The following is a 72,089-nucleotide window of genomic DNA, read 5'->3' on the forward strand; positions in this document are numbered from 1 at the left end:
ATGCTGCTCATGGTTGAGTTTGAGTCGAACTAGACTTGTTTTGAACTGGTTCTCGAACCTATCTAAAATTGATTCTGAGATGTCAAGTCGGTTGAGGTGTAGCTTATTAATGTCGAGTTAAGCAACCACCATCGTTCTTTAAAGGCGCTTACAAGTCGAGTAGCCTTCATCCTGAAGTCGAAGCTTGACTCTAAAAGCTGCAAAAATTATGTATGCTAAAATGATGAATGTGATGCACCTAATGTCTGAGATGCATGTAACATGAATGAGTTATGTATCTTGGATTGGAGTCCTGTGTTTTGCCTGCCAATCTGGTTCATGGAATTGACCGTGCCCCATTTGCTTCTCGAGCTTTGGCTTTACAGACCTTTCATATTTGAGACTGTCATGTGTAAAAATGTTTTTCTCCTTTTCTTGTTTTAGGAGGGAAAAGGATAAAAATTCTGTAAAATTGTTTGCAATTGAATCAAATTATAAACATGAGTTCGGAGTATATCAAAGGAATCAATAGCTCTTTTAATGCTTTCAGAGTTACAGCTCTTTGACAAGTCAAATGGATGAGTTGGCTTTAGGTTGGTCTCCTTTCTAAGGTTTTGGTAACCCAAAATGTCATTTTTTTTTAAAATTGACATAGCTTGGCATTTCATTTGGGTGCGGACATAATGACACAACTAGAATGACCACTAGACATTTATTTCAGTCCTCTGAAATCTTCCATTTGTTCAAGCTTTGTAGGCTCCTCCAACAAAGGCAGTGCGAAGATCGGTCTAAAAATGAAATTCTTGAGTGCGTGTGTAGTCGACTATAGCAGGTGTTCCTTAACTCCATTAGTTCAACATTACCGAAAATTTCTTGCTCAGACAAATTTGATTTAATTGTCGTATCTGGCAAGCTGGATCCATAAAGCCGGGGCGTTTAACCAATTGCTTTAGAGGGACCACTTAACATTATAATCAGTTTTATCAAGTTCACTGAAGGGTTCATTTCATCACAGAGTCTTCAGCCTGACAGAGTGGAGCAAACACCGAATTGCCAAGTGTCCGAGCAATATCATGGTTTGAACGTAATCTACTCATAAGACCAGGGCTTTCGAGTTTCCTCTATAACCAATTGCCTTAGTGGAATAGCTCAGCTTTACGGTTTTAATTTATTAAGATTGTCAAGAAGAACATGTTATAGCCTAGGTGTTTGTTGAAAGTCAAAATTTCATCTTAGAGTTCAATTTTCAAGCAATTGACCTAAACTGGATTCACCTACTCGACTTTCATTTGTAAAGATCATCATCGTTATTGAACATCTTAAATAAAAAACATAGTAATTGTCATATGCAAATGATGCCCCATGTCCGTACCTTGAAAGGAAAATGTTGTATTGGTTGTAAGAGCAGGGTACGGTGTTTAGGGTATTATGGGTAAGGTCAAGATCCTTGTTTAAAACATGTTACTTTGTCAAAGATCCGTAACTTTGAACCATTCACATAGTTTCTTAATTCAAATGATATTCAAAGAATTGCAAGTTTGCAAATGTGATTCATTGATCGTCATCATTAAAATAACATAAATGTTCTTACAAAACTTGAAAAAGTGAGAAAAAACAAGTTCAAACAGAATGCCTCAAATGATGAAATGATCTTCCTCACTTGGATGCCCCCAAGTTGTTGAAGTCGATCCAGTTATGGTTACACATTTCTGTACGACTTTCTTGAATGTGGAGTAGTTCTTGATAGTGCGCCCTGGGACACCGCTATGATATTCACAATGAACGTTCTCATCATACTACCTAGGGTACAGGGGCTTCATGGATTTCTCTAGATATGGTGACATCACATGTGCGTCAAACAACTGTTGGTAAAGCTCCTTATATGTCATAGGATCGAAATGTTCTCATTTTTTATGAGACATGTGAATGTAATAAAAAAAGAAAAATAATGCGAAATATGCAGGAATGCATGATGCATGCAATGTTCGAGGCATTGATCCAAAAATGTGTATGTTATTAAAAATAATCCTTATTGGGGACAAAAGTGTTTATCTTTAAGAGACAAGAATATTCTGACAACTTCTGACATGTTGACTAGTCTTCTGCGTTCGTCTGTCACTGGTTGGATAACCTGTCGAACCGCTCTGACTTATGCAGATGACGAGTTGTTTGCCCCAAAAAGTCTCGAAGGACTGCACCTCCGGCTACCACTCTCTACCGAGTCTGTTCCCTAGCAGCAACACCATTGGAGCCCTCTATCGAAGTTTCTTCTTGAATTCGTCAGCAATGACATTCAGCTCAGCTAGGGTTTCGTCGTCTTGTTCTCGTAGTTTTGAAAGGAGCGTTCGGGTCTGTAACCTTTCCTCATTTTGCTCTGCAACCTTTGGCAGTCAATTCTTTAAAGATAGATTTCATTACTTGGTGTACCCGGTTCATCCTGAGTCTTTTATAATGCACCAGAGTGATCTACTCTTTAATTGTGGGGACCACATAGTCGCCTTGTAGATTGTCCTCTGCATTTTCATCTCTTGTATTACAACCCTTTGTCCATTAATGCAGATTATTCATGTTTAACAAACGTTTTGGTGGATCAACACCTCGTTTTAATGATGCAAATGATAAACAATGCAAAAGAACAAAAATGAAAGGAGAAAAAAGTTAGTGAGATAAGGATAAATAAAAAAATGAAAATGAAAAGTCCTACCCCACATGATATCTACCCCGCATGCTTTAATTTCTACCCGGACATGATCTCTATCCCGCATGCTAATTCCACACAAATCCTAACCATATTTTTCTAGTTCGCATGCTTTGAACAGAAAGTAAAGCAGGAAATAATTCTGGCATCCTAGGGTTTGGAATGAGGTTTTGGGGTGGGCTCTAACTCCTTGTAATCTACCAGTTTAGGTTCTAAAAAAAAGGTACCCGGGTTATCCTTTCCGGTGCCCCCTTGGGCTTACCAGACCCTTAGTCCTAAACCCATCACAGGCTTGTATGGACTAAGTTAAACTCGAGAGGATACATTCCCTTATGCCCATACGGAGAATAAATTCACACGAAGGCATAAGGTATATGAATCCCGAAGGTTACTTGCTAGGCCCATACGGAGAATAAATTCACACGAAGGCGTCGCTTTCACCCCCACTTAAATAGGGTTCGGGGCTCGGGTATAGAGCCAGAGATATGAACTTTTCAAAAATCTGAAATCATTGAACAAAATGTCAGTACAACTATTTATTTGAAAAATTATCAAAGATAAATAATTTGAATCGAATAAATAAATTTAAATTTAAAATTAAAATTTTCGCATAAAAAGACAATCGAAAATTAATTTTGGCCTGACTCACTTATCGGTCCCCAGCGGAGTCGCCAAGCTGTCGGAACCGTCTTTCGGTTAGGTCCCAAAATTGGGCTTCGACTTGAATTGATTGGGTTGGAGTCGCCACCGACCACTTTAAAACGAATTTAGGTGGGTCGGACACCATCTTACCAGATCTGTGTTTTACCAGAAATGTGTTGGGTTCGGGAGTCTGTTACGGTCAAGGAAGGATTAGCACCCTTGAACCGCCCTTTCGGTACCAATTAATTTGTCGGTTGTCTTTAATTGCGAAAAAATTAAAATTAAAATTAAAATTTAAAAACTCGATTTGAATTATTTACCTTTGACAATCGTTTGAAATTGAATTGGATTCCCTAAAAAATAAAATTAGAGTTAAGAAAGAAAACGAAATAAAATAAATAATAATAAAATAAATAAAAATATACAAAATTATATATTAAAAGTGTTGATTATAGGGAACCTGAAATAAAACAAATAAAGGTTAGTAAAAACAAAATAAAAGAAGGAAAAAATAAGGTCCAAAGAGAAACGAACGTAACCTGTAAGTAATGAATGAAAACATATTAGAGACTAAATAATGAAAATCAGAACTAAGTATAAAACTAGAAACAAGGAATAAAGTAAGGATGTGTCAAAATCAGAGGACCTTGAGAGGGTTTTACCCATTATAGTTGGAGGACCTTGGAGAGAATTTACCCAAGTCCTATGTCACATGGGCATTGCTTTAAACAGAAGTTAAGAATAAAAAGCACAAACAATAAAAGTTGATGCTGCAGTTACAAAGGGAAGGACGACTAAAAAAAAAAAAAAAATTGTAAATAATAATGCCTGGAACCGTGAGAGGATTGCCTCGAGATCCATTTTAAGTGAGAATGTTATTCCATAAAGATTGGTCAGGCCTTTCCTCTTCATCACCTCCTCGGTTTTCTTTGCAGATTCACAAACAGATTGGAGATGGTGAGATCCGACGAGGTCGCTCTTTATGCCGTGGAGACCAAATCGGAAAGCATTATTCTGGACTCTCCAATTTCATGTTGAATCGTCTTTGATGCCTCCATGTTTCTCTTTTCCAAATTCGCCGTTTTGTTCACTTTGATACCTTGGCATCGGTGTTTCGAAATAAGCTGCTCGAAATACTCCTGGAAAGGGAAGAGACGGTGGCAGGAGAAGGGGAACTGCGGCGTACGATATGGTCTGGGTTGGTGTAATCAATACACAGAGAGGAAGGGATGGACAATTTGGTTTTGCTTCCTTCAATTTCTGGCCGATGTTGTTAACCACGAGGATAAGAAAGGTACCATAGGATTTGGTTTAAACCCAAAAAAATTCCATTTCTCCCAGTTCAGTTCCCCCTTTCTCCTCCTTGCATGTGTATTATAGTGCTAATCCGGTTTTAGACTCCGTTAGGACTGAAATTCTTGCTTTGCTGGTGATTTGTTGGTTGTTGGCGAGGATTCCGGTGACGTGGAGGGAGACGTGAGGCGAGAGGCGTTCGGGTTGACCGTGGAACTCGACGGGCGGTTCCCCTTGCACGTTGGTTGCGGTGCTTGTGAGAAAATATGGAAGCTGGGTGATGTGGCCATTGGGACTTGTTTGCATTTGGTCTTTGGGCCTGTAACAATAAATAACAAATTAGTAGTTAAATTATAATATATAATATGCATACATATAATACATACACACTATATAATAAAAATAACAACACATAAAGTAACATGTAAATTTCGCATGATCGGATAAAAATACGTGTCGACAAGTATATACAATTGAATTAAAATAATGATGTTATATGGACATGTAAAAAGGTCATATTGTGTCATTATTTAGTTGACTTAAGGATTGAAAGAAAAAAAAGAGAGAATTGAGGGGCGGGAATATCTTTCCAAACTGTTATTTTATTAAATTATTACAAAATATATGATCTATTTTATACATACATGTTAAGAATTTCCAAAAACTTAAATCAATTTTTAAGCCAACTTCTTTGCCATCAAAGAATTAAAGAATAAAAACATTCAAATGGGACAAAAAATCTTTATTTAGAAACCAGAAACCACTTATTCTTTTAATGTTGGTTTGCTCGGAAAATATGGAATCTGTTTTGTTGTTAATATTTTCGGAAATGCGTTACAGAAAATATTAATATTTTTTTTCATGTTTTCGGTAAAACGTTATCTAAAACATTATTTTTTTTTCTACTGAAAATGTTAATATTAGGCGTTACCTAAAATGTTATTTTTTTCTATCGGAAATTAGGTAGCGAAATTAACATTTCTAGTAGAAAAAAATAATATTTTAGGTAGCGCTTTACCGAAAATATTAAAAAAATATTAATATTTTCAGTAACATCCTTCCTTAAGCCGTATATTAGGATGTCATATAATAAAACTACCCGTTATGTTTGTTCATTGAAAAATTAATAAGAATGATGATGTAAATAGGAATCTTTGTGTTAATTGGAGTTGCTTTGTAAGGTGTTCTGGTTTTCTATACCAGACTTGGAATTATTTGTAATAATAATAATAATAATAATAATATTATTATTATTATTATTATTATAATAATAATAAATACGTAAACTCGGATGAAAATGACTGTGGACACATCCGGTGCAAATGGAATCCACTCTCAATTTAGTCTCTTGAAAGGAAATGCACCAAAATCCAGTTGCTGTTTGACTCAAATGATTTAAAGTCAAAAAACTGTGAAAGTCGGAATCCCAGCCGAACAAGGTTCGGACTAGATTATTTGACCTTGAATGTCCGTCCGAGGAATATATTAACAAAGAAGATGGAGCTCGAGGAGTGTCTGCAAAAAATAGTTACAAGGTTTCTAGTGAGAGGAATGGAAACTTATCAATGCACTATGATAGTAATTATAGTTCTAATGGTGAAGCTACTAGTTTCGGTTTAAAATTGCTGAGAACTCGTGGTTTCACCGATTTGAATGAACCTATTCCGGTTGAGGAACCATCTAGTTCAGCTTGTGTTGGTATTCTGACTAACATTAGTAGCTCAAAAAATGAGGTCCAAAGGAAGGATCGTCTATGTCACAGCTGCTTCTAGGCTTCAACCAAAGGGGTGTAGAAGTTCTCCAAGATTTGGAGGTTGAAAGCAGGCAAAATGGAGGAGAGTTCTCTAATAAATTTGAAAATGGTAATGTAGCTATGTTTTGATGACTCTTTTGACGTTCAGTTCTTATCTATTAAAAGTATTTACATCCTTTAATATGCCACTCTCTTTCAGGACAACCTATAAGCAATGGAAGTTTTTCATCCTGAAGATTTGCATGCCCAACGCTAATCGGTACAGGCTGAAATTATTGAGGCCCGACCTGCAATGTTTCTTTCATTTAATCAGAATAAGAGAGGAATGTTTGGAAAACGGAAAATTTTTGGCATAGAAATACCTGAAAACAGTAACGGTGTGTCTACTGTTACATCACATGGACTTGATCCGATGTCTGTTCATTCTTGGTCAGATGCAGCTCATTCTGAGATACTCTCTGTCTCAAGTCGGGCTATATTTAATGGTAACTTGAGCCAAAATGGCTCTCGGACCTATGGCCAGCTGAATACTACCTCAACAGCCTTGTTGCAGGACCATGACATTATCAGGGGCAAATTGCTTGTTGATAGCAATTCAAGATCTCTTCCAAGTTCTCTACCTTGGATGATGGGGGAAAAGTCCACAATCGATCTAAATGCAGGCACAATGGCTGCAGACGGTTATGAGATTGAAGAAATTTCTCGATCAGACTTTGCTTCTGTTAATGGATCCATAAATCAGAACTCAAATGGAGAATTGTCTTGGTTAAGGGCTCCAAGACCTAGTTATGTGAAACCTAACAAAGATGTCGAAGGTTCTCTTAAAATGAATTTTAATTCATTGCAAAACTCCTCTCAGCAGTTTATTGACAGAACTGAAATGAGAATCCGGGATTCCTTGCCTACATCTAGTGTTGATGATCCAAAGCATCAGAAAAGTGATACTAGTTATTCTTCAAGCAGTACAAAGCTTCTTGGTTTCTCTGTTTCTGAAAATATATGCCAAGATCCGCCTTCGCACGCCATTAAAGCCGAGTTCTCATGCTTCTGCAATTGATGGTGTTAACTCTGATACGACTCGAGGGCCTTTGTCGGCTGCAGATACAAGTTCAGATAATCCAAATGCTAATGCTGGACGCATTGATTTGAATTTGTGTGCTGCCGAAAAGGGGATAGAAGATACTCAGTTAACATCCTTTTCTGTAAGGACCACCAATGTGAGGATTGCTAGGATAGACTTGGAGATGCCAGTGAACACCGAAATGGGAACTAGGGATACCTTGGATTACAAGTCTGTTGAAAACAACCCTACGAAGCCTTCCAACTTGTTACATGGCGAAGTCGAGCAGTCTCCAGGACTTACGAGTGTTTCCGTGGCACTTGCAGCTGAGGCTCTGATTGTCATATCATCATCCTGTGTGATCGATCTTCGTCAGAATGCCGGCTCAGACAAATCGGAAGTATCAGCAAGTGATTCACTTCTTTGGTTTGCTGAGATCGTTACTACCTGCAGGAGTGATACCGAGAATGATGTCGGATCAATCAGATCCAGAGATGCGTGATTAGCTTCCCTCCTCTCCTCTACCTATAAAACAACTTTCATGGTGAACCGCAAATTTTTCTCATGGCTTTGCGATTCGGAACTTTCAAGCCGTGGAGATCCACACGGTACATGTTCTCTTTTGATTGTAATTGATTTTCTCTACTAGTTCAAGGTGTCCTGAATCCCGAGTGAGTGTCTTTGTGTAATTCTTCATAATAAGTTGCATGGCGTTTAAAACAAAAACAAGGAGACGAAAGCTTTGGATGTACAATGTGAAATATTCTGAATGACTGTTTGAGAGTGTTCCGGAACCGCTCCTAGCAAACTTATTTAGTGAATTCACTGATTAAATTTTTTTTCTTCATTATTTTAAAAGATTTAAATTTGAATAATTATGACACTAGAATATATATTATCAATATATTAAATTAATATTACTTCATAATTATTATATATTATTTAAAAACTACTTGCATAGTAACACATAACTTTTATATAAAAGCGGACATATGGATTATATTTATTAAATTTGATAATGTATTTGTAAAAACAAATTAGTAATAACTTCATATATAAAATATCAAATTTGTACACTATCGTTTTTCTATATATTCTCTTTGCTTTAAAACAAATTGATTGAAGAAAAAGAAAAAGGAGAATAGGGATAAGGTTGGATACAGTAGTTAGCTGCTAAGCATTTGATGGAACATGAAATGAGAAATTGAGATATGTAGTGCAAGTGCAAGGTGTTTATTTATATTCATGACATCTTTTCAGAACCGACTCACACCCCAAGCCAAACTAATTGCTTGCTTCAAGATCGGATCATACGATGTCTAAAACAAATCATTTATGTATTTGCAGTAGCATCTAACCCACGACTTACTTTAAGGCTGTAAACCATCTAATTAAAGTGGAGTTTGAGATTCTTAACTCTGAATCGAAAATTTATAGGTTAAAAATTATCGACTTAGATTTGAGTTCAAAATAAAAGAATAAAAGATAATATCCTAAATTTCAGTTCAATTAAAGTTTAAACTCAAATCTAAACTCTAAATATATAAAAACAATTATGTTATATTTAAAAATTACAACATATATTAAAAAAAATAAGAAACAAACATATAAATATCAATGTCATTATCCAATAACTTGTTTAGAATTATTAAAAATTCGAATCAAATTTAAATTCGTCAAACTTTAATTAATTTTTTTTGAAAGAGATTTTGTATAAATGTTTACAAATACAATCCATAGATAAAATCATAGATCTCGTTAAAAAACCTCCCTAAACCTAGTTGGAAGAAAAATAGTGTACCATGATCTTGTGGAACAAAGGAGAAAATCAAAGCAAAGAAACACACACTAAACAGACCAACCACAACCATAAGCAAAGCCATAGATAATTGCACCAACAAAGTCATGCTTCAACTTGGCACGAGATAACCCTATTAAAAGTCAATTCTGCAACTTTAGGAAGCAGCAGAAACGCATCAAACCCGAGGGACTAGGAGGCAATCCAGCAGTTGTACGCTCTAAAGCCAAGCCAAACCAACACTTCACATTACAGCACCAAAACTAGATCTGCAGCATTACATCCTGGTACATCAACTATAGTCCATGCTCGAATTAGAACCACTAGGCTCAACTACCAATACAACAAAGATGGGAAGGGATACATTTCTGCACCACAGACACGAGACTAACATCTAAGGCACACCAATGCAAATCAGAATCCACAAGCCACAAGCTATATGTTAAGTAGTGCCACCATCAGTGAAACACAGAGGCATAAAACACCCAGACCCCTACACTGCCAGCGACGACACCAATCCGAATATACAACACCGACAACCAGCAGCTAACTAATAACAACTAAAATACTTACAATAGTACTCGACAGTGCCAAGGTAATAAGAGCCATGAGCATAACACACTAACAGAAATCGGAAACAACGCATGAAATTTTAGAGTAAGCGAGCATGGGACTATCCAAAACGGAGAGAGTCTACCATCGTTCTGAAAAAACCAAACAGAACACAATCCATGACCTAGCGACTTCAAACAACGCAACTATTCTAGGAAACCAGGATACTCGGTGTTGAAAGCTGCAATCTTCACTTAATTGGAAATGACACTCCTTTCATAAACAAATGCATCGAGCAGTCCTCACGTCTGTCCAGCGCCTAATAAGACCCAAAACGAGCCTCAACCAGCAACTACAATGAGATCCCAAACCTCCATACCCACCATCACTCGGAAGGTGCATAACTAATGCTGACCAAATCACCAAACATTGGACCACTTTGCAGCTGTATTCAATCACACCATGGCCCCCACCCAATGATATTGTTTTCACACATACTCATCCACCATGTAACAACATAAGGTGGCCCTAACCTTACGAAAAAGCAGGAAATTCGTTAACAACACACTAGTCAACCGTAAGCCTTTCTGAACAACTTCCTTTTTACCAGACCTTGTTCCAAACCGCAAGGCTTCACCTTCTCTCATCCTTATTGTTCCCCGATGACTACTTTCACTTGGAAGCTTTGACAGTAAAACGGACCCTAACTAACGCTCCTGTCATGCACGTGCCTTTATTATGAACTCTTTCATTTCTCTCCTATAGAAGCTTATTGAAGGATACAACCCAGGCCACTTTCAATTGCACCAACAACACAATCCTTCCTATAATCGCCTCAGAGTAATTTTTCTTCACTATAGGTACTCTTGTTGAACATTACGTCATTTCTACACAACCACACAGACCAGAATACTCCAAAGAAAGCAAGGTTCCATAGTGGTTTACTCAAATTTGAGATCGGCAGTCCGTTCTAGGACAACAGGAATGCTCGGACATCCCCTGGACACACAACATGGATATTCCAAAGGGAAAACCATCTCATCCATACTCTCCAGACGGTTTCGCACTGAAAGAACAGATGATTAGCCGGCTCTCTTTCCTTATGGAACAACTCGCAAACACAAGCCTCCAAATTAACAATTCCTCGCTTGCCTAGCTCTTCAAGCACCGGAAGCCTCTGTAGTACTGCTCGCCAAACTAAGAACTCAACCATTGGAACTGATGAATTTGACCAGACTAATTTCCAAAATTTATCATGCTCCTCTTCTACAAATACAGAGATCGAACGAAAAGCTTTGGGAGTATACACTCCACTAGAGGACCACAACCATCGGATTGTGTCCTTTTCCATACTTCCACTTACTGCTTGATCTAAGGTTCGGATGAATTCGTCACATACACTAAATTCCCATGAGTACAAAAGTCTCCTGATCTCTATATTCCAAACCCATCTCCCGTTGATTTTTTTTTTTTTACCAAAGTCAGCCACCATCCCTTCTCTTCTAATGACTAATTCGAAAATTCTTGGAAATGCCAACTTTAGCGACGCCACTTCGGTCCAATGGTCGTTCCAGAAATCCGTTGACTTTCCATCTCCTACGGCGATCCTCAGATTCTTAGGTAGCGGATCGTCGACGTTATCTAGAGGCCGAACCACGTTCCTCCAAATCCAAGACATTTTATTTGTTGGGAGCTTGGAGGGAATCAACGAACCATGATCATACCCGTACTTTGCAACAACGGTTTTTCTCCAGAGGCTGTTTGGTTCATCCCCGAACCTCCATACCTCTTTATAACCCTTGTCGTAATTGATTCTTTACTTCCAAAGTGAAAATACTTTCTTATTTCTTTACTACCTTAAACATATCCTATAATTCTAAATTTTATCCCCGTTTTCCTATTATATCCTTAATATATACTTTTATATTCTTCATTTGTTCTAAACAAAATAAACTTTAACTTTACCTCTGCATTCATTGTGCTATTTTCTTCTTCTATTAATAATTATTCTTTTTCCTTGTTTTAATTTCCATTTCTTAATTTAGCCAACACTTCAAGCTTTTCCTTCTTTATTATCAATGCAATTGATCAACACTTTGCACTGTCTTCAAGCAAGTACATTATTTGTTAACTTTTACTCATAACACACAAAAAAATTCTTCTTAAATCGAAGCTTCCTGTAACATAGCTCATCTTAATTTAGCCAACACTTCAAGCTTTTCCTTCTTTATTATCAATGCAATTGATCCAACACTTTGCCACTGTCTTCAAGCAAGTACATTATTTGTTAACTTTTACTCATAACACAAAAAAAATTCTTCTTAAATCGAAAGCTTCCTTGTAACATAGCTCATCTCTTTTTCTTCGTACACCAATACCCTTCTCATACCGGTATGAGAGGCATCATCATACTACTTGTAATCCTTACTGATAGCAGAATTTATTGCACCTTTCTAACTTTGGTAGTCTACACTACTTGTAAAGAAAACTATTTTGTATTATTCCTTATACTTAAAATTTCTCCGCTAATTCATCAGATACTACATTCAAATATGTACCTAACCATATAAAGTACTTTTTCCAATTCAACTTGTACAATTTCTTGAAAGAATTAAAGATATTCATGACTTCCAAGGAAATGAAGCATGAATCAACCAAGAAGAAGAGACCCCTGTGTGCTTCAATTGTCAAAGAATAGGGCATGTCAAGTATGATTATCCCCTTCTAAAAAAGAAGGGATCATCTAAGAAAAAGACATTTGTTGCAACTTGGAGTGATGAAGATGACTCTAATGATGAAGAAGAAGTAGTCAACCTTTGCCTCATGGCCAACGAAGAAGAATCTGAGGTATCTTCTAACTCAAATGAATTAAATTCATGTTCTTTGATGAGTTACAAGATGCTTATAATTTTGAAAATCAAAAAAATAAATTTTGCAAAATAATTTAGATCTTTTAAAAGTCAAAATCAATGTTTTAGAAAAAGAAAATTTTGATTTAAAAGTTAAGCTTGAAAGCTTAACAAAAGAAAAATAATTAATTTCTAAAAACAACACATTATGTTTAAAAATGGCAAAATGCTCACATTGTCATTTTCATGGTCATTTGGAACATACTTGTCCTATAAAGAAAAGAAAATCTTTAAAATTAGACAAGTATGAGTTCCTAAGGGAACAAGGGGCATTGAAACTAACGTCCAAGGATCCAAAGCAATTTGGGTACCAAAATTGAAATGAATGCCTCTTGTAGGTGTGTAACTTCTAAGCTTAATGCTCTTGTTTTGTTTATTTGGTTTCTCAATTAACTTTATACATGCATGAGTGTTGATTTTAAATGGCTATGCATTGTTTTAATAGCATTTATGTTGAAAAATGCTTTATGATGAACATTTTAAACTTTTAATGATTTTTCATAATTTTTAGTTCATCATAATGAATTTTGGTCAAAATTGGTTTTAATGAAAATGATATCTCTCTAACAATTGAAATCAACTTTTCAAATGTTTTGATTTTATAAATTTTAATTTTTGACCTAAAATTAAATGTTTATGCATGTGACTTAAAATGCAAAAGATATCTCTCTAACAATTGATATCAAATTTTCAAATGCATAATATTTTTGGAAAACTTTATGCATATGCACTTAATTTCAATAATTGAAATTGCATAAAGTATTTTAGACTTGGATACATTGAATTTCATGTGCTACTAACATATTTTCTATTCTTTGTTGAAATTCAATTTTGTTTAAGTGTCAAGTTTTTAATGCTAAATTTTGTTTGGAATGCACTTATTGAGGGGGAGCTTTGATTTTTCAAATAATTTTTTAATATCAAATTTATCACTTACTCTCCATTGTTATTTTAGAACTTTAAAGATTGAATTATTTTTGATATAACAAAAAGGATGAGAAGTTTGGTTTGAAAAATTCAATTTCTTAATGAAAAGGGGGAGCTTAACTTTTTCATATATTTTCCAAACAATTGGTAACAATTGGTGTCCTTTTCATTAAAAATTTTATTAAGGGGGGTTTTGTCAAAAAAAAAATTTCAAATGTTTTGTTATATCAAAAAAGGGGAGATTGTTGAACTATGTTTTGATATAACAATTTATGGCAAAATGTTTTTGGACTTGAATTGAATTTATTTAAAGTTTTCAAAGTTTACAAAAATAATTCAAAGTCCATTTAATTTAGAATTTGAGCACAAAAATGTTTTTATGAATAGTACTATATTGTATAAATAGTACCAATATTGTATGAATAGTATCTATACTGTGTGAATAGTAATGAACAATACTGATGCTAAAAAGTTCTAGAATGCAAAATGGGTATCGATACCTCTACAGTAGTATCGATACTGCTACAGTAAAATCAAGCTCAACGGTCAAAAATTTCAAATATTACAAAGGTAGTACCGATACCCATTGAAGGGGTACCGATACTACTTGTTCTGGGTAGTTTTATTTAGCAGAAAATGAATCCCCAACGGCTGCAAGACATCCCCAACGGATATATACGACTTCAAACTCATTCCAAATTATAAATACATGTTCAAGACACTTGAAGAAGTAAGAGAACAATTATCCAAGCAATCAAACACAAGAGAAGAGTTTTTCATTCTTAGTTTATCTTTCTCTTGTAAATATTTTGTTCTTGTGAGCTTAATTCTTGTAAACACCTACCTTAGAGAAGTTTTCTTGTTTACATTTCCTTTCGTTTTAAAGGGGTTTTAGTTCTAGCTGAGCCCGTGAAAAGCTAGGGAAAGGTTCTAGTTTATCCCGTGAAAAACTAGGGGGTTTGTAAATGTTACTCTTGATCCTGTAAAAAGAAAGAACAAATTAGTGAATTTGTTGGAAAATCCTTGGTGAGGAGCTAAGGTAGTGGATGTAGACTTGGTTGAGAAGTGGAACAACTATAAATCGTTATATAAATCTTTATCTTTCAATCTCCTTACTCCCTAAACATAAAAATCGATCCCAACCCTCTTTACAAACCATTCTGATTGTCGATTTGAGCTTCTGCAAATTCCAACACTTACTAATTTAAATAAATAATGCTTCATTTCCTAATAACTTGGTTAGTGGGGAGGGGTCATCAAAAGTTTCTTTATGAATCTTTCGAATTCAGAATAACTACAACTTTTCAAAATTCTAATCAATCACAGTTCGTACATATACTATACTTTATACTGTTCCACCCTTATCTTCTTTCAGAAAGTTTAAAACCTTAATCGATATTATACTTCGTGTTATTCCTTTATCTTAATTAAATCGAAATATCCTAAAAAATACAATTATCATTGACTTTTGGGTATAATTTGGGAATTCGATTCCCTAACACATAAATATTAATGAAACCTAGTTCAACTTCAAAATTATTTAGTCAAACTAGCATTAATCGCTTCTAATTCTTACATTCGACCGAAAATTTAAAAGACATGATTCTATACTTTTAACTGTGAAGCTCGTCAATCCTTATTAAGCGATATTTACCACTACAAATCATTTTTGCATTATAATCGTGGAAGTTAATCGTTTGCGATTGTTTCCTATAAAATCTTCCCTTTTCTCATCTCTCTTTTTCAATCATCATAATTTTGTAATCCTTTCGAGCCCCTCTGAATCGTTAAATTTGAAAAATCATCTATTAGGACTTAACAACGAAAATATCTAATTTGTAACCGAAATTATTATAAATCCTCGATAGTGACTTATACGCTATTTATCCTTACCTTTGTGGCCCAAAAAAATTTAACCATCACTCTATATTCTGAAATCAATTCTAATCCAACATTCCTCTATATTAATATCCTTGTTTTCCAATTGAGTGAATTGTAGTCTCTTCTCAATTTACTCTTTACTCGTTGGTAGAATATTCCTTTTGCAACATAAAGAAAATTTCGTACGACACTAACCTTTTTAACTTATCAAAATATTATCAATCCTCGGAAGAGGATACTTGTTCTTCTTTATTACCTTATTTAATGGATGATAATCCATACATAATTTCATAGACTTGTCTTTCTATTTCACAATAACACTAGTTCATCCTAGATGACACGCTTAGTCCTGTAAATCCCTGGTCTTAACAATTATACTAATTATACCTTTACTTCTATTAGTTCAGTCGGATCCATTCGATATCGCTATAGAAATAAACATAATACCAAGAACATCTCTATTTTACTTCATGCATCTCAATCTAGAGGTAATTCAGGTAACTCTTGCAAATACACAATTGGATACTCTCAAACAGTGGGAATATCTTTCAACTTAACTATGAAAGTTTGAGTATCCACTTCATCCACTAAGAAGGCTTAACAACCTTATAACAATAACTTCATAACAGTTACTTTCAAAATTCCAGTAGGGAACATGTTTACTCTCTTTGTCATATTAGTCCACCATATGTGTGCTTGACCTCTTAGCAGTGAGACTACTCCATCCATCTTCTCCATTTCAGAACAATAGAGATCATCCAACATAATTTTCACGTCATTTAACCAAAGATCCACATAAACAGAACCTTCATCAGCTTCTCCCTTAAACTCGGTCATTCCTAAACTTTTTAACTATTTAACAACATTTATCCCAGAGATCGAGGAAGTAGATGGTTGGAAACACTTCAGAATCATGTCCAACGTCCGGAAAAATACTCCTTGATCTTGTACAGGCACTCCCTGAGGCTCCTGTTCTTCACCTTGCCTAGCTAGGGCATGTGAATTGCTACTACAGTCATTAACTCTATCTCCCGCTTCACTTCGAGAGCATGTCTGACATCTATTAAGATTAAATCGCTTAACTAATTAGAAAATACATAATACTCATTACACTATCAAATCAGAGATTTTTTGATATTTTATTGGCATGTACACCTTTTTAAAACATAGATTACTTTATTTTGAATCTAAAATCGGTTAAACCTTAGCTCTGATACAAATAAATGTCACATCCCTGACCCGTACTCAACCCATACCTGACCCAGATACGAATCTGAGGTGTAACATCGACTTCTAAATGCTTTGACTCTTTGAAAATATGATAAAATTTGGCTTTTTATCTTTATTTTAATGGCGAAGCCATCAATAAAACAAGTTACTATTAAAATTAATAGTAGGCTATGAAAACAAATGTTTTCCTATATATACATAAACTTTAAAAAGTATAATTACAAAAATAGATCAGAACATTTGAAATTTAAACATTTATAGTACATGCCAACCAAATTTCAAAATACCAATATTCACATACTGTTCAAATCGATCTGATCTGATCTTTTTCAGAGGGTATGTTGTCCTAACTTAGCTTTACTCTGCTGACTTCTCTGAACCTACGTGTAAAAGCACTCACACGCTAAGTCTTTGACTTAGTAAGGCATAAATGAGCATAATATAACATTAAAATATTCATTTAAATATTTCAGAAGAAACATTAAATACGGAAAACAATATACATTTCATAACAGTAGCATATATTGTTATTCACTTTTCAATTCATATTACTTTTTTTAATAGCCCAATGTATATCACTGAGAACTCAAGGTATGTGAGTGCTTTGAGGTTGTGCACTATAATTACAGTCGAAACTGTCGCGTAGAATTTGCACTGAATCACCACATAGAATATGCACCAAAGTGCCATATAGATTTGACCCGAAGGACCGCGTATAATTGTCTCGAATAACCACATAGAATTATCCCGAAGGACCTCGTAGAACCCTCGATTTTTGGCATGCCAATTATACCTCTAATTCTCATAGCACATACTTTGGTCTTTAACATATAAGTATTTCACATAACATTATTCAAATTATCAATTATTCATATAGAATATATTCGTGTAGAACATATTCACATTGAACATATTCACATAGAACATATTCACATAATAATAAAATCAAAACAGTACTTTTGAAATACGATTTAGGTAAAACCATAAAAATTAATACAAATAACTATTCACAATTCTATTTTAGTTAACAAGCATTGGAAGTCAACTCATCATAAGTCTTCTTCCCTTGTATTAATACATTAATGTTATATGCACTCACGTTTGCCTCACTTAAGCCCTAAGCAAAATCCTTTTCACTTGCGCTTAATCTCTTTATTGTGTTGATTCATTATGTACTTGTTTTCGATCGAATCTACACATTAACATGACCAAGATAAATACCGAAACTAAATTAATTACTATCCAATCAGAATTTACATAAACTAAATGAAACACCTAACTTAAAATTTCAAACTTAACAATATACGTACTCTACACCCAATACTGATACTTCCATTCTATGGTACCAATACCTACCTCAATATCGATACCCAAATTGCATTATGGAATTTCATTTTCAATTACAGTATTGATACCTTACTATTGGTATCGATACCTCTCTATCAGTATCGATACTACTTCATTCAGTATCGATTTTGTTCATTCGATTCATAAAATTTCCCTCCATTTAGCCTTATAGTATCAATAATGTTCTTCCAGTGCTGATACTCTTACCCATAATTCACTTATTTCAATTCAAATTTTACCCAAAACTAACCTAAATCTCATACTTTTAACTCCATTCATACCCTTAAACTCAATAGCACTTATCACAACCAATTTACATCAATTAAATTCCCTTTTATCCAAAATTCTCATTATAACACTTAAAAATAAAAATCTTACTCATTCTTCAAACATGTTTCCAATCTTTTCTAATAATTCAAACACCTTATTTAGACCTTTTTCAAGTCAAATATATCTTTAAAATCCAATTACCAATCAATTTTCATCAACTCTCTTAAAAACCCATTTTACCAAGTCACCATTAAATCCTTAATCCCTTATTTTCTACTCATCTTTAAGATTTCTTAAGCTTCTATATCACCCAAGAACTCAAAACCAAATCAAAAATGAAAGAAATAATCAACTACCAAAATCACTTACCTTAGCAATGGAAGTTTACATTGGAAGAAGATAAGAAGAGAAGATAAAGAATTCTCTAGGCTTTTCTTTTCCTTTCTCCTATTTCCTCACATGTTATATAACTTTAAAAATGAATTTTAAATTCATTTCATGCCAAAAGACCATTTTTCCCTTCCATCCTTCAATCTTTGATAATATATCCTAAACAAAAATTGCCAAATCAATCCTTGAACATTTTGATTTATCAAAATTAAATCGCTAAATTTTAAATTCTTACACTTTAGTCACTGACCTGATGTTTGGGGTATTACAAGAATGCTCAAGGATCGGGACGCCTTTTATTGTAGAATTTTTAAAGAGAAATATATAAAGCATGTTAATTTCATGGAAAGAGTAATCAAGTAAATTGTTCTCATACTTGGAGAATAATCATAAACACTAGAGCTTTTGTGAAGAAAAGATACAAGCACCAAATTCGACCGGAAGAGCAGACGAGATTTTGTACTAACTGATAGGTAGATGATGCAACACTAATGAAAACGTATCTTGGAAGAACTTTTAACAATGAGGAAAAATTAGTAAACTTCATTGAGGAAGATCGTAACTAGAACATTCTAGAGCTACAAAAAATAATCTCTAAAGACACCATAAACCTGATCAGAAGTATACCTCAATCACTAAGAGAAATATAACGCTTTGAAGATAGGATAAATTGGTGTTTCTCTAAAGATGATGAGTTTCCAATAAAGTCTACCTTTAGGGCCATATCTAATAAAAGCTCAGGAAATGTTCAGACCTAGAAATATTATTGGATTTGGAAATTGAATAAAAATGAACGGATTAGAAATTTCATATGGTTATGCCTCTTGAACAATTCGAATACGAATGAGATTAGAAGGATGAAAAATATGAATCAAGATCCAAGTAGTAAACCGTGTTAGTAAACAACCAAATATATATAACACATTTTGAGAAGTTGTAAAATAACAAAGACTATATGGGTTGAAATGAAAACAAACTCACATGATGATAGATTTACCACAAGAGACTTCAAAGATTGGCTAAGATGGAACTGTCAATAAGGGAAAATGAAATATGAAGGAACGTGTTGGGGAACATGATTCTCATCAATTATATGGGGTCTATGGAAAGCAATAAATGAAACAATATTAAAAAATAACAACACAAACCCATGACAGGTTATACGTTACAAAAAGAATCTATCTAGTGACATTTTTAAAGCTAGAAGTAAAAAGATTACGAAAATTACCAAAGAACCCATATGGGTGAAGTGGAGACTGTAACACCCTAAATTCTAGACTACTAGTTTAGGGTTTACTTTAGAGGTATGTGAGCCTAGAGGATTTCATAATTGAAGTTGTTGGGATGACTGTGGGCTTAATTGGATGAGGATTGGGCCCAATTAACCATAAAAAGAGATTTTTTAATAATAGAAAGATGAGAATGGGCCAAAACAAAATTATTCTATTTTTAAAATATGAGAGCTTTTATTTCTTTCAACGCTTTATTCTTTTCATTTCATTCTACCATTTTTTCTTTAAATTTCATTGCTGAAAGTGAGTCATTTGAGCTTTATAATCCATCCCTAATCCCTCCAGGAATATCCTTTATGTTTAGAGTCTTACAACTTTCTTTTTGGCTAGAGAAAGTGGGTTCTTAGTTCAAGAAGAGTGGGATGAAGTAAATCTTGTTGAGAAAGGAGTTTCATTTCGGGTTTCTAACATCAAGGTAATGTATTTCTAATCCATTATAGTGTTAAGGTTTTCATAAGCATGAAGATTTGATAAGATTTGAGTATTTTACGATTTATAATTAATTTCATGATTAGATGATGTTTTTATGACACTTTATGACCCTAAATAACTTTCTTCAACTTTAGTACATGTTTTAGGATCAAACTAAGACTTTTGGGATGATATTTGGGTGTTTTCCAAGCTTAAACAAGGCATTTCTAGGTTCAAGTATCGATAATAGATGAACAATATGGAAATTGTATGAACTGAGATGAAATATGGCATTTCTAAAATGGAGAATCGATACTGAGGGGAAGAGTATGGATAATGCTCCTACAATATCAATACTGAGGGTATTTGGTATCTATATTAGGCCAATTTCAGTAAACAAAAACATTTTTGTTATCGATACTCATTAGGGTACTGATATTTAACCCTAGGGTATCGATACTGCAAGTAGAGTATCGATACAACCCATTTTGGATTGTTAGATTTGACCTTGTTAAGGTCCGTAAGAGTTAAAGATGATCCATAGTGGGGAACTTAGTCTGTGAGGGACATAAATGACCAAGGTGGCCTACAAACACTCGTAAGAGTAGGTAATTACAACCAAAGTAACCATACCAAGCGCAATGCGTCTAAGTATCTTTATGCAAAAACATATAAAAAATTAACAATGAGAATCGTTACAGAGGATGTACCGATAAGTGACACGATAAGTAAGTCACATTATGTAATAGTGGAGTCGTGTACTCTAAAAACGTCAGTAAATCGAAAACGTTTAAGTTGTCTCTCAAATTCAAGAGGTAATAAAGAGAAGTGCGATAAGAGCGACTAGAGTGTCGTTACCCAATAATGAACCCAAGTCTAACTAGTATCACACGAAATGAACATCAAATATAATTATCATCGTAAAATCATGAAACATATAGGGACCTCTTTAGAGACAAAAATGACTAAAATACTCTTAAGTGTTAATAACCATAAAATAGTACCTTAATAAATTATTAGAAATAACATATTGATAATCATCACATAAGGTTCTAGATGAGAGGATAAATGATATATTAGCTATTAAAGGGGATTATTTTACCTTAGTATGTCGAAATATGCTAGTGTGTGGCGAGGTTACCTCAGTTGCCCTAGTGAAGCTTTGTCAATGGTATGTGGCTAGGCTACCTCAGTTGCCCTTATTGGGTTTTTTCATTGTTTTTGGCCTTGAGCCCTGAGTCATGCATGCATAGTTTCATCAATCTAGTACAACAGATATCCTCAGAGGTTGGCTTGACGATTGTATGAGATTGAGCCAATACTTCAATTGAACGAGAAGTGTACTGATGCTATATGACACTGGTTCCCTCTCCATGATCTACATGATGTCTATGTGAGACCAGGAGATCAATCAATAACATAGTGGGAATTTTATCGATATTATATAACACATGGTTCCCTTAGTTAACTAGTGTTTGATGGCTATGTGAGACCAGATACTAACAATGTTTGTATTTATATAATGCACATCAACGTCAATGTTGCATTCATATAATGCACAACAACATCAATATTATATTTAGATAATGTATCGTAGTATCAATGTTGCATTCAGATAATGCATAACAGTTACAATCATTGTGGTTAGAGACCAATTACAGGTGTACTCATGGTAAGGCCCCTAACATAGTATTAAGGGAAGGATGAGACTTCTACCTCAATAATAGAATAGTTAAACCCTAAGTAGGCAACTATTGATTAAGCTCATACATGTACCTTCGACTTAGTATCATGTATTTAGCATGCTTATGTTTATGAGACTAATAACGTTGCTCTAGATTATCGATTATATTGTTGGGTTTTATAAGCTTAGCATTCAGATTTTTTTGTTCGTAGGTTATTAGTTTAAGTCATTTGAGGGGCACCGTTATAACAAGACTTCCAATATATCTTCCAAAATAGTATATTGTAGCTTTAGTGGGCATATGTATTTATAAGACCCTTATTATTGTAATCAGATTTTATAACATTGATTTATAATATTTTGATCTTAAACTATGTGTCACGGAGCTCTAATTTATAAAACTATTTTTATAATTATAGTTTATGTCTATTATGGTATCATTCAATATGTTTTGAAATGAAAATGAATATGTTTTGGAAAATGTGTAACTTTAGGTCAAATCAGGTTTAAGGTGTTACATTTAGTGGTATCAGAGCATCAGATTAAGTCGAAACTATAACATATTGTCAGTTTTAGTAAGGTGTCAGTGAATACATACCCATAGGTACTGAAAGTACTTGTATAAGCCTGGAATCTTGATGGTGCTTCATTTCTTAATCTGTTTTGTAGAATTTTTTACAATAGCATATAGTTCCAAGAGTAGCCTCAAAGATAAGATGGAGAGTCGTGTCTCTTATCCCAACAACGTCAGCGATGAGTTCCTACCTAGGGCATCATGGGATCCCATTAGGTATAGTAGGCGTAGAGACGACCTTCTTTAAAGGTTTGACTTCCACTCTTAGAAAGATTGTAGACATCATTTTAAGAGTGCAGACTGTTTATCTGGTCACCCAGAGCACTTTAGCACAGTTAGAGTCCCTAGTAGAGAGACTAAGGAGATACGAAATAGTTGAATTCTACGGTTCATGTGATGGTGATATGATTTTAGCTAATTAGTGGTTATGAGAGACCATGAGAACTTCGAGGCAATGATAAGTTAGAGTGTGTCACCGCTTTGCTCAAGGGTGTTGCTATCGACTGGTAGGAGACTATATAGATGGTTCTAATGCCAAAGATGCCTACGTGGGATCAATTCATGAGCGAGTTTAGAAACAAGTATATTGGTGAGGCAAATATGGATGGATTGAGGATGCAGTTCTCTCAGCTATTTTATGGAGATCACTCAGTGTACAAGTACAAGAGATATTTTCTTCAGTTGAATTGTTATACTCTAAAGTTAGTTGCGACCAAGTCCTTCAGGTGCAAGAGGTTCCTCTAGGGACTTCATATTGATATCCATACGTAGTTGGCTACAGAAAAACCTAGGGTATTTTCAGAGTTTACACGATATGCTAAGGTTGTGAAGAGGGTGCAGAGTTTAAAGGAGAGTTTTCTAGGTGAATCAAACAGCCCAAGTATAAGGCCTTATATACTAGTGGATCTATCTCGGTCATTGGTAGAGTGTGCCAAAAGTTCGCACGAGCATAGGAAAGTGACATCAACTTTGTCACTTTATTCGAGTCAAGGGTCAAACATAGGGTCTTGTAGGAGACTGGCAGCTTCACCATCGGTGGCGAGCTCTGAAGTCTCTGATAGAGTTCTGAGGTATCATTGATTGATTAGTTTTAGCCGTCATCGAATAGCACAGTTGTGGTAACCAATCATGGGTACAAGACGTAGAGTCATAAAATTATTAAGTCATTGTGTGGACGTGAGGGATCTTAACTCTGTGTTGTATGCTCTCGAGGATAGCTAAATAAAACTAATTTGCTAAGCAAGTAGTCGATTACAGGCATGAGCTGATGAGTAGCGTGTATGTGAATGGAAAGGAAAGTGAGGAACATTCAGGTAGCATAGATAGATATTGAATCAGAGTTGTGCAACGGTAACGTAAATCTCGACATGTAGCATGACGGGTTACCTAAGTCCAACAAGTAACAGAGATTTGTATAATTACATATTATATTAACTCGATTGAGTAGAGTTAGATAATAAAAGGTTTAGTGGTTGTAGACGAGTCGTGAAGAAGTGTTTATCCTTATGAAACATTTTAAGCATTCAGTGTTAAATGGAAAGAATAAGATTCTATGGCTTGTGCCTCTCGAAATTTTTTTTGCTTAAAGTTCGACGTAGGTAGCACCCTTTAGAGAAAAAAGAGTCATAGATCAATTTTGTGAGTTTTTAGGTACATGTCATGTTTGAGGATTTCTCTTCTGAGATTCAGACCTGATAAGAGTTTAGGTGCTTCAAGGCTTCAAATTTTGTGAGCTAAGGATATCTCATTTTTCAATCTGAGTATATTTCGAGGACGAAATTTCATTCAAGGAGGGGAAAGTTACAACACCTCAAATTATAGGCTAGTAGTTTTGGGTTTACTGGAGAGGTATGCGAGCCTAGAGGGATTTTATAATTGAAGCTATTGAGCTAAGTGTGGGCTTAATTAGACGATGATTGGGCCCAATTAACCATAAAAATGTGATTTTTGCATAGTAGAAAGATGAGAATGAACAAAAAGTGTAATTATCTCATTTTTAAAAGATGAGAGCTTTTATCTATTTCATTTTCTTCTTCTATTCATTTCATTTTCTCATTTTTTTTCTTCAAGTTTAATAAGTGAATATGAGGCATTTGATCTTTATAATTCGTTCTTAATCCCTCCAGCAACATCATTTATGTTTAGAATCTCATAACTTTCCTTTTTAGCTAGAGAAAGGGGTGAGAATCAACTTAGTTAAAGAAGAGTACGGGAATTAAAGCTTATTGAGAAATGAGCTTCGTTTCGGGTTTCTAACATCAAGGTAATGTATTTCTAATCCTTTGTGGTGTTAAGGCTTCATAAGCATTAAGATTTGTTAAGATTTGAGTATTTTAGGGTTTATGCTTAATTTCATGATTAAATAACGTTTTTTATGTAAAACCTATGTTTTTATGACACTTTATAACCCCAAATAACTTTCTTCAGCTTAAACACATGTTTTAGGATCAAACTAAGACCATTGGGATGATTTTCGGGTGTTTCCCAAGCTTAAACAAGGTATTTTTGGATCCAAGTATTGATATTGGATGAACAATATCGACACTGGATAAACTAGGATGAAATTTGGGCATTTATAATAAGGAGTATCGATACTGAAGGGAGAGTATCGATATTGCCCATACAATATCGATACTGAGGGTACCTGGTATCGATGTTAGGCTAATTTTTAACAAATATAAGCCATTTTTGGTACCGATCCTCATTCAACTATTGATATTTGACCCTAGAGTATCGATATTGCAAGTAAAGTATCGATACTAATCATTTGGGATGGTTAGATTTGACCTCATTAAGGCCTGTAAGAGTTAAGGATGATCCGTAGTGATGGAACTTAGTTCGTAAGGGATATAAGTGACCAAGGGGGCCTAAAAACACTCGTAAGAGTGGGTTAATGTAACACCCATAACCCGTATAATTATACCTTTACAGATTATAGATGTCACCTGAATTTCTAAAACATTTTCCAATTCAGAAGTTACTGAAAATTTATTTTCTTAACATGGTAAATGATATTATTAAAATATCATATCAAATTATCACATACTATATAAAACATATATTAATATGGATTTATGCTATCCATATTGAAACAGAGTAAAACAGTTTAGTTTAGTCATTACAACCCAGTTGCAAAATAATTTAACAGAGCAACTAGGACATTGATAAGTACATGCCACTAACAAAGTCAAAATTTCATCATAGGATGTCTTACTGATACTGTAGTATATTCCTTGGTGCTTGGAGTGCTTTATACTCTTTACTCTACTCTTGGTTTTTTACCTATGCGTGAAATCATCACACGCTAAGCATATACTTAGTGAGGCAATTAAAATAATAAACGGTGCAATACAACTCATGCATGAATTTCAATGTAAAAATCAAAATGCCATAAAATCATGTTACCATGATCAAAATAATATAACTAAATAATATCCAATATTTTACCATGATCAAAATAATATAACTAAATATAAAATTTCTTACCAATATACTTGCCATTATTCTATAAGCTCGTAAGCTTATTTGTATGTTTATCATTCATTAATCAATAATCCATAGACTATAAATCATAAACCATATCCTAATTTAAAACCCTGATAACCCTAGGTATTCGAGTAATATTTGCGCCGTAGTGCTACAAATAAGGTCGTGCGCACCATATACACCGAACTGTATTACACATAAGGTCGTGCCAACCATATACACCGAAGTGTATTACACATAAGGTCGTGTCCACCATATACACCGAAGTGTATTACACATAAGATCGTACCCACCATATACACTTAGTGTCCTTACACACTATAGTGTAATATAAACCTGCAGCTGCTATACTCTATGGCATGCCAACTATAACCTGTCCCACAGTAACTTACTTGGGCATATAGTCTATTTTATTTGATCCATCCATGGCAAAGTATATTATCATAATTTAACATTGGACAATTCATACCCGAAATAACATTCATGGTAAAATATCACATTATTCATGATCAATGCATTATAATTTCACACTATGACATATCAATGTCATATCGAAGTTATAAAAATGACATAATATCATGCTGATATAAACAAGGTCGACTTATTGCAAGTCTTCCTGATGATGTATAAAACATCAATGTACAATGTCATGCATGTATTGCATTCATCTTGACACTTTATATATTCCAAAATATGCGCCTCACTATGTTTCACAATAAACCCTTTTTATACTTGACTTGCTTCAATCACTAATCAATCACGATCTGTATAAATCACAAATTCATAATGATACATATGTTAGTATTGTACTAACATAAACACATCCCATAACAACTCCATAATATACTTGAAACTCATTTTCTACAAAATATTTAACACTTAATAATTCCTTTTAACATTGGCACCAACTTTTCCAATTTACACAAAATGGTCTTTCACCATTTTATCACTTAGATCCTTAATACCAAAAATTTCAGCATTGAAATTATTACCAACCAATTACTTTTACAAATGTACAATTACATTTAAGTACCCCAACTATGCGAATGTTGTATTTAAATCACCAATCTTTTCAAACTTTCAAAATAGTCATATTTCACATCTAAACACTCATTTCAATTCCAAAACAGTATTTTCCATTATAGTACATCAACTATTAAATAATTATACAACCATTCAAAACTTTTCAAAAATTGCTGAATTGGTCCCCTAACTTTTCAAAACTTACAAAATAGTCCCCAAATTTTTCTAAGGCTTGTAAAATACTTTCTACATCATTTCTAGACCTTATATAATTTTTCCATAATTTTTCTCACTCAAATACATCAAGGCCAAATTTTCAAAGAATAATTTCTAGAAAAATTAAACATATTTTAACCATAAATCAAGCTTGAAAAAGAATCTACAACCTCTAAATCATCAAGATTTATCATCAATTTCATGAATCCTATCATGAACATAAACCTTTAGATTTGGGATCTTTGAAATCCATCAAGATTAGAAAGAAATATTGATACCAAATGATAGCGTTTTTCACGTAGCTCACTTTCCTATTTCACAGCATAACTCGAATTCCAAAAATATTGGATCAAAAATTGAAAACAAAATTATTTCTTACCTTTGGGAGGAGCTCACTTCTTTTCTGGAGAAGTTGAAGAAATTCATATAATAATTCTTCATCTTTCTTTATTAATAATGAATAAATTTTTTATTAAATGTTAAATTACCACTTTACCCTTGAAATCAAAATATCTATACTAATTTTCCCAAAATGAACTTGATATTTACATTAATACCAAGCCACATCAACCTTATCATCTTCCAAAGTCAAAGAGGAACAAAATATTTTCCCACTTGACCATTTTGCCCTTGAAATTTCTAAAACTTACAATTCTATCACTTTAATCCAACAGTCCAAATTAAACATGGAATTAAACCCTTAAATATTATTTTACAACATTTAGAAATGTGAAAATAATATCTTTATTTCCTTATTTTCGAGACCAATTTTAATTTTTCAAAATTACTATTTTGGTCCCTAAACCTTTTAAAGTTTATATTTTGGTCACTAAACTTTACAAAATCTTATAATTAGGTCACTCACTAAATCCATTTATGGAATAACATTCTTTTTGGGAAAATTACCACTTAATTCCTTAAACATTTCCCAATTTTCTACTTTGACTATCAAACTTTCAAAATTTGTAATTTGGTCATTATTTAAATTTTTTGGGTATTACAATTCTCCCCTCCTTAAATAAAATTCGTCCTCGAATTTTAAGACTTTCTATGAAAACCCTAACTTCTCTTTTTATAGGGATTGCCCTCTTCTAGATAAGGAAATTTATCAAAAGTGAATCCCACTAAAATAAGGATTTTTTTGATACTCTCATATTTCTCTAAAGATAAGAATAATTCAATAGAGTCTTTCAGCCGTTATTAAATTCATTTTCCCTTATAAATTTATAACCCTAATTTAGGGTTATATGGACTGGTAAGGCATGCCCACGCCTTAATTGTAGACTTCTTCTGTGATAGCTCAAGATGAATAAGTCGTGCCTACGCCTTATGCGAAAACCTCTTCTGGTCTTGCCAACTTCTTGAATTCTGATTTTTCCTCCTTAATTTGGGGATTTTGTGAAGATCATGCTAATAATTAGATTTTGAACCTATTTAATCCAAATCTTCAACCTGATATGAAGAGGTGTGGAAACTGCTTTCTCATGTCCTCTTCTCTTTCCCAAGTAGCATCATCGACTTTATGATTTTGTTAAAGTACTTTGACTAGAGGAATTGTCTTGTTACACAGTTCTTTGATTTCTCGTGCTAATATCCGAATTGGTTCTTCTTCATAAGTCAAATCTGGTCGGATCTCAATTTCCTCTGATGAAATGATATGTGAAAGATCGGATCAATACTTTCTACGCATCAATACATGAAAAACATTGTGAACTTTGACTAACTTCGAATCCCAATTACCTCCGGAGTTAATGCTAACTGATAAGCCATCAGTCCAACTCTTTTTAATATCTCATAAGGTCCAATGATTCTTAGACCCAGTTTTCCTTTGCGCCCAAAATACAAATTCTTTTTCCAAAGTGATACTTTAAGAAAAACTTTATTACCTTCTTGAAATTCAATCTCTTTTCGCTTCAAGTCTGAATAAAACTTTTGTCTATTAGTTGCTATCTTGAGATTATCTTTACTTTATCCTTCACCTCTTTCAATAAATATGGGCCAACAAGATTCCGATCTTTTAACTCTAACCAATTTAATGGTGTTCGACATTTTCTCCCATATAAAGCTTCATACGTAGCCATCTTGATGCTCAATTGATAACTATTATTATAGATAAATTCTTATAGAGACAAATAATTTTCTTTTCCCATGATTCCTTGAACTCAATCACACATGCTCTCAGCATATCTTCTAATATCTGAATAGTACTTTCTGACTTACCATCTGTCTGTGGATGAAATATCGTACTGAAATTCAATCGAGTACCCAAAGCTCTATGTAAAGAATTCCAAAAATCTTGATGTAAACCTTGGATCCTTGTCAGATATGATTGATACTGGCACACCATGCAGTCGAACTATCTCTTTTATATACAACTCTGCATATTTATCCAAGGTGTAGTCCATTCACACCAGAATGAAATGTGTCGATTTAGTTAACCGGTCACTATCATCCAAATGGAATCCTTTTTATTTGATGTAAAAGGTAGTCCAATAACAAAATCAATAGTGACTCTTTACCACTTCCACTCTAGAATAGAAATCATTTGCAACAATTCCGAAAGCACTTGATGCTCAACTTTTACTTGTTGACATTTCAAACACGTAGCAATAAACTCAGTAATGTTTCTTTTCATATCCGACCACCAAAATGACTCTTTACATTCTGATACATTTTATTCTCACCTGGATACATAGTCAATGGACTATAATGTGCCTCAGAAAGAATATTTTTCTTTAACTCATCATCATGAGGAATACAAATTCTTCCTCGATAAAATAGACACCCATCAGACTTGACTTCAAAGTCTTTAGTCTTACTTTTTTCCACAAGTGAAATATTTTTTAAGAATCTCTCATCTTTTTTTCCTATTGTTTTTCATTTCTTTTTCTTTTTTTCTTTTTTTCTTCTTTTTCTTCTTTTTCTTCTAGTTATTCTCTTTTTTTCTTTTTTCTTTCTTCTTTTTTAGCTCTTATGCCTTCTGCCGAGACAACATGACCAAGAAAAATAACTTCTGACAGCCAAAACTCACACTTTGATAGTTTGGCGTATAACTTTTTATCCTTAAGTATTTCGAGCACAGTACGAAGATAAGAATCATGCTTTATTTTTGTCTTCGAGTATACCAGAATGTCATCAATATAGACCACCTCAAATTAATCCAAGTAAAATTGAAATACTCGATTCATCAAATCCATGAATGTTGTCGGAGCATTTTTCAAACCAAATGACATTATTATGAACTCGTAGTGTCTATATCGTGTTCTGAAAACTATCTTTGGAACATATTCCTTAAGCTAATCAAACAAGTCATCAATCCTCGGAAGAGGATACTTGTTCTTGATAGTTACTTTGTTTAACTATCAATAATCTATGCATAATCGCATAGATCCATTTTTTTCCATAAACAACACCGGTTCACCCCAAGGTAAAATATTCGGTCTAAAGATTCCTCGATTTAGCAGCTCTTGCAATTGGTTCATTATTCTCTTAACTCAATCACAACCATTTGATATTAACCCATAGATACATGATCAATACCTTGATAACCATAAATATTGAATTCCACCTCTTGGAGGTAACCCAAATAATAAATCTAAAAAGACATATGAAAATTCTCGAGTTATGGAAATATCATAAGATTTTACTTCAAATACTTGAGTATCTATCACCTTAGCTACAAAAGCTATGCATCCTTCATACATCATCTTAATCGTAACCATTGCTGATATCACTTATTGATGATTTCACATTTTAATCAATCATTAAAATTTTTAATTTCTCTGAATTTTTCTAAATTAATCGCTTCTTACGACCATTAACCCAACCTTAATGCAAAGACAACCAACTCATGATCAAAATGATATAAAACTCGTTAATGATAATCCCATAAGATTCACTGGTAACATAAGCTCCTGAATCTTTATCGGACATTTATTATTTGTCCGTGTAACACTTGTATCATGACCCATAGGTCTTACGCCATAATAACACTTTTTATCAAGTTGAATTGAATATCTCTACTTTACAATTCCTTATTTCATTCTTAAGGAAATCTGTATAACTTTTCCAGATCCAAAGATAATGTTTTCGAACAGTTGAAACATTTTCCATCTCAAAAGAAAGTCTAAATGTCCACATCATTCAATAAGAAAACTTGACAATTTGTAGCAATAACTTCATAGCAGTTAATGCTAAAATCACACTATCAAGCAAATTTACTATTTTTCCTCTCACTACGAACTTGAAACTTTTCAAGTTCTTGAGAATCAATCTCGATCTAAACAATAATTAATTGCAACATGGAAGGTTAGACAATCCATTTTCGCATATTTACCTTCACAGAGTAACTCTATCCAGTTTTATGGAATTAATATCTATTCTTAATCTAAATCATAATAATTCGATTCACTAATAACTCAGCTTTCTATAAACTTTTAGCGGAAATCATGTTTACCGCTTACTCAATCAATAATGCATTAAACAATTTAATGCTTAACTTAAATATTTCTCAATTATTTAAGCTTACCTGGAGGAACCTCAGAATCATCACTAGATTCATAAATCTCCTCTGAATCCTCATCCAATTCGACTTTTCTTGTAAGTCGTTCAAACTTTTTAATGGATTCTTCCAATTCAGAAACTTCGTTCAAAGCTGGGACATTTCTTCCACAAAATTGAGGAAAATCCCTAACATCATCCACCCTTCTAAGGTGTTTTACATAAGTCATGTCGGGTCCCTTTGGGTCGATTTCAATCTTGACCTTCTTTTCAACATTTTCAAATTTCTTACATTTGTCTTTAGTTTCCGACATCTGAACATAGTCAAAATCATCTTACATTAGTAAAGAGTAATTTTACTCCCAATAAGCATCATCACAATATATATACAACTATCAGTAACTTTTGACATCCTAGTGGCATGTATACACTTTTTAACTCAAAACAAACTCGGTTTAGTCCTAGAATCAACTAAACCAGTAGCTCTGATGCCAATAAATGTAACACCCATAACCCGTATAATTATACCTATACAGATTATAGATGTCACCTGAATTTCTAAAATATTTCCAATTCAGAAGTTACTGAAAATTTATTTTCATAACATGGTAAATGATATTATTAAAATATCATATCAAATTATCACATACTATTTAAAACATATATTAATATGGATTTATGCTATCCATATTGAAACAGAGTAAAACATTTTAGTTTAGCTTAGTCATTACAACCCAGTTGCAAAATTATTTAACAGAGCAACTAGGACATTGATAAGTACATACCACTAACAAAGTCAAAATTTCATCATAGGATGTCTTACTGATATTGTAGTATATTCCTTGATACTTTGAGTGCTTTATACTCTTTACTCTACTATTGGCTTTTACCTATGCATGAAATCATCACACGCTAAGTATATACCTAGTGAGACAATTAAAACAATAAACGGTGCAATACAACTCATGCATGCATTTTAATGTAAAAATCAAAATGCCATAAAATCATGTTACCAACATATCCAATATTTTACCATGATCAAAATAATATAACTAAATATAAAATTTCTTACCAATATACTTGCCATTATTCCATAAGCTCGTAAGCTTATTTGTATGTTTATCATTCATTAATCAATAATCCATAGACTATAAATCATAAACCATATCCCAATTTAAAACCCTGAGGACCCTAGGTATTCGAGTAATATTTGCACCGTAGTGCTACACATAAGGTCGTGCGCACCATATACACCGAAGTGTATTACACATAAGGTCGTGCCCACCATATACACCAAAGTGTATTACACATAAGGTCGTGTCCACCATATACACCGAAGTGTATTACACATAAGGTCGTGCCCACCATATACACCAAAGTGTATTACACATAAGGTCTTGTCCACCATATACACCGAAGTGTATTACATATAAGATCGTGCCCACCATATACACTTAGTGTCCTTACACACTATAGTGTAATATAAACCTGCAGCTGCTATACTCTATGGCATGCCAACTATACCATGTCCCTCAATGACTTACTTGGGCATATAGTCTATTTTATTTCATCCATCCATGGCAAAGTATATTATCATAATTTAACATTGGACAATTCATACCTGAAATAACATTCATGGTAAAATATCACATTATTCATGATCAATGCATTTTAATTTCACACTATGACATATCAATGTCATACCGAAGTTATAAAAATGACATAATATCATGCTGATATAAACAAGGTCGACTTATCGCAAGTCTTCCTGATGATGTATAAAACATCTATGTACAATGTCATGCATGTATTGCACTCACCTTGACACTTTATATATTCCAAAATATGTGTCTTACTATGTTCCACAATAAACCTTTTTTCTACTTGACTTGCTTCAATCACTAATCAATCACGATCTGTATAAATCACAAATTCATAAAGATACATATGTTAGTATTGTACTAACATAAACACATCCCATAACAACTCCATAATATACTTGAAACTCATTTTCTACCAAATATTTAACACTTAATAATTCCTTTTAACATTGGCACCAACTTTTCCAATTTACACAAAATGGTCCTTCACCATTTTATCACTTAGATTCTTAATACCAAAAATTACAGCATTGAAATTATTACCAACCAATTACTTTTACAAAGGTACAATTACATTTAAGTACCCCAACTATACGAATATTGTACTTAAATCATCAATCTTTTTAAACTTCCAAAATAGTCATATTTCACATCTAAACACTTATTTCAATTCTAAAACAGTATTTTCCAGCATAGTACATCAACTATTAAATAATTATACAATCATTCATAACTTTTCTAAAATTGTCGAATTGGTCCCCCAACTTTTCAAAACTTACAAAATAGTCCCCAAAATTTTCTAAGGCTTGTAGAATACTTTATACATCATTTCTAGACCTTATATAATTTTTCCATCAATTTTTCTCACTCAAATACATCATGGCCGAATTTTCAAAGAATAATTTTTATAAAGATTGAACATGTTTTATCCATAAATCAAGCTTGAATATGAATCTACAACCTCTAAATCATCAAGATTTATCATCAATTTCATAAATCCTATCATGAACATAAACCCTTAGATTTGGGATCTTTGAAATCCAACAAGATTAGAAAGAAATATTGGTACCAAATGATGGCGTTTTTCGCGTAGATCACTTTCCTATATCACATCATAACTCGAATTCCAAAAGAATTGGCTCAAAAATTAAAAGCAAAATGTTTTCTTACCTCTAGAAGGAGCTCACTTCTTTACTGGAGAAGGTGAAGAAATTCATATGATAATTCTTCATCTTTCTTTATTAATAATGAATAAAAAATTCATTAAATGTTAAATTACCACTTTACCCTTGAAATCAAAATATCTATACTAACTTACCCAAAATGTACTTGATATTTACATTAATACCAAGCCACAACAACCTTATCATCTTCCAAAGTCAAATATGAACAAAATATTTTCCCACTTTACCATTTTGCCCTTGAAATTTCTAAAACTTACAATTATGTCACTTTAATCCAACAGTCTAAATTAAACATGGAATTAAACCCTTAAATATTATTTTCCAACATTTATAAATGTTAAAATAATATATTTATTTCCTTATTTTCGAGACCAATTGTAACTTTTCAAAATTACCATTTTGGTCCCTAAACTTTTCAAAGTTTATACTTTGGTCACTAAACTTTACAAAATCTTATAATTTGGTCACTCACTAAATCCATTTATGAAATAACATTATTTTTGGGAAAATTACCACTTAATTCCTTAAACTTTTCCCAATTTTCTACTTTGACCATTAAACTTTCAAAATTTACATTTTGGTCATTATCTAAATTTTTGGGGTATTACAGTTACAACCCAAGTAGCCATACCAAGCATAGCACGTCTAAGTATCTTCAATCGAACATGTATTGAAAATTAAGAACGAGGATGGTTATAGAGGATGTACCAACATACGGTACGATAAGTAAGTCATATTATGTAATAGTGACGTCGCACACTCCGGAAACTTCAGTGAACTGAGAACGTTTAAGTTGTCCCCCCCAATTCAAGAAGTAATGAAGAGAAATGCGATAAGAGCGACTAGAGTGTCGTTATCCAATAATGAACTCAAGTTATGTATCAAGCTAGCTAGTATTACATGAAATGAACATCAAATGTAGTTATCGTCGTAAATCATAAAATGCATAAGGACATCATTAGAGATAAAAATGACTAAAATACCCTTAAGTGTTAATGACTAGGAGAAGATAGTAGCTAGTAAAGGGGATGACCTTACCTTAGTATACCAAACTATGCTAGTGTGTGGTGAGGCAACCTTAGTTGCTTTTGTGGGGCATCATTAATGGCGTGTAGCTAGCCTACCTCAGTTGCCCTCATTGGGCATTGCCAGTGTTTTGTTGCCTTGAGCCCTCAGTCTTGCATGTATAGTTGCATGATTCCAGTACAACATATATCCTTAGAGCTTGTCTTGACAGTTGTGTGAGATCGAGCCAATAATTTAGTTGAGTTGGAATTATATCGATGCTATGTGATAGTGGGTTTCCCTCCATGATCTACCTGATGGCTATGTGATACTAGGAGATCATTCAACAACTTAGTGAGAATTTTACCGATACTACATGACACAATGTTTCGATATTAGATGAACTGGATGAAATTTGGGTAATTTTTGCAATGAGTATTGATAACAGGGGGAGAGTATCGATATTGCCCCTAAAATATCGATATTGTGCCAATTTTTAGCAAACAGAAACCATTTTAGGTATCGATACTTTACCCTAGGTATCGATACTACAGGTAGAGTATCAATACTACCCACTTGGGATGGTTAGATTTGGTCTCATTAAGGCCCGTACGAGTTAAAGATGATCCGTAATGGTGGAACTTAGTTCGTGAGGGGCATAAATGATTAAAAAGGCCTACAAACACTCGTAAGATTAGATTACAACTGAAGTAACCATACCAAACGTAATATGTCTAATTATCTTCTGTCAAGAAAGTATCCAAAATTAATGACGAAGATTGTTGTAGAGGATGTATCAATAAGCGGTACAATAAGTAAGTCAGATTACGTAATAGAGAAGCATGTAATCTGGAAACATCAGTAAACCAAGAACGTATAAGTCGTCTTTCCAATTAAAGGGGTAATGAAGAGAAGTGTGATAAGAGCGACTAGAGTGTCATTACCTAGTAATAAACCCGAATCAGATAAAGGGCTAGTTAATATTACATGTAATGAACAATAAATACAATAATCGCCATAAAATCATGAAATGACAGAGACCTCTTTAGAAAAACTTAATAAATTATAAAAATAACATATGATTAACCTTCACATAACGTTCTAGTTGAGAGGACAAATGAGATTGTAACTAGTAAAGGGGATGACCTTACCTTAGTATGCCAAACTATGCTAGTGTGTGGCGATGCTACATTAGTTGCCCTAGTTGGTCATTGCCAATGGTGTATAGCTAGGCTACCTGAGTTGCCCTCGTTGGCCATTGTTAATGTTTTATGGCCTTGAGCCCTTAGTCATGCATGTATAGTTACATCAGTCCTATACATCAAATATCCTCAGAATTTGGCTTGACGGTTGTATGAGACCGAGCCAATGCTTTAATTGATCGGGAATTGTATCGATGTTATGTGACACCAAGTTCCCTTTCACGATCTACTTGATGGATATGTGAGACCAGGAGATCATTCAACAACTTAGTGGGAATTTTACTAATGCTATGTGACATTAGGTTTCCTCAGTTAACTAATTTCTTATGGCTATGTGAGACCAGATATTGGCAATATGTTGCATTTAGATAATGCACAATAGCGTTAGTGTTGCATTTAGATAATGCACAGTAGCGTCAATGTTGCATTTATTTAATGAACAACAATGTTAGTGTTGCATTCAGACAATGCACAACAATATAAATTTTGCATTCAGATAATTCATAGCAGTTATAGTCATTGTGGTTAGAGACCCATTAAAGGTGTACTCATGGCGAGGTCCTTAGTAGAGGATTAAGGGAAGCATGAAACTCCTACCTCAATGATAGAATAGTTAAACCCTAAGTAGGTAACTCTTGATTAAGATAATGTATGTACATATTGCTTAATACCATATCTTTAGCATGCTTATGTTTATGAGACTCATAATGCTGCTCTAGATTAGCGATTATACTTTGGGGCTTTGTAAGCTCAGTATTCAGATGTTTTTTGTTTGTAGGTTATTAGCTTAAGCTGTTGGAGGAGCACCGTTACAACATAACTTCCAACATCTCTTATAGAGTAGTGTACTATAGTTTTAGTTTGACATATGTATTCATAGGACCCTTATTATTGTAATATGATTTTATAATATTGAATTGTATTATTTTGATTTTACACTATGTGTCACGGAGCTTGGATTTATAAAGTGTTTTCATAATTGTTGTTTACGACTATTATGGTACCATTCATAATGTTTTAAAATGAAAATGAATAGATTTTTGAAAATTAAAGGTTGTCTTAGCAGCCCAATGTGGCACTTTAGGCCCAATCGGGTTTAGGGTGTTATAGAGACGACCACCAAGAAGAAGTTGGATCCTCAATTCGAATGGGGCATGCAAAGTGGCCACAGGACTGGTGGTGACGGACGAAATGATTAAAGACGAGAACGGTGTTTAGGTTCGGGATTTCTTGATGAACATCGAAAAAACCACAAGTGTGATGGCAGAAATCTAGGTGATACGGTAGGGAGTGCTCCTAGCTAAAGTGTTGGGGGTGAGAAAGCTCATCATCGAGGCCGACGCAAAATGGATCATTGATGCTTTGAATAAGAAAAAATTCGATAACATTCATATGGAAACTATCTTCAAAGTTTACGTAGAAATGAAGGAATGATGGATTATTGAGATAATGCATACCTGGAGAGAAGGAAATTGGTGTGTTGATTGTATAGCAAAGATAAAATTTGAAAAGAAAAAAAATAAGGGTCGCACTTCCTAAAAGAGCCACTTGAAGAATTGATTCCTTACCTTCAAGCTGATGTTCACATAGAGGAATCCCCAAGATGGTAGACTACAAAACATAGTCGTTTTGTTCTTTTGTAAAATATATATATATACTAGTGACGAGTAACCAGTGTGGATAAAAACAAAATTCCATGATTGCTTTCCATTTACCTTTTTCACTTCCACACGTAGTGTAACAGTCTCACTTGAACACTACTTCCAATGTGTATCTATTGGTAGAATATGGTACAATACTCTTCTCTCTATACTATTAAATACTATAACCGAACACAAGGCTACAGATTAATTTACATCATAAATATAGAATAAATCCTTTCCTTTTCAAAGTCCCTCATCTTTTCCCAAATGGATATACTGAGATAATGATGTGCTGACAAACCTACAACTCAAAAAAATCCCCAAAACAATGACTGTAGATCATTATCCCTCTCAATTTCTTCCATTTTCTTTCTCATCCATCTTTTGCTCTCTGGGTTCATTCCCTTTAGCCTGTAAAACCTTCAAAAATTAAGTCTTTTCTTTCTTGAACTCCACAGCTCTCAACATATCATTGAAATCCAATTTTCCTTGTGCTGTTGAAGAGGCACTGTTGAGGTATAATTTCATTAACTGTATTTTTTCTAAAATTCTATTGTTTATTGATATTTAATTCATGAATATTCATATATTTGAAAGGCTATTAATTGTGTGAAAAAGCGAAGTTCTCTGTCTGTTGAAAAATAATAGCATTGTTACGATTTACGAAAAGGAAGTCCGGTATTTACTGGGAAAATTAGCAGTAAATTTGATAAGAAATTGGAAAGTGATGATTTTGAGAATTAGGGATGCTGTCAAGGGCTTTCTGGTGAATTTACAATAGTGGTTGCAGTTCCATAAATAGGAAAAATACTAGGAAAACACGATGATAGACAGTAACACGTGTCATGACATGGAGGCTTCATTTATTGGTTCTTTTTTGTAGGCTGCTTTACTTTAAAGATTTCTTTGATTGATAAGATCAGAATTTTGGAATTTCTCTGTAAATTCCTTAGATTTTATTTTTAAAAGAACAAAGTTTTAAGATGATAACATCTATTTTATTCGGATTTTTACATTTATTAGTGAGTGTATTGCTTTTGTTATTAATGTTTTGATGTATTGTTATAGCCTATCTTAAGTTCCTTAATCAAAATAATTGCTTTAGGGATGGTCTGTGGGGCGGGCAGCGTTGAATATTTTGAACTCTCATATAATTTATTTTTGTTCTTTAAATTTTTATAAGTTCATCACGCTAAAATTTTATGAATTTATCTCTTAGCATAAAATCGGAATCTGTGCACTATATCATGTGCTGCACTGAGAACCTCTTTTCATACTTCATGCTGATTTCCATAACCAAATTTCTCCAGCACTACCACCGGACCTTTAGAATCACCGGAATAGCTGCTTTATAATCATATCTGGCGGACCGGCTGACTATGCTTTGAGTGAAGCATCAGCATGATTGAAAGTCATCCAGAAAATCAGCCTTCAAAGAAATCTGAATAAAAAAAACCAGAAAACAAAAACAGATGAGCCCTGATGCTAAAAGAGTCCAATCTTACCTATTTAACCAGTGGCTGGTTGTGACCTTACCTATTTATCTATTAAACCAGTGGCTGGTTGTGACCTATTATAAGAAAAGTGATTTGAATACTTTAAACATGTGTTAAGCACGAGTGAACATCAGACATTTAGATATATAAATTTTCTGTTAGAGAAGATTAAGGATTTTTGGAATCTCTTGAATTTCCTTTGATAACCTTTCGGAGACGGTGATGGTGGAGGTGTCGTCTCTTACGGTCTTAGCACATAAAAAATATGACAACCTTCAAGATCATGAGTTAGGAAAATCGTGCACGGTTGTTGTTATTCGGTTATCCTTGTTTCAGTCAGAGGGAATCAAGCGCATGAAGGAGATGATACAGGTACATTTGCTTAAGAGCCTCTGGTTTCTTCTATTGCTTAGCTTGGTAATGTGTTGAACAGATTTGGTTTTGAAATCAATCTCACTGTTTCGTTAAAGGGACAGAATATTATCATTTTTGCTTAAGTTTAACTGCCTATGAAGTGTAGTGTTAAACATAGACTTTAAGCTGCCATTCTCAAATATTGCATTGATTTATGTTTAGGATTTTATGCATATTTAGGCATCCATTGGAAACTTGCAATACAACCCTGAATTGCATTTTAGCAGTATCGAAAGTCCAGAATCTGAATTGTTTAAAATGCTCACCAAAATGCCTTTTGAAAGAAAGAAAAGAATCGGATGAGACAATAATTTCTCAGGAATCTATGCTTAAAGTATATGCTCCAACCCCTAGGGAAGGCAGTTCGAAGAAAACGACCAATGAGGTTAGAATAATAATAATTCATAGATGAGGGGAGAGAATCTAACAAGGTAATTAGTTTCTTGATTGACGTAAAATTGATGCTGATAACTTGAACTTGGTAAGATTCCTGCCAAAAAGTACTACTATACTAATCTTAAACTGTATATAGTATTAAAGTTCTATGTGGCTTGTTATGGCAGATGGTTATTAATGCCCGCATATCGTTTTGGTAAACCAGGGTTACGGAAAAAGTATATACATGGGTTTTTGATGATTTCTGTTCTCATGCAGGGTTTGGCTTGACTGTAGGAAAGAAGTCTAAGAAGAGCTGAGTATGGAGGTCATTGGTGATCTACCAAGAGAGTTGTTCCTTGAAATCCTCTTACGATTGCCGGTAGAATCTCTGATTCGATGCAAGTGTGTTTGCAAATACTGGTACACTCTCATTAGCAATCCTAAGTTCATCGAATTGCACCTTAAGTACAACTGCAACAACAATGTTTGTGTCCTTCTCAAGCGGTGCCTTCTAACGTGCTTAGGAGAGAAAGAAAATATGTTGTCGTTGGTCTGCAGCAACGGTTTTTCTTTCGTAAATCTAGATGTTGATTTGTCTTTATATAAGAAGGAACCATGCTTACAGCTTTTAGGTCATTGTGATGGCATTATTTGCCTATCAAATTACAGAGATGATATAGTTCTATGTAATCCTGCAACTAGGGAGTCCATGGTACTCCCAGAATCCTCTTTCCCTTGTTATTCGCCGAGCTCGAATTTGATCCCACAAACCAGTGCCTTAGGATTTGGTTATGATGCTAAAACCCATCACTGCAAAGTTGTTAGGATTGTTTCGTACTGGGACAGAAGTGGTAGTGACTTACCCCAACATTCCAGGGTTGAAGTATATTCTTTGGCAACTGGTTCTTGGAAAGAAATCGATGTTAAAGTCCTCGCCCATGTGTGGTATTCTCCGTGTTTCGAGACATACTTTAATGGAGCTTTTCATTGGTATGCTATTGACAATAACCGAAACGAGGTCATCCTTTCATTCCACATGGGAAATGAAGCGTTTCAAGTAATACCGATGCCAAGTGCCCTCTCCTTGTATGATTATTCAATATGCAGGAGTCTTTTTGTGTGGAACGGACGCATTGCTCTAGTAGGTTATCCGAGAGAGGGGACCAAAAAATCGTTTGAGATATATGTGATGACGGAATATGGAGTGAGGGGATCTTGGAGGGGATCTTGGACAAAGATAATGACAATTGGACCTCTCATGAAAGTGGAAATGCCATTGGCTTTTTGGAAAAATGATGAGATACTTATGGAAGGCTCTGACGGATTGGTTGTTTCTTACAACCTTAAGACACAAGAACTCAAGGATCTTCCGATTTATGGGATCCCTAAGTCGTTTGCGACACTTGTGTATGTGAACAGCCTTGTTTCAGTCAAGGGAGGGAATCAAATGCTTGATGAAGGAAATAATACAGGTGAAAATGTTTCAACTCTGGTCACATTTTTGTTTTCTTTCTGCAGAATCAGAACAGATTACTTTCTTTTGATGCATTTTTGTTGCTTATTCAGAGGCATGGAAATCTGTTCTTTTAGAAGACTTGGATAAAAGTCGTCATTTGTGATTCTAATCCAAGTGTTTTTTTGTGTTAGATTTTGGTTGGTGAAGGATCTGCCTCTGAACCTGCATAAACTTCATCAAGTTTAATAGATGATGATCAGGGGACAATGGAGACCAATGAATAAGAAAGTAAAAGCAAATGAATGAATAAATAAATTAAATCAATACATATATAAAATAGATATTATCATAAATGTAAATAAAGTAGATGTAAATTTGGGTTTATAATCTTTGTGCTGTAAATGAAGATATTACGGTCAGTATATTATAATTTATTTAATAACATAATCTCTCTCTCTCTCCCCCCCCCCCCCCCCATACCTCTCCCGCTCTCCCTCTCCGGCCCCCTCTCCCTCTCTCTCTCTTTCTCTCTCTCTCTCAATACAAAATGACCAAAGAATTGCAGCATGGCTGCTTTCACTCTACGTGGTCATGTGGCCTGAGTGACTGTTTTGCAAACATAACATTATGATTATTTATATATTGTCATTTCATAATATTATGACGTTCAAAATAAAGCTCAGAAATCGAGTAATTATTAGAATTAATTCAAGTAATGTTCAAAACTAAACAAAAACAATTTTAGAATTGAATCAAATTTCGACCACCCTACTGGAGAGGACAAATTGAATGCAAAATTCAATATATGCTCCCATGGATGCTAGCCTCCTAAGAACCACCACTGTGCAACATAAATCCTACACGCAGTGCAGATGTTCCAACTGGTAACTTAAATCAACATTTATTTTTAACAGCAGATCCATGTTATCCCCACCAAACCTTGGGAGCCTCATCAAAACCAGCTTGAATTTGACAGGTGATATCACACCATCGCAAGCCTTGAATTTTTCAGATTTTCTTGGATATAAGCACTCACATTCCATCATTGCAGGGTTAAAATAATGCATGTCCTCAACTATGGTATTTACATCCAAGTGCTCTGATTGCAAGAATCCTGTTCTCCAGGACTTCCTTTTGTCAACCCATTTATAGTGTCTGACCATGAATCTACATCAGTCTTGACTGGGTTGATTTGCATCCAACACTGCCTCAGGCAAGCTGCAACATTCAACCTTCTCCCTCTGATACTCGTATAATGTGCACGAGTCGTCCTGAATATCATAATCATCTTCATTATTCCCCTGAATCTTACTCGAAAGTTCAAAGTCATTGCTATTATAATCACTTATGAAACTTTCCCCCCTTGTCGACTTCATTGGTTGCAGCTCTACTGATATCACCAGCAACATTTTCAGAAGAATCAAACCCATCCTTGTTGTCATCCTTAATGTCCTCGTGACCATCTTCCTCATGGCTGTGTCCAAAATGTGCAGCAGTTCCTTGAACAATTGGAGATTCATCAGCGGAGTTGTCATCCTCTGCTTGAATTTCATATTCAATAATCTGCCACTCATCATCATCACTATCAACATTTACGGGGTCGATGCGGTTCTGCTGAGCCCGCTTTCTGAGCATTAAGACATTAAAATAATAACGAATGAAATCCCCCCTCGCAAGGGAAGGGATAACCGCAGAAAGATGATCCCAGAAATTCTTACCCATTGACACAGGGTTGGAGAGGACAACAATATGAAATGCCAGCTCTTCCTCTTCGGTCCATCTTTTAGCAACTTCCTCCCCGATATCACAGAGACATCTCCCTGAAAATTTCCTGCCCAAGATTCTCTTAGTTTCTCTCTTGCTTCCATTACATGTTGTCTGACGCATCTAACAGAACCCTGATCAAAGCGTTCACATTCAGTTCTGCGTCTTCACACTGGAACTTTGCAGTTGCTTCAGAATTAGGCATTGGAATGACACAATAACCTATCATCTTATTCCCGTAATCATCATTTACCATAAGGCCTGCATATGATGATCTAAGGGCAACTTGAGGATCTGACGTATCTAGAAAATCTGTAGAGTTCTTCAGATCCTGTTGGTTCCATTCTGGAATATCAGCTTGATGATCTGGTCCAACAGAAACTAGCATTCGAGGAGAAAGTATAGATTGATAGATATCATTAGAATGAAGAAAATCCTGAATTCGGCGCCCAGACGTAAAATATTCTGGAAACAACAGAAGATGAACTACCACCTCTTGATCAGCATTTGCATTTATCCCGGTGCTGTTTACCCACCAAAAATGAGAAACACAACCAGAGATACTACTTTCATATTCGTTACTGATTCCAGTTAATACTTTGTTCCATTGATCTTCAGCAAAACTACCTTTATCTTGGCAATTACTGTAAATGTCCTCCCATTTACCTTATTCAAATTGTAACTATCAGATACAGTAACTTACTCTAGATTTTGACTGGCAAAATATATAAATAAAGTTGATGCACATATTTAGATGTGATAAAGGAACCATATGCAAACAATTAATCTACCACAGTACAAGATACATTGAATATAAAGAAATGGGTACCAAAATGCTTCTATAAAATCAAATATCTGCAAATGTTGTCTGCATGTCAACCAGATCAAATAATAAGAACCCCAAGCAATTTCATCAAATGCACCTTCCACATGTTCAATTGATGAACTAAAGCATAAAAATCAACCTTTTTTGTTTAGCAATTGGAAAATAAATGCTTATATATATGTTCTTGTTGATGATATCATGTACAAGGTCCACAAAAACATGCACTCTATGATGCAAAAGAAAATTTATAGATATATCGACATTGTTATAATACCAGAAATTTGAGGATCTGGGACAGCACTTTTGTGATGAACGGCATCTTCCCATTTCTTTTGTTGCTTGCGCGCAACCTCTTGAGAGTCATCGGAGTAAGGACGCTTATGAATCATTTTAGCCTGCCAGTAAAAAGTAGTCATACTTTAAATTATTAATTGAAGTATTCGCATTTACAGAATTACTTAAAAACAAACATTTTAAATTATTAATTAAAGTAAAAAACATAAAAATGTTCAGGTCTATATTCTACGCGACTGAGCTATATAGGCTTGTTCATACCCGAAAATTCGTTGACCAATCAAATTTGAGAGATTCAAAACAGAAGCAGGAAATGGGAAATGTAATTAAATGATTTTACAGATATAAAATAATTTACAAGAAATAAAGATAAATAATTTCAAATTTGCTATTTATAATATTTTACAATGAACAAAAAAAAAACAGAATATTCTTCTTTTTAATAAAACAACCCCTACATAGTTTCGATTTTGGAGAAAACTCCGGAAATATTCGACCGACCAAAAATAAGTGGAATCAGGAAAAAGCAAAATCCAAGGTCAAAATTGATAGATCAAAGGAAACCCTTTTAGAAATCGAAGAATAAAAAAAACTAACCCTAGAATCGAATTCGATGCACAGGAGTAGGTGAAATTAGGATCAAACGAAAGAGGATAAAACGAATTAACACTGCGAGAACCAATTTGAAAGAAAAATAAAAAGATGCAAAGATCAGAAGGAAAATTAATTTGAATTTGCGACCGCTACATTGGTGAAGATTGGGGCGAAGGTTGATTTATAGGAATTGGATCGGTGATATGCGAAGGCTGGCAGGACCGCAGGAGATAAATGTGAAATTACAAAAAGAGGTTAGAATCTGTCTGAAAATTACGGAAGATACCACTATGGGATTCGGGGGGATCTGACAAAACTGATGTAAGAAATTTAGGATTGATTGTCTATTTACTTGCCACGTGGATTCTTGCAGTCTGCTGAATTATTTGTTCAAGTATTAAGGGAAATGTTACACTTATAGTATGAATCTATATGAAAATTAATTTGACTACACTAATTATGAATTATCATACATGTATTATTAAACAAACAAGGGATTGGAAAAAAATAATGATTGAATGCGGAGACAAAAAAAAGGATTAGTGTGGATATCATATAAATTATGTACAAAATACTTCAAGATAATATTAAAGAAAATTGATCTGAAATTTAAATTCATAAAATAACTTGGGAATAGTCTCTATAATTTTAAAGTAATATTTATCCAAAATGAAATGGTTTTTTAATTATTTTTTTTGTTTTAGTCGTTGTCTAAGATTTTCTCATATTTGAATGAAGAATAAGAACAAAATAATTTTAAATATATCTTACAAAATTTCATAGAAAATATGTGATATTTTAATTTGGACATAATGAATTTAATTATGTTTTTTTAATATTATAAATTTCCATGCATGAAATTTTAATTTATAAAAGTTTTATATACTAATAGTTTATTTTTTATGTTGCCTCATAATTTTCTTATTTTTAAAAATATTTGAGGTGATTACAAGATATCATCTGTATATAATTTTTTTCATTATTGACAACGCACATATACTCAAGCCGGACCTCAAAAAAACAATATTCCTTAACCACTCAAAGAAAAATAACACTCCTTTTGGTCACTAAGGCGACTCGATATATTCCTACTTATTCTCTAACTTATAATATATGATTATGATATTAAATTATGGGCTGAAAGATTTAATATCTAATTATTAAAGTTTATTTTCTTATCATATTTAGTGGTGAGCATCCATTAACTATCTTTTCGGTTAAATATTTTGATAAATTTTAGAAAAGGCACAGCATAAACAATATCATATTATAGAAACAGTATCCAAGCCGACGTGGATTTGAATAAATCTTAAAAAGTGTTTTCCCCCCTCTAATCTTGGATTTGAATATGTATTTTTTGTACACCAATTTTAATTACGTTCTAGTGTTATGCCACATGAAGCTTAGTTGTTATATTCAATTGCATCTTTTAACATGGAAGGCTTAATTTGGAACCTTCATAACTTTATTATTAATATTATTTTTTTTATTTTGAAGTTTTTTATTATAATTTGAGAGGTGGTATATATTAAGAATAACTTAGAAGAGGAAGTAAATGGTGGTTAAAGAGATGAGCGTAATATTAAGAATAATTTATATTTATTATTTCATTTGTGTCAAAGTAAAATGATTCCAATAAAGAGACACTGTTTATGAAATTTCACCATTTTACAGATGAGACAAGATTAAGTCCAACAACAACTAATTTGTCTAACAAACAACGGAACGATGGTAATATTATTCAATATAAATGTATGGCGCAATAAATAGCTGTTTACCATGATGGTAAAATTCCAGCTCTGCTGGCTACCATGGTGAAGGAAAAGCAAGGAAACAATAAAACTTGTTGGGAAAAAAAATTCGGTAGTAAAGAATCGAACTGACAGCCTCAATCTTTAATCCATTGACACAGAGCATGAGCATCTATGACCAATGTATGCATCACATTTTATGCCACTGCAGGCATGTCCTTGAGCCATGCATCCAGTGGCTTACCAACAGAGTAGACTATGAAACCAATCTCCCTCAGCTGCTCCGCATTCACAACGTTCCGGCCATCAAAGACGAAAGCCGGCTTTTGCATGTTGTCATATATCTTCTTGAAGTCGAGAGTCTTGAATTCGTCCCACTCGGTCAGAATGCAAATTCCATGAGCATCTTTTGTTGCCTCGTAAGCATCCCAGACACAAGTGACTTGTTTGACAGTTGTGGGACTCATGGGTTGCAAGTGAAGGGGATGGTCCCAGTCAAACTTGTTCATGGTTAGGTCCCTCTGGATCTGGTCCTCCGTGACCTGCGGGTCGTATATGCTCAACCTAGCTTTGTCTCCCAAAAGCCCCTTGCATACATCAATGGCTGGGGTCTCCCTGGTATCACCGGTATCCTTCTTGAAAGCAAACCCTAAAACAGCAATCTTCTTGTTTGAAATCGTGTTAAACATCGAGGAAACAACGCGGTTAACAAAACGGTTCTTCTGGTAGTCATTGATTTTAATGACTTGTCTCCAATACTCAGCCACCTCTGGAAGACCATTGCACTCACAGATGTAAACCAGATTCAGAATGTCCTTCTAGAAGCACGATCCACCAAAACCAACACTGGCATTCAAAAACATGGGTCCAATCCTTGTATCCTTACCGACGGCATACGACACTTGTGTAACATCAGCCCCGGTTGCTTCACAAAGAGCAGACATGGCATTTACAGAAGAGATCCTCTGAGCCAAGAAAGCATTGGCAGCAAGCTTGGAAAGCTCTGCAGACCAAAGATTGGTGGTGAGAATTCGTTCTTCAGGGACCCAGTGAGCATAAACATCCTTCAATGCTTGGACAGCCTTGTTGCCTCCCGGGGTCTCCCGGCCTCCAATGAGAACACGGTCAGGGTTAAAAAGATCTTGAATTGCAGTTCCCTCTGCAAGAAACTCCGGGTTGGAAAGAATTTGGAATTTGATTCCCTTACTGTTGTGGGTGAGAATCTTTTCAATTGCCTCAGCAGTTTTGACAGGGACTGTTGACTTGTCAACAACAATCTTGTCGGATTTCGATACATCAGCAATCATACGAGCAGCACTTTCCCAATATGTAAGGTCTGCAGCCTTGCCAGCTCCAAGCCCTCGGGTCTTGGTCGGAGTGTTGACAGAAACAAAGACTATATCAGCCTCACGCACATGTTTCTCTACATCGGTGCTGAAGAAAAGGTTCTTTCCGCGACACTGCTTCACAACACCATCCAGACCAGGCTCATAGATTGGAAGCTGATCACTGTTCCATGCGTTAATCCGAGGAACAGAGATATCAACAACAGCTACTTCAATAGATGGGCATTTAAGTGCAATTACAGCCATTGTTGGCCCACCAACATAACCGGCTCCAATGCAACAGATCTTCACCATTTTGCTTTTATACTATTACCTAAACAAAGAGAAGTATTCAAATGGAAGACAAAAGCACAATAGTGAAAAACATTCCTCCAATCCTCTCAAAAGCACAAACCAATGTAGGTCAGATTAAAATTGAAATGACATGCATACAAGAATTCTCAGCATGGAATAGAAAACAGTAATTGCAGAGAAATATACTCTCAGATTTGAGAACTTGAGTTGATTAACCAACAAATAATAAAACAGTAGATCCAGACTTTAAACACGGGTAAATGAAAATCAAAACAATTCTATTCAGATCCATAGACAATTAGCTTGATTCAAAGTTCTAGTTCAAGTTTCATAACCAAACATAAACACAATTTACAAATAAACCGAAAGAGACAAGTCGGAAAGCAGATGCGTTTTGTTAAACCAATCAAAAGGAGCTCTAGAAATACGGAAACTAAACGTTCTTTCATGAAATAAACAATGTAAAATAGCAACAAATTTTTAATATCGTGAAATAGAGACTCAGATCAAGAGGCACCGCTCAAAAAGATTCAAATATACCATTTTCATACATGGTGAAAAAAGCAAAGGAATTCTAAATCTTGTCAGATGGAGAAGCAGACCAAGAACAAACAACTTTAAAAAACTCATATTTTTTCAAGCAGAAAAATGAGGCAACAATAACTGTGTCGACAACCCAAATCACTAAGGTGAAAAATCAAATAAAAGAAAAAGAAAGTGGAATAATTTCTAATTAACTTACCTCAAGAATTGCTCCTCAGATAGAGACAATGCAAGTTCAGAGAAAGAGAAGAAGAGGGCAGCTATGCTTTAACGACATGAAGTCAGAATAGCGGGGCTGTTGCTTTTATACTAATTCAATTCCAATTTTACCCTTTTAATTTTCCCCAGAATTCCGTTTGCCGGCAATAAGCAACGGCGGGCAAACATGTAAAGTGACCACCGACTGAAACTCTTGTCAACTGAAGTGAAATTACAAAACTGGGCATTCGTTAACAAAACCATGTCTCGTTTTTTTAATTTAATTTTGGGTAAACTACATAAATGATCACCCAACTATGAAGCTTAGTCTGGAAATGACAACCATTTTCAAATTTGCATCAATATGACTACTAAACTATTTAAATAGTTTCAATATAGCCACACGCCGTTAATATTTAATAGAAGTGTTTACATGGAATTAACAAAATTGGTATAATTAAGGAGCAAACTTTGTAAAGTTACATATCTGCGGCGTTGGAATCCTGCTTTGTTTTCTTCCATTTTGGTCACTACTTGTATATGACTTGTTTCCTTGGATTTTCATTTAATACAATTTGATCTTTATTCTATTTTTAATTTGTATAATTCCTTAATTTGAGCATTAACTTAAAAATATTTTATTCTATTACTGTATTAAATTTATAAATTAAATCCCCTAAATTTTAGAATTAAACAATTTGATCACCAATATTAACTTCAAATCTTAATTTTTAATTAGGTCCTAATTTCAATTTAATATAATAAAGTTATTTATCCAATCAATTTGTGACACATGCCATAATCTGATTAAAGGGTTTTTTAATTTTAATTTAATTAATTTAATAAATTTTTAATATAATTTGCGTAAATATGACCACTTAACTATTTAAATGGTTTCAATATAGCCATCTATCGTTAACATTTAACATAAGTGTTTACATGGAAGTTAATGAAATTAGTATAATTAGGGCGCGATTCCTTGTAAAGTTATATATTCGAGGTGCTAGAACCCTGCTTTATTTTCTTCCATTTTGGCCACTACTTATAAATGATTTGTTTTTTTGGATTTTCATTTAATGCAATTTGATCTTGATTCTGTTTTTAATGTAAAACCCTGAATCTCGGGTTAGAAGTTTCAGGCTAACCCGAGAGAGAGTTATAAAGACCCATTTAGCATGTAAAAAGCCTTAACCCAATTATGAAGTGAATCAAACTTGATTGGCCCATTATGGTTTAGAGGGGGTGTTTTTGAAATAAGGTTATAGGAGGAAGGACTAAAAGAATAATTAACCCCTAAGATACTTTGAAAGTTGATTTCTTATTAAAATTGGTGATGTAAACGTACATGTCTCTCTTTTTCTTCATCATCTTCCTTTTCTTCTTATCTTTCTCTCTTCATTTGGTTTATTAAAAAGCTCAAAGGTGAAAGTTTTCTTGTTCTCCAGCCCTAATTCGAATTTCTTAAGGTAAGAAAGGAAAACTCCACATCTAGAGCTTCAATTCAAATCCATTTTCTCATGGTTTGGTTATGGTGGCCAAGATGGGAGTTTTAGAAGGGTTTTGGATTTTAGAAGGGTTTTGGATTTTAGAACTCTTGGGTGTTCCAAATCCATCCCAAAGAGTTTAGAATCATGTTTTTACTTTCTATAAACCTTTAAGTAAGTTATAATCCATTTATTTGCTTTAGATAGTAAGAGAAGTGGGAGAGAGCTCAAAGGTGAAGGGCAAAGAAAAAGAGGTCTTTGAGTGAGTTTGAGGTTGTTCCTATAATTAATAGGTGTAAAGTAACACACTTCTAACCTTTTCTTACTGTTTGTAGTTCATCATATTTAGTGTCAATGCTTGTATGTGTGTATAAGTCATTTGTGTGCACTTAGGGGTTCAAAGCGTGAAAATAAGAATTTGTTGTTATTCATGTGTAAAGTAATGACCTTTCACAATCCATAAGTATTAAATATGCTTTAAAAACTATTTGGGCACCTTGGGGACACTTTAGAAGGGTTTTAGAGGGTTTTGGACGGTTTTAGATGAGTGAAACATATTTTTCTAGGCATAGGGTATCGGTACTAGAAGAATAGTATCAATACTACCCGTCATGAAAGGGAAAAATTTTAAAGAGTTTGTGAAGAGTGTATCGATACCCCATCAAGGAGTATCGATACTACTCAAGTGCTATCAATACTCAAGGCTTAGTATCGATACTCGAGGGCTTGATCAGATTCCAATAAGGTATTTTGGAATCAGTACTCATGGGAGTATCGATACTCTCGAATACAATTTTGGTACCGATACTCGGGGAAGTATTACCATAGATAAGGATTACCTATACCAAAATGAAGTTTATGTTTTAAGCCTTGCATGGATTTGAGAGATAAAACCAAGGGGCTTAATGATGAAAACCTTCTAATAAGTTTACAAATAAAAACCTTAATGAATTGTGAGATAACATAAAGCAAGATTTCATAAGAATTATGCCTTGGTTGATGCTCGGGAAAACATTGAGGACACCCGAGTTACTTATGTATGACGTTGGTATAGTTGAGTAAGGGATTATCCATAGGATACCCACCGTATTCGTTTCAACTTTTTCACCCCAATAGCCCTTTAATGTCTCCCGTCGAGAGAGATTACGCTATAAGACCACTGACTTTATGGGTACCGATTATGATGATCTTATATCCCTTGACCAATGGCTTTACGAGACCCTGTGTACCCTGTGATATCTTCATCTTACCACTGAGGGTAACTTAGAATGCACCATCGCCTTATTGAAGGGTGATGTGATAAACTAGTGGGAGATCGTAGAATTGGCACTAAAGTTTAAGCAATTGACTTACGAGCGTTTCATGTTAGAGTTCCGAGTGAAGTACATCAACGAGATCCATATTGACGACCTAAGAGACTCATTTTTACATTTATGTCAAGATCATCGCTCCGTGTTTGAGTATGAGAATGCGTTCTTACGCTTGAGTAGTTATGCATCGGAGCTAGTATCGATAGATAAACACCATTGTAGGAGGTTCAAGGAGGGCCTCCCCATATAGACATCCTTACTCACCTAGCTACCGATCCACCCAGAGTATTCGTAGAGCTGACCCATCAAGCCAAGGCTATTGAGCGAGTCCTGAGTAAGAGATCACATCTTTCAATTGACATTATGGAACAGAGTCGTAGAGCCTCATACACTGCTGGATCATCCTAGATTTCGACCAAGAGGGCCAAAGATTCTCGAAGGTCATGGAGACATCCATATTCTCAGTCCCAAAGGTCAGGAAAGGATCCAATCTGTAGGCAAGGATTAGAAAGACTGTAGGAGGCCACTAGCTTTAGCATTAATAACGAGCATTGTCGGTTCAACCAGCCCCCGACTTATAGGCACTGTAGTAGGAGGCATTTAGAGGTAAGGGTGAGCATTTTTGAATAAGGATATTATCCGATCTAAAATTTAGGATATCCAAAAATTTCAAATCACTAAAATTACAATCCGTATCAGATCCAAAAAATCAGATATATGAAATTCCAAAATTTTGGATATGATAACGAATATCCTATCTGAATATAAACTTTAATTTGATAAAAAAAAATAAATTTAATATTTAATATTTAAAACTTTATATAATTTAAAATTTGAAAAAAAATTAAAAAGAAACAGTCTAGTTGGAGCAGATTGCAGAGACGCTAAGGGGGTGTTGGCCTGTTGGGAGTGAGGGGAGGCGTTGAGGGGTGTTAAGATTCTAAGTTGGGGTTGAAATTATTGGGACTGAATAAAATCATCTAAAGGCCTAATTTTTTCAAATTTTCGAATGATCTGAAACTAAAATCTCACTAATCTATATCCAATCCTATTATCTAATTTTTTCTTGGATATTTGATCTGAATTATTTAAAAATTAAAAATGGATCAGATTTTTGAATTTTTTGATCGAATTAATGGATCAACGGATCGGATCAGTTGAATTAGATTTTTTTACACACCCCTACTTAGAGGAGTGTTATAGAGATTCCAAAACGTGCTACAAATGTGGATCATTCAAGCACCTTATTCGAGACTTTCCTGAGGCAGAGAGTGTAATACCACTGACTATTCAGAGATCGATTTTGACTGGGCAGAAGGGTCAGGGATCCTTTTAGAGAGAATGTAGTTTAACATTCGAATATTAGAGCAAATGTACTACCAGATTCATAATCAATCCTAATGATAGGGTTACCTCCCGCTAGTACGCAGTTCGAGCTTAGGAAGATTGCGAGGCCACTGATGTCATCTCAATTATTTTTACAATTTTTGGTATATCTATTACTGCCTTAGTAGACCCTGGATCAACCCATTCTTATATTTTTTGTGACCTTATCCAAGAAAGTGGTATACTAGCTGAGAAGTCAAGGTTCAAGTTTCGAGTCCTCTAGAACTATAAGTGTTAGTGGACAAGGTCTATCGTAGGTGCCCGATAGAGATTCAAGGTTAAACATTCCTAGCCTACTTGATGGAGCTACCATTTCAAGAGTTTGATGTGATTCTTAGGATGGATTGGATATTTGAGCATGATGTGAGACTGAGGTGTAGAGCTAGACAACTCAAACTTCGTAAGTATGATGGAATCAAAATCATGATGAATAGCGAGGAACTCAATAGTACCTCAAAGATTATTTCATCCTTAAAGGTCCACAAGTTGTTGAGTGTAGGTTGCGAGGCTTTCTTAGCTCATGTAGTGGACACTCGTGTTCTAAGTCTATAACTTAAGAAGATTCACACAGTGAGAGACTTTTCTGATGCTTTTCAAGAAGAGTTATCGGGTATACACCAAATAAAGAACTAGAGTTTGACATTGAAGTTATGTTAGGTTCAGCTCTAGTGTTTATTGCTCCTTACCTCATGGCACCGACAGAATTGAAGGAACTTAAGGCTCAAATTTAAAAACTCCTAGAGCGAAGATTCATCCGACCAAGTGTTTCATCATGGAGAGCACAAATTTTATTTGTAAAGAATAAAAATGAATTGATGAGGTTGTGCATTAACTACTGACAATTGAACAAGTTAATCGTAAAGAACCGGTATCCACTTCTGAGAATTGACGATTTGTTTGACAAACTTAAGGGAGCTAGGGTATTCTCCAAAATTGATTTGAGGTCAGGGTACTACCAGTTGATGGTTAAAGAGGCTGACATAGTGAAAACAACTTTTAGAACCCGATATGGTCACTATGAGTTTCTATTGATGCCTTTCAGTCTCACCAATACCCCAACTGTATGCAAGTTCAGTAAATACGAGTTTTGGCTATTAGAGGTATAATTCTTCAGTCATGTAGTATTAATAGAGGGTATCCAAGTTGACCCTCAAAAGATCTGAGCCACAGTTAAGTGAGAGCCACCGAGGAATATGTTTAAGGTGTGTAGTTTTCTAGGACTTGCTGGTTAGTAACAAAATTTGGTAAAAAGGATTTCTATGATTGTTACTCTAATGACCAATCTACTACAAAATGGAGTATCGTTCATATGGGATGATAAGCGTCAGTAGAGTTTCTAGAGGCTAGAGGAGATTTTGACTCGAGCATCATTGTTAACTCAACTAGAGTTGAGAATGACTATATGTGCTTAGTGATGATACCATGAATGGTTTAGGTTGTGTGTTGATGCAAGAGGGTAAGGTAGTTGCGTATGCGTCCTGATAATTAAAACTGCATAAGCGCAACTACCCCACTCACAATTTGGAACTAGCGGCTGTGGTATTTGCCTTAAAGATTTTGAGGCACTAACTCTTTGGAGAGAAGTGTTATATATTCACCTACCACAAGAATTTGAAGTATTTACTTACGCAAAAAGAGTTGAATTTGAGATAGCAACGCTCGATGGAGTTGTTTAAGGATTATGATTGTGTGATTGATTTCCAGTCGGGTAAGTCGAATGTGGTGGCAGATGCCTTAGCTAAAAGATGATGTCCGATATTCGAGCCTTGTTTGCGTGCTTGAGCTTGACTGTCGATGGTGGTTTTTTATCCAAGTTACAAGTAGAACCCGAATTGGTTAAAGAACTAAAAGAACTTCAAAAGATCGACAACCTTTTGTTATCTAAGGTTGAACAAACTCGTCATGGTAAGGAGCCTGGGTTTGAGCTGAAGAAAGGTGATGTATTATTTTTTCAAGGATGTTTGTGTGTCACATTGAGTGAGGAATTACGAACTAAGATCATTGGCAAGGTGTATTGTAGTTCGTTTTCAGTCTATTCTGGAGGGGAAAATATATATCAAGGCCTTCATCAGTTGTATTGTGGGCGGGTATGAAAAATGAAATAACTGAGTTTGTGTCTAAGTGCTTAGCTTGTCAGCAAGTTAAAGTGGAACATCAATTTTAATCAAGGTTGCTTCAGCATATCCAGATTCCGTAGTGGAAATAAGATAAAGTGACCATTAATTTTGTGACTGGGTTACCAATGACGCGAAAGAAACACGATGTGATATAGATAATGGTCGACCGATTAACAAATTATGCTCATTTTCTTTTTGGTACGCATAGATTTCAACCTTGAGAGGTTGGCTAGATTATTCATTCAGGAGGTGGTGAGATTGCATGTGGTTCTAACGTTAATAATCTCTTAATGATATCCGCGTTTTATGTCTATATATTGGAAAATACTCCATGAGGCCTTCGACACCCGATTATATTTCAGTACAACTTTTCATCTATAGACTGACAACCAGTCCAAGTATGTGATTCAGATCTTTGAAGATATACTTAGATGTTATGTGATAGACCTTGATGTTAGTTGGGAGGATCACCTACCATTATTCGAGTTTGCATACAATAACAACTATCAGTAAAATATTCAAATGGCTCCTTATGAAGCCTTATATGAGAGGAAGTGTAGAACTCCCTTGTGTTCGATAGAGCTTAGCGAGAAGAAGATAGTTGGTCATGAGCTAATCAAAGAAGATGAACAAAAATGATTGATTTAGAGACGACTAAAGAAATCTTTTAACCATCAAAGATTGTATGTAAACTTGAAGCGCAAGGACATAGAGTCCGAGGTGGGTGACAATGTTTTCCTAAAGGTTTTACCTTGGAAGAGAGTGTTTAGGTTTACGCGCAAAGGGAAGTTAACCCCGTGCCTCATCGGAACCTATGAGATTCTTGAGAGAATCAGACCTGTAGCCTATTGACTGGCCTTGTCGCCAGAGATAGAGTGCATCCATAATATATATTCCATGTGTCGATACTTATGAGGTATCACTCTGAACCTTCTCATGTCATCCTGTTAGAGAAAATCGAATTCAACCATGATATGCCCTATGAGGAAGAACCAATAAGGATTTTAGATCGAGAGGTCAATGAGTTGAGAAAAAAGTGGATTCCATTAGTGAAGGTCTTGTGAAGAAACCATGAGACTAATGAAGTAACTTGATAGACCGATGAGGATATACAACTCCAGTATATGTATCTATTTTACTCAAGTAAATTTCCAGGACGAAATTTCTTCTTAGGAAGAGAAAATTATATCGTCTCGGATCCCCAGTTAGAAGTTTCTATCTAGCACGAGAAATAGCTATAAAGACTTATTTAGAATGTAAGAAGCCTAAACCCAATTATGAAGTAAATTGGGCTTGATTGAGCCCATTATGGTTTAGAGGGGTTGTTTTTGAAATGAGGTTAGAGGAGGAATGACTAAAAGAACAATTAACCCCTAAGACATTTTGAAAATTGATTTCTCATTAAAAGTGGTTGATGTAAACATACATGCCTATCTTTTATTTCACCATCTTCATTTTCTTCTTCTTCTTCTTGTTCCCTTTTCTCTCTTCATTTGGTTTAGTAAGAAGTTCAAAGGTGAAAGATTTCTTACTCTCCATCCCTAGTTCGAATTCCTTAAGGTAATAAAGGAAAACTCCACATCTAAAAATTCAATTCAAACTCATTTCCTCATGGTTTGCTTATGATGGCCAAGATGTGAGTTTTGGAAAAGTTTTGAATTTTAGAACTTTTAGGCGTTCTAAATCCATCCCAAAGAGTTTAGAATCATATTTTTACTTTCTATAAACCTTCAAGTAAGTTAGTAATCCATTCATTTGCTTTTGGTTAGTAAGAAAAGTGGGAGAAAGCTCAAAGGTGAAGGGGAAAGAGAAATATGTCCTTGGGTAAGCTTGAGGTTGTTCCTACAACTCATATGTATAAGGTAACACACTTCTAATCTTTCCATATTGTTTGTAGATCAGTATGTGTAGTATTGATGCTTGTATATGTGTATGAGCCATTTGTGTGCACTTAGGGGTTTAAAGCATGAACATGAGAATTCATTGTTATTCAAGTGTAAAATAATGACCTTTCATGTTCTTTAAGTACTAAATAAATTTTAAACATCATTTGGGGGACTTGGGGACACTTTAGGAGGGCTTTGGATAGGTTTAGATGAGTGAATTTTTTTTCTAGGCATAGGCTATTGGTACTATGAGAACAATACCAATACTACCCATCATGAAAGGGAAAAATTCAAAGAGTTTGTGATGAGAGTATCGATACCCCATCAAAGAGTATCGATTCTACTCAGGTGCTATCGATACTCAAGGTTTATATCGATACTCAAGGGCTTGATCATATTCCAGTAAGCTATTTTGGTATCATTACTCATGGGAGTATCGATACCGAGGGTAGAATATTGATACTCCCAAATAGGGGTATCGATACCAAGGAAATTTCTAAAACATCAAATGCAATTTTAGTACTGATACTTGGGGAAGTATTGATCCCATGGAAGGGGAGTACTGATACCCAATGAGGAGTGTCGATACCATCGTGAAGGTAACATTGAATTGTGAGATAACATAAGATCTTTATGAGTAAGATTCCATAAGACTTATGAGGTAAGATTCTATAAGATTTATGCCTTGGTTGATGCTCGAGAAAATATTGAGGACACCCGAGTTACTTATGTATGGCGTTGGTCATATCCCAAATACTCTAGATGAGTAGACTAGTCTAGCGAGGTTCTGATGCTATGTGACCCAAACCTGGCCTAAAGGATAGAGAGATGTTAATTTTTGTATGACCTAGGTCTCGCCTCAGGTTATTTAGTAAGCAAAAAAGGGTGTGAGTTTTATGATGCTAAGTGACACCGAGCTACACCATGATACTTACTCTTAGTGTTGTGATAACGTATGCGAATGTTTATAACCATACTTGTAATATGATTATATGATGTAAGCAAGTAGTATAGTAGGGTTATTTGTGTGACACTGAGCTTGTAAGCTCAGCGTATGGAATGTGTTCCCGTGCACAGGTTCTTAGGTGCCAGTCGAAGAGCTCGTCGTTGGCTTTAAGACTTTCAGACTTGATCTATTATCAGAGTACGTCTTGAATATTGTAGAGGGCATGTACTGTCATAGACCCTAGATATTTATTTATTTGAGTCGTCAACTTTATTTTATACTCATGTATTTTGGAGACCGTTGTCGGGAGCTCCCTATATTTAAATACTTACATTTTGTATTTGTATTATATTATGGTATTTATGTTTTGTATGAATTTTAAATTGGTCAAACGTTTTCAAAAAAATGGTTAGCTACATAGGTTGTTCCGTGTGACATTCTAATCCTCAGAATTTCGAGTTGGACCAGATTAGGGTGTTACATTTTATTTGTATTATGCCTTAGTTTGAGCATTAACTTTAAAATATTTTATTCTAGTCATGCATTAAATTTATAGGTTAAATCCTCTAGATTTTAAAATTAATTAATAATTTGATCACCAAGATTAACATTAATTTTTAAATTTTAATTAGGTGCTAATTTTAATTTAATTTAATAAACTTATTTCTCCAATTAAATTGTTACACATGCCACAATCTAATTAGTGGGTTTTTAATTTAATTTAATTAATTTAATTTTTCAATCTAATCAAAAGGCAACACGTGTCACCTTTTGAATTGAAGTGAAAATAAATGAAGTTGAATTTTAACACCCAAGGGTAACATGTGCATGCCTTAACCACTGAGCTAATTCTCACCCTTGTTGTTGAGATAATACATATGTTATATAACTTGTTCAAGTTTAGGCAGAAAAAAATTAAAATAGCTTAATTGGATTTGAACCCAAAATGAATTAGTAACTAAGCAAGTCTTAACCAAAAAGATAAATCTAATATTTAGAAATCAATTATAATATTATATTATAGTTATTGATAAAAAATAAAAATAGATAAGTGAGAACTTACATGTAAGCCAAGTGAGAATATGATAACACTTAAATAACTAAAATAAATATAATAGTTTATTTATAATTGATTTAAAATTTTAATATTTTTAAATTAAATTTATTATTTTCATATTTACTTTTTAATGATTATATATATGAAATCATTAAAAAATAATTTAATGTTTAAATTATAATCACAAAAAAAATATATTTAAGATTCAAATTATAAATTTTTCTTTTGATTTTAAATTGTGCTAGTGAGTTTGGGTATGTTAAATAAATTTTTAATTTATAAATATAATTTCATATATATATTCATTAATAAATATAAAATAAATAAATTTAATTTAACAATATTAAAATCTTAAATTAATTATAAATAATATATTAGATTTTTTAGCAATTTAAATGTTATCATATTCTCAATTGACCTAGATTTAAGTCCTCGATTGTCTATTTTTATTTCTATCATTAACTATAATATTTAATAGATAAAAACCATTTTAATTTATTCCCAAATATTATATTTAGCCTATTGGTTAAGGCTTTGCTTGGTTAATAACTTATCTTGGGTTCAAATGCAATGAAGATATTTGTTGTTTTATTTTTCTGCCTAAACCTGATCAAGTTATATAACCTGTGTATTATCTTGATAGCAAGTGCGAGAATTGACTCAACAATTAATTCTAAAATCCAGGGGATTTAATTTATAAATTTAATTCATGACTAGAATTAAAGATTTCAAAGTTAATGCTCAAATTAAGGCATTAGACAAATTAAAAACATAATCAAGATCAAATTGCATTAAATGAAAATCCAAGGAAACAAATCATAAACAAGTAGTGACCAAAATGGAAGAAAACAAAGCAGGTGCCAGTGCCGCAAATATGTAACTTTACAAGGACCCATGCCCTAGTTATACCAATTTTGTTAACAATCACATAAACACTTCCGTGGCTATATTGAAACCATTTAAATAGTTCAACAGTCATATTGACACAAATTTGAAAATGGTGGTCATTTCAATACCAAGACCATAGATGGGTGGTCATTTATGTAGTTTACCCTTTATTTTTTACTACATGGAGTTTTTCCTTCGGATAAACTAAATTGCACCCACAACCAATTAACTATGGGTAGATTCTTCCTAAAATGTTAACAAAATGTGACTTGATTGACACCATTTAAATAGTTAAATGATCTAATTGAAAAAAGTAAAAGATCCATGATCAAATTGAAATCTTCCCGTGATGAAGTGGTCATGGGTGTAGTTTACCCTTTTCCTTTTTCAATGAAAAAGTCATTAATAAAATGTAAAGCATCAGTGGGGTAGAAGCAAGTTGGTTGAATTATACACTCACTGAGAGATTACTTCCTGCCATCTCAATTTAGATGTTAAACTAACAGCTTTATAAAAGTATCTTAGAGATTAGGCTTGGAAATCTTTAAAATGAAGATTCAATTAAGTTGTAATGGTTAAGTCAACAATAGTTAGTCGATTCTTCTTGATCTTGCTAACAAGAGGATTTAAAGGCTTAGGATTGAAGAAATGAAATCAAATTAAAATTAAATTATAGTTTTTATTACATTTAAACTTCAGACTTAGCACAAATCAAATTATCTTAGTAATATAATGAATCATTGTTATTTATAAAGGTATTGGATTTAAGCACCGGTGGCCACAGTATAAGTGATTGAACATTCATTATCAAATGATTGATAGTATTTAGAACATATATTATTTGTAATCACTAAAGTGAAACAAAAAAATAAACGTTAAGTATGATTTTGAAACAAATAAATATTTAAATATTAAAACTAAACAAAATTAATAATTTAAATAATAAATATATATTTTTTCTTATTTTTTTATTAATAATAGTCGTGAATGTTATTAAATGAGGAGGAAATAATTAATATTACATGAAGAGTTTATAAAAACATAATAAATTAATTATAATAGTCAAACATTTTTCATGAGACCATCAAAGTGTAAAAACTAACTATTTAAAAATAAAAAGAATTCATATCATATCAATAACTAGTTAGTTTAGTGGAATGAGACATTAAATTCCTTCAGTAAGATCAATAGTTCAAATCTTAACGTTTACAAATAAATCAAATTAAGATTAAAAGAGTGACTCCATAATTGTTCTGCAGAACTTGATCTAGAATAGTCGATCATATAATAGATTAAAAATCCAACAAAAAAAACTTAGATAACTTTTATATATATATATATATCACTGTTTGGCAGTAAAGAATAATAATATAAATACTAATATAAAAATACATATAAAAATAGTGGTTCGTTGACAAACTGAGATTAACACAACTCAATAATTATGATCATTAATTAAATTAAATAATTAATTCTATTTTTTAATTAAGTAAAAATATATTATATTTTGAAGAAAAATGTTAAAATTTAATTTTATATAAGATAAAATAATATAAACACTACCGATCATTTAACCGATTAATAAATCTGAAATAGTTAATGTTATTAACTATTCTAATTAAAATAGCATTGCTTTTTTATTTTTCCCGTTCTTTCTTGAAAGTAAAAAAAAAAAGAGAAGGAATGTAATCTAATAGTCTTATCGAGGGGACTATTTTAAATGTTTTTTGGCTAGTAAAACTCAAACAAACTTTCTAAGTGGGTTTGTCAACAAAATTCAAGTGTTTTGGACACCATACTACCATAGATTTGATATCACTAGATCAAATAAAAGTTCAACTTCATTGAATGAAATTATTATTTAATAAAAGGTTATAAAAAACATTTTTTTTTAAAACGAGTAAGATGTGAATTTTGGAAAAGTAAAATACTTTTTAGTATAATGATTTAATTTATTTGGAAAAGTAAATTATATCATGCGTCAATAATGATATTTTTTATAATATTTTTTTAAAAACAATTATAAAGATATTGATCATGTGGTGGCAGAGCAGGTTCGTTCGAGCAACTCAAGTCCGATGATGGTTAAATGAGTATGGAGCCTAATTGTAATTAGGTTAGTTGAGGGTATATTAGATCTTAGAAAAATTGGCTGTTGATCCAAGTAATCTTATAATTTCTTTTTTTTTAAAAAAAAAAAAATCGATCACATGTGATGAATCAGATGGTAAGCACAATTGTTGCACAATTTTGTGATGGGAGAAAATGTGAAAGGGAAATCTTCAAAACCAAGAATGAATGAAGTTGCTTCACGACTCAGCAAAACTAAAGTTTTGAGTGTAATTGAAACCATATTAAGTACATTTGGAGACAAAGAAGAAGGTGATGATGGATATTTCCATAAAATTAGGAATATATAAGAAACATAAAATAGATTATATGAAAAGGGCAAGAAAAATATTTGAGTTTGTTATTAATTTATTTTAAAATAAAAATTATGTAATGGGTGGGATCGAAAAGATCAGATTTTGTAGGTACAAAAAAGTAATTAATTAAGAAGTATTAGAACTTACGTTTTAGGAGATTTATAATAGAGAAAATAACCTCAGTGACCAAAAATGCCTTATAATATACGATTTTAACCAACTTTTTTTGGATTTGCCAAAATGACCAACTAAATCGTAATACGATCGATAATTTGCAACGCGATCTCCGGTATCACAAATCAGTTTCCAGATTCACAACGAGATTCTGACTATCGCATTGCGATTTCCCAAATTCGCGTTGCGCTTTTCCTAATTCGCAATGCGAATACGTAAATCGCAACGCGAATTTGGAAAATCACAATGCGAATACGTAAATCGCAATGCGATTACGTAAATTACAATGCGAATACGTAAATCGCAATGCGAATCTGACTATCGCAATGCGATTTACATAGCGCCATTCGTATTAACGCGTATTTTTTTTTCAAATTCCAAACACGAATATATTAATATATCGGAACACTAAACCGTCCACAGTATATCTCGTAATCGCAACTCATAACCTAAAACCCTAAATCACAACTCAGTCTCATCTCCATCTCTCACTCTCTAAGGCGACATCCGTCCCCATCTCCGACGAAATCAGTCCCCACGACGATAACAGTCTCCATCTCCGGCGAAATCATTCACGGTCAGAAATGGAAAATCAACCAAATCAACCACCGAGGGTTAGTTTTTTTAATTATTTTTATTTTGAAATTTTTGCATTATTATTAGGTTTTTCATATTGAAATTGATGATAAGTTTACTGGGGTTTTCAATAATAGATTAACCATTTCACTTAGATTGCTTATTATATTCATTCGATTGCTGCCAATACTACTGCTAAACTGTTTTGTCTTTAACCCTGTGAAGTTAGTATTTGTCTTTGTTTTGTCTTTTGGTTGAAGTAATGCAATCCATTCAAGTTTCTTTCAATTTTAGTATTTGAAACCGAGAATGACTATCGCAATGCGATTCTGTCGTTGCGATTTTCATTTCGTGTTGCGATTTTTGCGTTGCGATAGTCATTTTCGTGTTGCGATTTAAAGTTTCAGAAACTATTCTTCTTCTGCAAATTGAAACTTGAATGAATTGCATTACTTCAACCAAAAAACAAATACTAAATTCACAGTGTTGCAAATTTAAGTTTGAAGAATAAACTACTACTCTTTATGTTTATTGTTCATATCTTCACAGTGTAGTTTTTGGTATATCTAAATTGGTATGTTTATTGTTTTTGCAGAACTTTTATTCGGCTCAATTGACCTTAAGAAATAAAGTAAGCATGGCCAAAACAATTGCGTCGAAGCTTTCACCTGCACAAAGAAAAATATTTGAGGATACTTGCTTCGGGCCATGGCTGAAAGTACAACATCCGGGTGGAGATGCTATGTTGACCCATCTGTTTCTTCAAACCATGACTAGCGATCTACCAGAGACTATACAACGTCGTGATGAAGAGATATGGTTTGATTTTCCACCGGCGTATACGTGTTTTGGGTGGGAGGAGTTTTGTTTAATCATCGGTCTACGCTTCGGACACGATGATGTAGATCGGTACACTAGACATATTACCCACCTATCATGGTTTTCCCGGATTTTTCCTGAGCTGTCAACGGAGAAGTCGAATTTACACGTAGAAGACTTGACGAGATTATTGAATAAGAAAGATGGTTTTACTCGGATGGATGACGTCGATGTGTCGAGTATGCCTTCTAATACTTTTGCAAGCCGGCTTTTAGGCAGAGAGGCCCGACAACCTATTCCTAATGATCTAATTAAATTGGTAGAGGACCTAAATGCATGGAACCTGTTTCCGTGGGGTTCGTATCTATGGAGAGCTACATGGAATAAGTTGTCGTCTGCCTTTAATGATCGGAAAAGTTTGCGTGGCGATGGTTCCAAATACACTTTGTCAGGCTTTATTTGGGCATTTAAGGTAATAATTTTTATATAATTTTCCATAATTATAATTAATTCTTTAACAATTACTAATGTTTGTTATTATATTGTTTGTAGATTTGGATATTTGAGGCATTTCCCGCCATGCAGACATATGCATTAAAAACTTCTAATGATATTCCTAGGGCTATTTCCTGGAAGAGGAAACGGTCCTTGCACCAATGGGAAGATTTACTACCGTATACTACAATAAATAATGTAAGTTAACACAAATACTACCATATGTTTATAAACAAGTTATTACTAGTACACGTTTAACTTTGTTTGAGCTTTTATATTGTTAGGAGGCCAACACTTCATTACAGAGGCTGACACCCATGGAAGCTGAGCTTGCCACTGATTGGTGGCAAGCTAGTAAGCTTTTTTTTTATGGCACGGATAATGAGCAGCCACCACTTCGAGAGCCATCACCTCACCCAGAGCCATCACCTGATCGACCCGAATATACATCTCCACAACGAGAGTCATCACCTATTCTGTCACATCATCGAGCCTCTTCTCCACCATCACCTCATGATAGGCGACCGGCAAATATGCCACGACGTTTATCTCCCTGTTCTCCACCTCCACGGGATGAGTTAGGGGAGTTACGTAATGAGGTCAATGCCTTGCGTGAGGAGGTCAGTACTTTACGCGATGACAATGGTGCATGGCGTGTTGAGGTGTCTACTTTACGTGGTGATATAGCAGCTCTACGTGAGATTGTAGCATCGTTGCAGAACGAGGTTCATACTCTATGCAACGAGGTAAGTTTAATATTTTTCATATTTAACTTGATGATAAATTTACTCGTAATTTCACTTAGATTGCTTAGTAAATTCATTCGGTTGCTGCCAATACTGTTTAACTATTTATTCTTTAACCCTGTGAAGTTAGTATCTGTTTTTGGTTGTCTTTTGGTTGAAGTAATGCAATCCATTCAAGTTTCAATTTGCAGAAGAATAATAGTTTACTATCGCAATGCGAAAATGACTATCGCAACGCGAAAATGACTATCGCAACGAGAGAATCGCAATGCGAAAATGACTATCGCAATGCGAATTTGACTATCGCAACGAAAGAATCGCAATGCGAAATGAAAATCGCATTGCGATTCTCTCGTTGCGATAGTCAAATTCGCATTGCGATAGTCATTTTCGCGTTGCGATTTTCATTTCGCATTGCGATTCTCTCGTTGCGATAGTCATTTTCACATTGCGATAGTCATTTTCGTGTTGTGATTTTAAGTTTCAGATTCTATTCTTCTTCTGCAAATTGAAACTTGAATGAATTGCATTACTTCAACCAAAAGACAAATACTAACTTCACAGTGTAGAAAATTTAAGTTTCAAGAATAAACTACTACTTTTATGTTGTCATTGAACCTGCACTAAACCTATATGTTGTCCTTTTAAATGTTTATATAAGTGCTTACTTCTGGAATATTATCTGATGCATTTTGTGAACAATGATATAATAATGACTTGGGTGAATACCGTGCAAGTTTGAAATATATTTTCCTTTGTTTTCACTGTTTAATATCATGTCTGTTTATTTACTGATTTATGTATTAATTTATTTTTAGCGGCCCGCTAAGGTGGATGCTCTACGTCGGGTTTTTCTTGCAAGACGGAGTTCACGCATCAGATGGCGTGCACGTGCCATATTGTCTCCGTTCACCCCAATAGTGCGAAGAATCCATAAGAAAAAGCCCGACTCACCTGTCATCGTTCAAGAGGCCTCCCCTATCGTTCAAGAGGCCCCTATCATCCCTCAAGAGTCCCCTCCTACCGTTCAAGAGGCCACTCATCGTTGAAGAGGTCCCTCCCAACATTCTAGAGCCCGATTCACATGGCGTAATATATCGAATTATTGAGAAGCCCCCTCACGTGCCGGACATGATGGATGACTGTTGGCTTTCGTATAAGTTACCGGCCAGTACCATTCCGGCAGATGAAGTGGAGAGGAAATAACTACCGGAAACAATTCTGGATAATACCCTTTGGGCTAAGACCGCAGTTGATTTTTATCTACATGAGCGGAGCCAAGGGTGTTACGCTGACATATAGAAACTCAACGATGATATGCATTTGTTGATTGAACGGTCTTGGTGGGGTATTATTAGGGGTTGAAGACAACGGCTATTTCGATGAGGGTAAGTCTTTATTCTTCTTATATTTCAGTTTGATTAATTTTTTTTAAAATTTATGTAATTCACTAATATATGTCTTTTTTTGTAAAACAGCATATTGATGCATGGGTGACACGTCTTCTAATTGTAAGGAAATTGAAGAAAAATATAAAAAAAATGCGATATACAATTATGCCGACGTCTTTTCACGTAGTTCACTTGAAGAATCAACGACAGGAATCATATGTGTTGGCTAATGGACAAGCTAAACTTATCCTGCATGGTTGGATGCAGGTGTTTATCCCTGTTTTGGACCGTACTCATTGGCTTCTCGTTGAGCTTCAGCTCCCATCCCTAAAGACAATAGTATATGACAACATGATAAATTACATATCATTGTCTGATTTGAAAGATATTATTAAGGGATGGAGCTCTCATTTGGCTAAATTCTTGGATGCAATTAATTATTGGACTAAGTCTGGAAACAAGAAGCCAAAGAAGTTCAATGTTACAGTTATCAGATACGAGACCGCGCCACAAAAAACGAAAGAAGCCAGAGGGGATTGTGGTCCTCTCGTATGCATGTGCTTGGAGCGTTTGACGACAGGAAGTGCACATTTTCTACCTCCCACCGATAGAGATAGAGGTGTAGCAGGCTTGTGGTTTTGACATTTTATGGCTAGAGCGATATATGCGAGAAGCTGCCTACCTGTATCCGCGTTATGAAAGTGTCCATAAACAATTTGTAAGTCAAATGCAAGTGTTTTTAAACATATATACTATTTTTGGTTTGAAAATGTTTGGTTAAGTAGCTAGAATTCAATAATTTGTTGTTTGTAGGTTTTAGATGTGTAGAAAGTGTTGTTGATTCAATGTTTGGTTTCTGCAGGTTAATCCTGAAGTGAGCTGCGTGAAATGGATGTATGGGTGCAAAAGTTGATTTCATTATTATTTTTTGATTGTTTAATTGATTTGTAAAAGATGATTTGTAAATGTTGATTTGTTTAATTGATGTGTACATAATATTGTGTTTGTTTAATTGATTGAAATGTATAGTTGATTTGTTGATTTCAATATGCATTATGTTGAATGCAAACAGACTATCGCAATGCGGAAATGACTATCGCAACGAGAGAATCGCATTGCGATTTCTCATTCGCATTGCGATTCTCTCGTTGCGATAGTCATTTTCGCGTTGCGATAGTCAATTCCGCGTTGCGATAGTCATTTCCGTATGCGATAGTCATATTCGCGTTGCGATAGTCAAATGAATGTCTAATAAGTGATAACAACTGAACATATCATAGCAATGTTCAAACTCAAGTTACTAATACATGCCTAATTGAAAATGTTAAAAGTTCACATATAATATACACATAATACAACGTTTGCATTTAAAAATCACCTAAGTTAATAGTCCCAAAAGGTGAAGCCGGTTGTGATTGGGATTTTGATGAGGATCCATATTTTGGTAGAGGAAAAGATGATTGTGATGGCACTGGTGATCCACATGTCAACCTTGTATGACCACTTTCCTTGCACTGACTACATATCGATCTCTTCTTCTCTTCACCCTTAGACGGTATACGATCGTGACTTTTTGGTCGGCCAGGTAGCCTTCTGTCCATGGCTGGTGGCAAAACTGTTTGTAAGTCATCTGGTATATCCCACTCAGAAGAATGTGGAATAGGGTAGACAATCTCGCCATAATTCTGTCGATATACTTCTGTAGTGTAGCAATCCATAGCGTATGCTCTTGAATCATCTTGGTTTAGATGAAGAGAAACTTTTATAACATGGTCACACGGATAACCAGATGTTTTCCATTTCATACAACTACACGTCTTTGCATTTAGATCGATAAGCACATTTAAGTTATTATCCAGTACTTCAAATAAAGTGTTTGAACATGGTTCAACTCTCCATGACGTTGACTTCACAACACGTTTCGTTATCTTTTTTTCTGTCCATGGTGTAACACGATGTTCCAATGTTCCTGTAAATTTAAATAAATAATACTTAGTAAAATATATGACAAGTTACTAATTTAAAGAAATAATACCTACATGGTTTCTTTTCTTGTAGTACCACTGTTGAATAGAGGCTCGAAAAAACTCCATTAACATAGTAATGGGTAATTTCCGAGAATGACGACTTAGAGCGTTGATTGATTCTGCACTATTAGACGTCATGAAACCATATCTTGCTCCAAGTTGATGTACTCTTGACCATCTTTCAAACCCGACATCTTCTAGTGTTTGAGCACACTGAGGCAAAACACGTCTTAAACAGTTTATATGCTTATTAAAATCCACTTCCCGATAAGCTTTTACAGCCTTCCAGTATGTCCATTTGTGATTTTTTATACCAACAGACCTTGATTTTAGATTTCTATACAAATAAACACCACAAAGTCCATGAAAAGCATCTGGGAAACACCTTCTAACAACGTTGTCAATTGAGTTTGCCCTATCAGATATGATTGTCAGATTTGCTAATAGGACCTATGAAATCCCTAAGATGCCCCATAAACCATGTCCATGAATCAGAGGTTTCAGTTGCCAACCCCGTAAGCTATTGACAGTATCCCATTGTTAGCATCCATGGTTACTGCTAATAAGTTTACTCCAAGGTATCGACCTTTTAAATGTGCTCCGTCAACTATAATAACTGGGCGCATGCAATTAATAAACGAACGAATCTACAAAATCATATACACAAGAAATATAATCATTTAAATGTGAAATGCATGTAACTAACAAAAATGAGTCAACAAAATTATTTGATTTACTAACCGCAGCACCAATGCGATAAACAACAACTCAAAGCGTCCATCTCTATCTGTTTTGATATGAGTTACCGACCCAGGATTTTTCAGCTTTAAATTGTGACAATAAGCCGGCAGTTGGGCAAACGATGCTTCTGGCGACCCCCTCACAATTCCAAGGCATAACATTGACTCTCCAAGCTTGAGAATATGAGATACTAATATTGAACCGAGCTTCATGTCATAATTTCATGTCCCCGATATACCCTGCCATTCAAAAACATTAACTCAGCCAGAAAACCACCCAACACCTTTTTGTTTGCCTGTCTATGGTGAGGAAAAACTTAGGTTCTTGAACATGTATGTTTATCAATAAAGTCCTAACTTGAAACATTTCGCAATCTTTTATCCTCTTTGCAATCATACGCCACGTACAGTTTTTGTCAATCATACACCTGTTTCGAAACGATCTTTGCTTGATTTGTTAACTTTTGTTGATAGCCATCTTCCACACATTTCGTATACAAAGCTATCTTCAAGTCTTCCTTTGTATCAAAACAATCATCTTTCTTGATATGAATAATTTTTGTGTAACAATCAACTGCTATCTTTACCAACTCTTTTTCTGGTATCTGAAGTAATTCTGGCATATTCCAGTTATACTCCCGTGGCATTTTCTTCGGGACTTTCTTTGGGGATTTCTTCTCTTCTTTTTTCTTCTTTAGTGTTTATGAATTACAAAATGGATGTTCAACATGTTTTACAGTCGTAACTTCCGAAAAATCATCAAATCTGAGTATTGACCAAGATCAAAGTCCGGGTATTGACCAAGATCAAATTTCGAATACTGACTAGTACTCACAATTTTTTCTGTTGGCTCATTATCGTCTAACTGGTCAATACGAAAACCAGAATTTGGTGCTGAAAGTTGATTGGGATTTGGATTAGGGAAAGGTTGTGGGTTTTGAGATTGTGTTTGGTATTGGAAATGTGGTGAAACAATATTTGCTTGGTGATTAAATTGTGGTGGAACCATTAAATTTTGAGCACCATAAACTGGGGTTGAAAAACTTAGTTGATTACTACCCGCTACTGACTCAACTTCACTACTTCTAGGTTCAACAACATACAATGTAACATAATCACTTGAAACACTAATGTAAGCAATGAATCGTTCAACATCTTCATTGTCGATTAACAAATAAACTTTACAATTTCTCTGATAAGATAGCCTAAATCTACTTAAGGGCTCTAAATTCAATTTATTTGCAACACGTAACATTAGAGTTTCATAAGTTAACTTTTTTAATGACAGTTTTAGTTGAAGATTCATGGGTAAAGGCATATATTGTAAAACACCACGAACATTCTCCCATGACCCTCCAAAACACAAATCTATCCAAACATGATCAACATTAGATGATTTCATTATTGTACATTAATTTACTAAACAAACGAGCTGCGAAACTAAAACCTGTTGCCGGATGGGGAAGGATGTCGTTGGATATAGGAACGGATGTCGCCGGAGAGAGTGATAGAGGGAGATGGAATGAGTTGCGATTTAGGGATTTAGGTTATGAGTTGCTGCTGCTGCGTAGTTATATGCCCAAAACATTTGTGTTGCGAAAATAAAACCTGTTGCGAATTCAGAAATCGAGTTGCGAATTTGAAATTCAGTATTGCGATAGTCAGAATCTCGTTGCGATTTACAGATTCGCATTGCGATTTACGTAACCGCATTGCG

General features: G+C 34.2%; 3 protein-coding genes and 1 pseudogene across 4 annotated transcripts; 2 read left to right on the plus strand and 2 right to left on the minus strand.

Annotated features, from left to right (window-relative positions):
* The first annotated feature begins 6,616 nt into the window (after window positions 1–6,616).
* Window positions 6,617–7,452, plus strand: LOC120130577. Its single transcript, XM_039147790.1, has 2 exons — window positions 6,617–7,186; window positions 7,277–7,452. The coding sequence occupies exons 1-2, from the start codon at window positions 6,658–6,660 to the stop codon at window positions 7,420–7,422; spliced, it is 675 nt and encodes a 224-aa protein (XP_039003721.1). The 5' UTR covers window positions 6,617–6,657; the 3' UTR covers window positions 7,423–7,452.
* Window positions 7,453–38,840: 31,388 nt separating this feature from the next.
* LOC120130841 (F-box protein CPR1-like) lies at window positions 38,841–42,588 on the plus strand. 2 transcript variants are annotated; one of them, XM_039147995.1, is made up of 4 exons: window positions 38,841–39,066; window positions 39,861–40,418; window positions 41,115–42,310; window positions 42,486–42,588. In XM_039147995.1, the coding sequence occupies exons 3-4, from the start codon at window positions 41,158–41,160 to the stop codon at window positions 42,497–42,499; spliced, it is 1,167 nt and encodes a 388-aa protein (XP_039003926.1). In that variant the 5' UTR covers window positions 38,841–39,066; window positions 39,861–40,418; window positions 41,115–41,157; the 3' UTR covers window positions 42,500–42,588. The 2 variants fall into 2 exon arrangements, with proteins under 2 accessions (XP_039003926.1, XP_039003925.1); XM_039147994.1 differs by lacking the exon at window positions 39,861–40,418.
* A 501-nt stretch (window positions 42,589–43,089) lies between these two features.
* LOC120130752 lies at window positions 43,090–45,603 on the minus strand. The gene is made up of 3 exons (XM_039147910.1): window positions 45,440–45,603; window positions 45,159–45,279; window positions 43,090–44,724 (listed from the first exon to the last, which is right to left on the minus strand). The coding sequence occupies exons 2-3, from the start codon at window positions 45,271–45,273 to the stop codon at window positions 44,162–44,164; spliced, it is 678 nt and encodes a 225-aa protein (XP_039003841.1). The 5' UTR covers window positions 45,274–45,279; window positions 45,440–45,603; the 3' UTR covers window positions 43,090–44,161.
* Window positions 45,604–47,542: 1,939 nt separating this feature from the next.
* Window positions 47,543–50,000, minus strand: LOC120130923 (annotated as a pseudogene).
* Window positions 50,001–72,089: the final 22,089 nt, after the last annotated feature.

The sequence above is a fragment of the Hibiscus syriacus genome, unplaced genomic scaffold, assembly GCF_006381635.1.
Source record: "Hibiscus syriacus cultivar Baekdansim isolate YM2019G1 unplaced genomic scaffold, ASM638163v2 tig00110548_pilon, whole genome shotgun sequence".
Classification (NCBI taxonomy): domain Eukaryota; kingdom Viridiplantae; phylum Streptophyta; class Magnoliopsida; order Malvales; family Malvaceae; genus Hibiscus; species Hibiscus syriacus.

What these genes read in the sequence shown, in the direction of transcription:
- LOC120130577 (XM_039147790.1), top strand. Translation starts at nt 6,658, where the DNA reads ATGTTTCTTTCATTTAATCAGAATAAGAGAGGAATGTTTGGAAAACGG. An exon ending in CAAAGATGTCGAAGGTTCTC is followed by an intron (nt 7,187 to 7,276) that starts TTAAAATGAATT and finishes TGCCTACATCTA; the next exon opens with GTGTTGATGATCCAAAGCAT.
- LOC120130841 (XM_039147995.1), top strand. Translation starts at nt 41,158, where the DNA reads ATGGAGGTCATTGGTGATCTACCAAGAGAGTTGTTCCTTGAAATCCTC.
- LOC120130752 (XM_039147910.1), bottom strand. Translation starts at nt 45,273, where the DNA reads ATGATTCATAAGCGTCCTTACTCCGATGACTCTCAAGAGGTTGCGCGC. An exon ending in CCCAGATCCTCAAATTTCTG is followed by an intron (nt 44,725 to 45,158) that starts GTATTATAACAA and finishes AATTTGAATAAG; the next exon opens with GTAAATGGGAGGACATTTAC.